The sequence below is a fragment of the Balaenoptera musculus genome, chromosome X (genome assembly GCF_009873245.2).
Source record: "Balaenoptera musculus isolate JJ_BM4_2016_0621 chromosome X, mBalMus1.pri.v3, whole genome shotgun sequence".
In the NCBI taxonomy this organism is placed as follows: Eukaryota; Metazoa; Chordata; class Mammalia; order Artiodactyla; family Balaenopteridae; genus Balaenoptera; species Balaenoptera musculus.
Window position 1 is genome coordinate 65,065,679 of NC_045806.1, and position 72,089 is coordinate 65,137,767.

General features: G+C 36.9%; 1 protein-coding gene and 1 non-coding gene across 2 annotated transcripts; one reads left to right on the forward strand and one right to left on the reverse strand.

The window, feature by feature from the left end:
- The first annotated feature begins 8,844 nt into the window (after positions 1-8,844).
- LOC118889363 lies at positions 8,845-8,951 on the forward strand. Its single transcript, XR_005018499.1, has one exon. It is a non-coding gene; the product is annotated as a U6 spliceosomal RNA (small nuclear RNA).
- Positions 8,952-17,883: 8,932 nt separating this feature from the next.
- On the reverse strand, positions 17,884-32,431 carry LOC118888304 (bromodomain and WD repeat-containing protein 3-like). Its single transcript, XM_036839286.1, has 6 exons — positions 32,235-32,431; positions 32,049-32,107; positions 31,817-31,846; positions 31,356-31,415; positions 19,354-19,504; positions 17,884-17,990 (listed from the first exon to the last, which is right to left on the reverse strand). Exons 1-6 carry the CDS (start codon positions 32,263-32,265, stop codon positions 17,884-17,886), a joined length of 438 nt encoding a protein of 145 aa, XP_036695181.1. The 5' UTR covers positions 32,266-32,431.
- Positions 32,432-72,089: the final 39,658 nt, after the last annotated feature.

Here is a 72,089-nt window from a genome sequence, read left to right on the forward strand (position 1 = left end):
CCACTATGGAGAACAGTATGGAGGTTCCTTAAAAAACTACAAATAGAACTACCATACGATCCAGCAATCCCACTACTAGGCATATACCCTGAGAAAACCATAGTTCAAAAAGAGTCATGTACCAAAATGTTCATTGCAGCTCTATTTACAATAGCCAGGACCTGGAAGCAACCTAAATGTCCATCGACAGATGAATGGATAAAGAAGATGTGGCACATATATACAATGGAATATTACTCAGCCATAAAAAGAAATGAAATTGAGTTGTTTGTAGTGAGGTGGATGGACCTAGAGTCTGTCATACAGAGTGAAGTAAGTCAGAAAGAGAAAGACAAATGCAGTATGCTGGCACATATATACGGAATCTAAGGGAAAAAAAAGCCATGAAGAACCTAGTGGCAAGACGGGAATAAAGACACAGACCTACTAGAGGGTGGACATGAGGATATGGGGAGGGGGTGGGGTGAGATGTGACAGGGTGAGAGAGTGTCATGGACATATATACACTACCAAATGTAAAATAGATAGCTAGTGGGAAGCAGCCGCATAGCACAGGGAGATCAGCTCGGTGCTTTGTGACCACCTAGAGGGGTGGGATGGGGAGGGTGGGAGGGAGGGAGATGCAAGAGGGAAGAGATATGGGAACATATTGTATATGTATAGCTGATTAACTTTGTTATAAAGCAGAAGCTAACACACTATCGTAAGGCAATTATACTTCAATAAAGATGTTAAAAAAAAAAAAAAAAAGAAAAAGAGGGAGAGGACTCAAATCAATAAAATCAGAAATGAAAAGGGAGAAGTTACAACAGACACCGCAGAAATACAAAGCATCCTAAGAGACTACTACAAGCAAGTTTATGCCAATAAAATGGACAACCTGGAAGAAATGGACAAATTCTTAGAAAGGTATAACCTTCCAAGACTGAACCAGGAAGAAACAGAAAATATGAACAGACCAATCACAAGTAATGAAATTGAAACTGTGATTAAAAATCTTCCAACAAACAAAAGTCCAGGACCAGATGGCTTCACAGGTGAATTCTATCAAACATTTAGAGAAGAGCTAACACCCATCCTTCTCAAACTCTTCCAAAAAATTGCAGAGGAAGGAACACTCCCAAACTCATTCTATGAGGCCACCATCACCCTGATACCAAAACCAGACAAAGACACTACAAAAAAAGAAAATTACAGACCAGTATCACTGATGAATATAGATGCAAAAATCCTCAACAAAATACTAGCAAACAGAATCCAACAACACATTAAAAGGATCATACACCACGATCAAGTGGGATTTATCCCAGGGATGCAAGGATTCATCAATATACGCAAATCAATCAATGTGATACACCATATTAACAAATTGAAGAATAAAAACCATATGATCATCTCAATAGATGCAGAAAAAGCTTTTGACAAAATTCAACACCCATTTCTGATAAAAACTCTCCAGAAAGTGGGCATAGAGGGAACCTACCTCAACATAATAAAGGCCATATATGACAAACCCACAGCAAACATCATTCTCAATGGTGAAAAACTGAAAGCATTTCCTCTAAGATCAGGAACGAGACAAGGATGTCCACTCTCACCACTATTATTCAACATAGTTCTGGAAGTCTTAGCCACGGCAATCAGAGAAGAAAAAGAAATAAAAGGAATACAAATTGGAAAAGAAGAAGTAAAACTGTCACTGTTTGCGGATGACATGATATTATACATAGAGAATCCTAAAACTGCCACCAGAAAACTGCTAGAGCTAATTAATGAATATGGTAAAGTTGCAGGATACAAAATTAATGCACAGAAATCTCTTGCATTCCTATACACTAATGATGAAAAATCTGAAAGAGAAATTAAGGAAACACTCCCATTTACCATTGCAACAAAAAGAATAAAATACCTAGGAATAAACCTACCTAGGGAGACAAAAGACCTGTATGCAGAAAACTATAAGACACTGATGAAAGAAATTAAAGATGATACCAACAGATGGAGAGATATACCATGTTCTTGGATTGGAAGAATCAACATTGTGAAAATGAGTATACTACCCAAAGCAATCTACAGATTCAATGCAATCCCTATCAAATTACCAATGGCATTTTTTACGGAGCTAGAACAAATCATCTTAAAATTTGTTTGGAGACACAAAAGACCCCGAATAGCCAAAGAAGTCTTGAGGGAAAAAAATGGAGCTGGAGGAATCAGACTCCCTGACTTCAGACTATACTACAAAGCTACAGTAATCAAGACAATATGGTACTGGCACAAAAACAGAAACATAGATCAATGGAACAAGATAGAAAGCCCAGAGATTAACCCACGCACGTATGGTCAACTAATCTATGACAAAGGAGGCAAAGATATACAATGGAGAAAAGACAGTCTCTTCAATAAGTGGTGCTGGGAAAACTGGACAGCTACATGTAAAAGAATGAAATTAGAATACTCCCTAACACCATACACAAAAATAAACTCAAAATGGATTAGAGACCTAAATATAAGACTGGACACTATAAAACTCTTAGAGGAAAACATAGGAAGAACACTCTTTGACATAAATCACAGCAAGATCTTTTTTGATCCACCTCCTAGAGGAATGGAAATAAAAACAAAAATAAACAAGTGGGACCTAATGAAACTTCAAAGCTTTTGCACAGCAAAGGAAACCATAAACAAGACGAAAAGACAACCCTCAGAATGGGAGAAAATATTTGCAAATGAATCAATGGACAAAGGATTAATCTCCAAAATATATAAACAGCTCATTCAGCTCAATATTAAAGAAACAAACACCCCAATCCAAAAATGGGCAGAAGACCTAAATAGACATTTCTCCAAAGAAGACATACAGATGGCCACGAAGCACATGAAAAGATGCTCAATATCACTAATTATTAGAGAAATGCAAATCAAAACTACAATGAGGTATCACCTCACTCCTGTTAGAATGGGCATCATCAGAAAATCTACAAACAACAAATGCTGGAGAGGGTGTGGAGAAAAGTGAACCCTCTTGCACTCTTGGTGGGAATGTAAATTGATACAGCCACTATGGAGAACAGTATGGAGGTTCCTTAAAAAACTAAAAATAGAATTACCATATGATCCAGCAATCCCACTACTGGGCATATACCCAGAGAAAACCGTAATTCAAAAAGACACATGCACCCGAATGTTCATTGCAGCACTATTTACAATAGCCAGGTCATGGAAGCAACCTAAATGCCCATCAACAGACAAATGGATAAAGAAGTTGTGGTACATATATACAATGGAATATTACTCAGCCATAAAAAGGAACGAAATTGAGTCATTTGTTGAGACATGGATGGATCTAGAGACTGTTATACAGAGTGAAGTAAGTCAGAAAGAGAAAAACAAATATCGTATATCAATGCATGTATGTGGAACCTAGAAAAATGGTACAGATGAGCCAGTTTGCAGGGCAGAAGTTGAGACACAGATGTAGAGAATGGACATATGGACACCAAGGGGGGAAAACTGCGGTGGGGTGGGGATGGTGGTGTGCTGAATTGGGCGATTGGGATTGACATGTAAACACTGATGTGTATAAAATTGATGCCTAATAAGAACCTGCAATATAAAAAAACAAACAAACAAACAATAAAAAGAGATTGAAAACTCCTAGAAATAATAGGTGGGCTCAGCAAGGTCACAGGAAATAAGATCAACACACACAAATCAAATGCATTTCTATACAGTAATAATGAATATGCAGAAACAAAAATTAAAAACACAATACCATTGAAAGGGGTAGGGGATTAAGAGGTACAAACTACTTTGTATAAAATAAATAAGTTACAAGAATATATTGTGCAGCACAGGGAATATAGCCTCTATTTTATAATAACCACAAATGGAGCATAATCTTTGAAAATTGTGAATCACTATGTTCTACACCTGAAACTTATGTAATATTGTAAATCAACTATACCTCGATAAAAAATAAAGTGTAAAAAAACCACACACATTTATAATCACTCCAAAAATTAAATACTTGGATATATACTTAACAAAACATGTACAATATCTGTATGCTGTAATTATAAAATGCTGATTAAAGAAATCAAAGGAGACCTCAATAAATAGAGACATACCATGTCCATGGATTGAAGTCTCGACATAGTAAACACGTCAATTCTCCCAAATTGATTTATAGGCTTAATGCAATTCCTTTCAAAAGGCTTTTACAGACATTAATAACCCTGTCCTAAAATTTATATGGAATGGCACCGGCCCTAGAATGTTGAAAACAATCTCAACAAATAATAAAGTGAGAGGGATTACTCTTTCCAACTTTAAGCCTTACTATGTAACTACAATAATCAAAACAATGCGGTCCTGGTAAAGAGATAAACACATAGATCAATGGAACAGAACAGAGGACCAAGTAGATCCACACAAATAGTAACTGATGTTTGAAAAAAGTACAAATCAAATTCAATGGAGGAAGGATATCATTTTAAACGAATGGTGCTGGAGCAACTAGACATCCATTGATAAAAAATAATGAACTTCCACCTAAACTTCAAACCTAAACTTCTCCCAGTTTACCAACCCAGCACCTGTGCTTACGCTATTCCCTTAGCCTTATGCCTAACCTCTGCCATTTCAGCTTGTCAATATCCTTCTTATCCTTGGAGGCATAGCCTAAAACCATTCTTTTTCATGAAATCTTTCTCAATCACTTCAGCTAAAACTAAATCCTCCTGTTTCACTTCTTATCATGGTCCTTGTATTAGTTATCTGTGCATGTCTCTGATCTAAGATTACAAGCACTTTAAGGATAGAGATTAACATCTAATGTATCATGTACTGACCTAGCTCAGTCCCTTGGAAGCAAAAGACCCTCAAGTATTTGCTTAATTAATCTGGTCCCACCTTTCCCAAAATACCCAACCATAATTCATACTCCTCCAGGGCATAAATTTTCCACTTAAAATCAGAGAAGCCTTCTTTTCTGTCCTATGCAGATATCCTCTCATCTGTAATGTTCCACCTTTCAAGTTATAATTAATCCTTCAAAGTTCATCTCAAAAGTCACTTATTCCTTAAAATCTCTCAGTGTTTCTCTTAATCAGTTTCATCTCTCCTTCCTTCCTTAATGCCCATTACTGTATTTCCCTTAAATCACTTAGTCTATGTCTGCTTTAGACAGAACATTTGTGCCTCCTCCACCAAATTCATATATTGAAAACCTAATACCCAATGTGATGGTATTAGGATGTGGTACCTTTGAGGAAGTAAACTAGTGACTTTATATAAGAGGCCTGAGAAAGTTCCCTTGCCCCTTCCTCCATGTGAGGTATCTATGAACCAGAAAGCCAGTTCTAACCTGACACCAAATCTGCTGGTGCCTAATCTTTGACTTCTCAAACTCCAGAACAGTGAGAAATAAATTTTGTTCATAAGCCACCTCGTCTATACTATTTTGTTATATCAGCCCAAAAGGACTGAGACAATGCCTTGTACTATAATCATAGTCCAGCATCTGTCTAAACCTCCCCAAAGAGTAAAATTCTTGACAGCAAGGACTGCCCTGAACATTAGAAAAGGTTTTGCATATATTTGGTGTTCAAGTATTTGCTGAATTGAATAAAAATTATTTTTAGTATTCAACCTTCCAAAACCATTGAGAATATAAATTCCATAGTAAGTTTGATAGGGAATATTGATCAAATCTGCAATTTTCTTCTTATGACTTACAAGATATCATTTCTGATTCTCATTTCAAGATATCATTACTGCCTCTCTAAACCTTGCCTTCTTAGTTTCTTATATTGTTTTTTCTACCCTGACTCACCCTTGATGAAATGCTAACAGTTCACTCAAATTCTATCCTGGGATTTCTTCTCTGTTTTCATGCTGTCCCTGCAATCTTACTTACCCATATACTAATTACTGCCAAATCTTTATCTCTAACTTACGTCTTTCACCTGAGCTCCTGGACCAATTTTCAACTACCTAATGGACATCCTTCCCCTCTACCTAGATGTACCACAGATGGAGAGTTCCCAAATCACATTCATTATCCTTCCATCACAAGTTTTCTATATTCTCCCTCTCCTCAATTTTGTTACTAATAGTTTTACTCTTCCTCTTTTATGCCCCACATCCAACCAAACTGTATTATTCATCTCACCTCCAAAATTTTGCTTGAATCAATCCAGTTATGTCCATTTCTATTGCTACTACCCCCACACTCATCATCTCCTGTCTATACCTACAGTAAGAGCCTTCCCTCTGATTTCCCTGCCTGCCTCCTCCATTCTCTCTCCTCTCCAATTTATCCTATATTCTGCTACCTGAGCTATCTTTTCAAAATAAAAATCCAATCATATAATTTTCCCATTCAAAATTACCCAATGGTTCTTCAGTACCTATAGGATAAAATCTAAATTCATTAGTGTAGAACAGAGGTTGGCTAACTTGGGTTCATAGGCCAAATGCAGCTCACCACCTATTTTTGCAAATACAATTTTATTAGAAAACAACCATGCTCATTCATTTACATATTATCTAGAGCTGTTTTTACACTACCACAGAGTGGAGTAATTGCAACAGAGACCAAATGATCCAGAAGGCCAAAAAAAATTGACTATCTGGCCCTTTATCCAAAAATTTTGCTGACTCCTGGCATGGACAGTTCAGAATAATTGGACCCCAACCTCCCTTTCCAGTTTCATCTCCCACCACAAACTCTAGGCTCATACAAGGAGTTCTATTATGGCAACTAGGAAATATATATTACTTACTTTGCTGAGACTTTTGTGGAAAGGGCACTGGATTTGGAGACAAAGAACAGGTCCTGAAACTTAAGTTTAGATACTAAAAAAGCACCCCACTACAGTTGCATGTGAGCTAGATAATCTTTTTGTGATGATAACTCAAATACCAGATCTTTAATCTATGAGTCATTATTATCACTATCAACATTATTATCAGCATGTGTGATCCAATATCATAATTACAAGTTACATTTGCATAACATTTTAAAGCTTATAAAGTAATTCCAAAGACATCTCATTTGAGTTCACAGTAATCCTGTGAGATCTGAAGGCAAGCATTTTCTTCAATTTGTAAATGAGGAAATTAAAGTCCAAAGAAACTGTCTTGCCTAACATCAATACATAGCAGACCCTTGGTTCAATCCAGGTCTCTTGATTCTAGTTCAACAATCTTACTTTTCAATGCTGTCTATTTAATGACATTATAGAAAATATATAATGAGCCTGAAATAGGAAATAACTATAACATCAAAAATTCTACATTATGTTCCTCAATCTTCCCTCTACCTGCAAAAGACACTGAACAAAATCGGCAGGGACTCTGGTATCTACTAAATTGGGTTTTACTGGAAAGTTCACCAAGAATCAAAGAGTTGGTTTGAGATGGCCACATCAGTTGTTAAACCACTCTTCTACTCCACTCATTCTCTATTTACAGTGGATAAAAATCTTTTTGTTTTAAAATTATTGTACACTGGCATGGAATTTTGAACTGGTGTTAGAAAATATTTGTAGACCAAAACAAAAGATTTTCAATTCAACAGACTAAGAACATCCAGAAAAGCCCTTAAACACAATTAATAACAAATTGTTGTAGGTTGACCATGTGTTTTTAAAAGATTTATAAGAACACATGTTGAAAGAATCAAAACCTATCTGGGACTGAAAGAGTAAATATCAGTTAGGACTGAAAAAGAAAAAAGCGGCCCTGCAATTAATCAGGCTGGGAGGACAGACACAGATAAAGCCAGCTGAAAAGTTAACAGGAAACACTGTTTTTCCCAAGGTCATGCAGCAATTGTAAAATATCATAGCGACCCCTTCTTTGGGTGATTACAGCTTTCTTACCAATGATGCTCCCATCCTCACTTTGGCATTTTCATTTATTACTGGAGCGAGATACCCAATTCCTAAACCACCCTGCTTCATGACCGCACCCAACCCTTAGTTAATCCCCACTTCTCTCAATTTACCTCAGAATCAGCCACCAATCCAGAACTAATCCTGGCTTCCTTCAGACACTCCTCAAAATTCTTCAGTGGTAAGCCAAAATTTACTAAAGACACTTCCCTCCTCCCTCTTGCCCAGAGGCCTTCCACGGTGCCTCAGGAGTACACTCCCTCACTATGAGTCAATAAATTTGATTTTGTCAAACTACAGGCTTGTTCCTGGTGGTCTTTGTTTGATGAGACTTGCACAAGGTAAGTTATTTTGAATTACCCTACACATTCAGCAGTTTAGTACTGACCAAAGCCCTCCCCGCTACAAAACAAAAAAAACAAAAACAAAAAACACTTGAACTGGACTTCCCTGGTGGCGCAGTGGTTAAGAATCAGCCTGCCCATTCAGGGGACACGGGTTCCAGCCCTGGTCCGGGAAAATCCCACATGCTCCGGAGCAACTAAGCCCATGCACCACAAGTACTGAAGCCCACGCGCCTAGACCCCGTGCTCCACTACAAGAGAAGCCACTGAAATGAGAAGCCCGTGTACTGCAACAAAGAGTAGCCCCTGCTTGCCACAACTAGAGAAAGCCTGTGCGCAGCAACGAAGAGCCAACGCAGCCAAAAAAAAAAAAATTAATTAATTAATTAAAAACACAGAAAACACTTGAACCTAAACCAGAAAATCACTAACCACAAGAAACTTTCACTGCCAATAAGGATGAATAACTCACTGATTTCTACTGCTTATATCACAGGAAATATCTGATCAATGATGCTAAGAGATAATAGCATCTACCATATCTTTGCCTGCCAAAGCCAGGAAACTACCATATCTGCTGGGAAAAAGAGTATATCATCGTGCTCACTTCAGCAGCACATATACTAAAATTGGAAGGATACAGAGAAGATTAGCATGGCCCCTGCACAAGGATGACACGCAGATTCGTGAAGCGTTCCATATTTAAAAAAAAAAAAAAAAAAGAGTATATCATCAACTTGGCATCAAGCTCCAGATAAAAACCAGATGTGTACAAATTGGTGATATTATTCGATTTTTAACACAAATGAATCACGTAACTCTTGAGCAATTTTATCTGTCACCTACAATCTAATAATATGCTATACAAAGTGTTCATGAAATCCTTGTGTAATTTGCTAACTTTTAATTTTTAAACTTTAATACAGATTATATAAAAAGTAGAATATTTACAATTCTTCTGCAACTGGCATTGATAGATAAACTGAATTAATTGTTTTAAATACAGGTCAAGCTAACTTCATATCCATAGAAGCCATAAACAACCCAGAGAGTTTAAAGGTGCCTCTTTACCAGTAATGCTTTGGAAATAGCAGGTCTAGCTATTTTAAAGAATAATCTCAACCCCTTTGCTAGGCCAGCCCTATGAGAGGAATGAAGGACAAAGGACATTATTACCAAAAGCATGTTCTAATATGATGCCTATAGCATCAAGAAATGTTTTAAAATCCACTAAAACAACTTCATAATAATAAAGCAAAGTTGTGACCTTCTAAGAAATAGTAGCTACATACCTACCTCAAAGACAAACCTCAGGAATGTGGGGGTAGGGTAGAGGATGAAGCAGGGAGAGGGGTGCTTTCAGCAAAAGCTTAAGACAATCAAAACAGTACCAGGCTCAACCAATAATTGCTAACCAAATAAAAGACTTAAGGCTTTATACACACAAGGCAGAAAGGATTATTGTTCACAGATCAGACTTCTTACACCACACCCATCACCATCAACATCATCTTCAAAAACAGTTTTTCAGGAAACAAGCTGTATTTAAAGAGGGCTAAAATATTCTTGGATTAGTCTTTTCTCTTTTACAAAAAAGTCAATTGATTAACATTTGTAGTTTTATTTTTTAATTTTAATTAAAAAATAGAATAATAGCATATATACGACCTTATGATTGGTTAAAATGCAGTTGAACATATCAATCAGCTCCTATAGGTAGAGAGGACAATAACAGACCAAGAAAATACTCTGTCAAGAACGTTGGAAATTGACTCATGAAATTCAGTGTTAACTCCAGATTTAAAATGACTAGTGTTTTCTGTGTGAAACTTGGTTTGGGATTTCCCAAAATAGCTCTAACAACAAATTAATATAAAGTCTTAAAAGAAGCCAGAAAAAAAGGGCAAAAATGAATTTTAATAAAACCTGAAAACTGTAGTAGAAGCACAACAGAATTATTTCTTTCATGGATTTGATGCTACTATGAATCAAATTATATCTCTGAAACCTTAACCACACAGAGTAACAGCTTCACAGTCTTTAAGGCTGATGTCATTCCCACCCCTTAACACCCATCCACAGTACAATTTAAGTAAACCTAGTAAGTCCTACAGGCTATTGGTATTCATGGTCATTGAATGTCTTATTGCTAGGATAATATCATATAAGATATGGCAAAGAAACAATATTTCTAACTCCATTCAGGCTTTCTGCAAAGTTCACTTAATATAATTTGGGAATAAATATCCTAAATTTTTATTTTACTATCTTCTTCTAAACCATTTAATTTGATTTGGTTATTATACGCAGACATTTTAGACTGCCTTTTCCTCCAAATAAACAAATCTAAACTGTTTTACAGCTTCCCTTTGTGAACTATAAAGTTCTATTTCTATAAGGTACTGGGTAAAATGTATAGAACAAATACTAAAAGATCCTTTTAGAATACTCTGGTGCATGTTGAAAGAAAAAGCTAAAGAAATGACAAAGAATAATGAGGAAAGGAAAAAAGTGTTCTTAATAGGATTAAACAGAAATTATTTTTTCATTATATTTTACATGATCATACTAAGACACAACAAAATCTACTTTCTTTCAAATAAAGGAACTAAAATTATTATCCTAATATTAATACAATATTGATTCCAGAAATGGATACAAGGGGCTAGAAACTCATACAAGCTATATAAAACCATAAAAATGCCTTTAAAATGGATGCTTCTGTTTCCATGTGGCAGCAATCATAGCACTTCCATTCATTTAATATTTAGTGAGCACTCACAATGTAGCACATACAAAAGACTCTGAGTTTATATTCCAGTTCTAATTACTTGCAGGTGTGACAAGAATCCCTTGCTCCTCTCCAGATACAAGAAAGTAATAACTTTAGAAGCAACTTGCTTCATGCATAATTATCAAGTACAAAAAGGAGGAAGGTGAAGTGGAGGGAAGCAGGCAACAAAAAGCAAGGCTTGGCCAAAGTGTGATGCATGGGCAAGAGATGAGAACTACATAAAATCAGAGGGAGGATGACAAATATTCCTGGCAGAAACCCAGCCAACCTCAACCAAATAAAGTTTACCTTAGAGTACTTTCTTTCAATTTACATTTACATATTAACAAGAGGTAGATTTCCCACCTCCAAGTGAATTCTGGCTTTAAGTTGACGTATAACCATACAATGGCCAATAAGTCAAGAGCCAATCAATGCTAAATGGAAGCTTATGGCAACAGATAAATATTAATTTGGCTACAGAGTTAATACAAGCCTCCTGAGTTATATAAGTTGTAAATTACAGGCCTACTATGTAAATTACAGGACATTGCTATATGTCAATTGTACTAAAGATAAAAGGGGTATAGAAAGGTTTAGAGTCTTACAGCATCATGCCCTTGACTCAGTTTAGAAATACAAGCATGTACATTTGTTCCTTGGGTATAATGTTAAGTCTCAAACTAAAATGAACAAGCCATCTTGCTGCCATTTCTATGGATAATTTTATGAAAATTGTTTAGAATGTGATAATTAGGACAATTTCTGAAACTTTTACCATGATGGGTAATAACTATAATACTAGTTCTTCTAAATATTCATTTCAAACAGACATGAAACAGATTTTTAAAATTATTTCTGTACTGACAAACTCTCAAAGCAGAGTTGTACCTGTATGAAATTATATTTTCAAGTTCTAATGTGACCACTACAAAGTTTCCAAAACAACGACTAATTTTTAAAGGGATGAAGAAATAACAATACGTAGTGATTATAGTGCAAGATCTCAAACAATACTACAAATATTAATTACATATGCCCTAGGATTTCTTTGAGTGGCATTAGGTATTAATACTGTTTTGAAAGAAAAAGACTCACAGACATAGAAAACTTATGGTTACCAAAGGGGATGGTGGGGGGAGGAGGGAAGAAAAATCAGGAGTTTGGGATTAACATATACACACTACTATTTATAAAACAGAAAAACAACAAAGACCTACTGTATAGCACAGGGAGCTATATTCAATATCTTGTAATAACCTATAATGGAAAAGAATCTGAAAAAGAATAGATATACATATATATGTTACTGAATCACTGTGCTGTACACCTGAAACTAACACAACATTGAAAATTAACTATACTTCAATTTAAAAAAGTTAAAAAAAAGAATAAGACAGGGACTTAATATGAAAAGTACTGTTTTGAATTTAGTTCAATTTTTTTCCTCTGATTTAATTTGACACAATGCAAAACCAACTTGATTAGTCAAGCATACAGCTAATGAGGTGGCATGACTGGAGCTTAGACCTGTAATAATGTAAATATAGGCATTGTTGCTCTTGCCCTATAGGAATTTGGAAATTCATTCCTGGTAAATTTAAGTACACATATATTTAAAGTATTACAGCTGTTAGTCTGGAGAATGTAATCTGGGAATTAACTCCCAAATTCCATTCCCATGCTCCCTCTCCTCCATTTCATTAAATTATTAAATAACATTGCTGATTAACTGCACAAAAGATGGGAACATTTGAATAAATAATCCAATATAGTAGAGAGTCCAGATAAGGTCAGAATTTTATTGGTTTTGGCCAAAGACAATTGTAAAACTTTCATTGGAAAGAAGTGGCACAAAGTGATCTTTAAAGTGAGTTACTAAAATCATAATAGGAAAAGCTAAAGGCAGTTTCTAAGTACAAAAATTGGAAACATTCCAGGTTAAGTATATAAAGTGAATCATTAGGCAATATATTATTACCAAATTATGCACCTATCCAGAGGGCTGCTTACGGATTCCCACACTGGTCTAGATCTGCACTGTCCATTGGCTATATGCAGTTACTGAATGTCAAATTACTTAAAGTTCCATAAAATTAAAAACTTAGACCTCAGATACAATAGCCACATGTGACTAGTGGCTACTGTTTTGGATATCACAGGATAGAACCTTTCCATTATCACTGAAAGTTCTATTGGGTAGCACTATACTATATAAAATACCAGTTAAAATGAGTGCCAAGAAATAACTGGTACAATTCCAACTATACTGAATAAAATTTTAAACGTGGGACATATCTATTTACGATAAAAATTCTACAGAGTAGGAATAGGGACTTCTCTGGTGGTCCAGTGGTTAAGAATCCACCTTCCAATGCAGGGGATGCAGGTTCGATCCCTGGTCGGGGAACTAAGATCCCACATGCTGCGGGGCAACTAAGCCTATGTGCCGCAACTACTGAGCCCACGCACCACAATTACAGAGCCCACACGCTTTGGAGCCCATGCACCGCAACTAGTGAGCCCCCGAGCTCTGGAGCCCGCACACCACAACTAGAGAGAGCCCACGCAATGCAACGAAAGATTCCGCGTGTCACAAATAAGACCCGACGCAACCAAAAATAAAATAAATTTTTTTTAAAAAATGGAAGTAGGAATAGAAGGGAACATCCTCAACCTGATAAAGAGCATCTACAATCATACTTAATGGTGAAAGATTGCCTGCTTTCCCTCTAAGATCAGGAATAAGGCAATAACATCCAGTCTTACCACTTCAATTCACCATTGTACTTGAGGTACTAGCAGTTCAAGGCAAAAAAAAAAAAAAAAAAAGCACTATAAGGCATAAAAGATTACAAAGGATAAAGTGAACCTGTCTTTATTTGTGGACAACATGATCATCCATGTAGAGAATCCCAAAGAATCTCAAAAAAGAAAAAAAAGGCTATTAGATCTAGTTAGTGAATTCTGGCTTAGCAATATCCAAAAAAAAAAAAACAAAACTGTTTGTGTTTACTAACAACAACTGGAAACTGAAATTTAAAAATATACAATGTAAAATAGCATCAGAAACCCTTAGGGAAAAATTTCACAAAACATTGCTGTGAGAAATTTAAAAAGACCTAAATAAATGGAGAATTTTACTATGTTCCTGGAATGAAAGGCTCAATGTTAAGATATTAATTTTCCCCAAATTGATCTACAGATTCAATGTAATCCCAAACAAAATCTCAGTTGCTTCTTTTTATAGAAATTGAGAAGCTAATTCTAAAATTATACATTGCTAGTAGGAATACAAAATGGGATAGCTACTTTTGAAATAATTTGATAGTGTCTTAAAGTTAAACCTGCACTTACCATATGATCCAACAATACACTACCTAGCTATTTACCCAGAGAAATGAAAACAGATGTTCATGCAACAACCTGTACAAGAATATTTATAGGCCTTTATTTATAATAGCCAAAATCTGGAACACCCCAAATGTCCATCAATAGATGAATGGACAAACAGAATCCAGTGTATCTATACAACAGAATACAACTTGGTGAAATGATATGCATGAATCAAAAAAGAATTAGGTCTAAGTGAAATCAAACAGACACAAAAGGCTACATACTATATAATTTCATTTAGATGACATTCTAAATAAGGCAAAAGTACAGTAATAGATAAGTGGTTTCCAGGGATTGAGGAATAGGGGATTGACTGCAATGAGGCATGAAAGAAATTTAAGGGGTGATAAAAATGTTCCATATTTTTATTGTGTTGGTGGTGGTTATACAAATGTATTCATTTGTCAAAACTCATTGAACTGCACACTTAAAAAGGCAGAACTTGGGAATTCCCTGGCGGTCCAGTGGTTAGGACTCAGGGCTTTCACTGCCAGGACGGGTTCAATCCCTGTTGGGGGAACTAAGATCCCACAAGTCATGTGGCGCGGCCAAAAAAAATGGGGGGAGAACCTTTTTATGTGAATCATACATACACCATAACATACTTGACTTAAAAAATAAAAGTGATGTGGCTAATCCTTTATCTTTTGAGTTCTAAGTGTAGATCTGTTATAAAAGGAAGTATTGGTAACATCTGACCATGAAATGTTTTTTTTTTTTTTCCCTTTGGCCGCCCCACACGGCTTGTGGGATTTTAGTTCCCCAACCAGGGATTGAACCTGGGCTCTCAGCAGTGAGAATGTGGAGTCCTAATCACTGGACCGCCAGGGAATTCCCCATGAAATAGTTTAGAAATAGACTGGAAGGCAAGCAGTGTAACGTATGCCAGTCACATACTTCTCTGGGCTTTGGATTTTTCTGCTATAAACAGGGGTTTGCAACCCAGTTTCCCAAATCTGTTCCCAGGAAACTTTCAGAATGTTACAGGTGTTCTGGGAGAAGGGTTTCCACTGTCAAATTACTTAGATAATGCTCCCCTTAAGGTGATTCACAATGCATTTCAGCGTATGAAAGGATCTGAGCAGTCCTACATGCATTCATTTGTTTCTGTATTTTTTTAAACTCAGTGTTTCCCACATTTACTTGACCAAGGAACCCTTTTATCAAGAAATAGTGTTGCTAAAAGTTCTTTCTAGTGCTAAGATTCTTTGATAAAACCTTCAAGACTTACCTTCATGATTAAGTTTTATTTATACAGGGAAACTATAAAACTGATTTTAAAGTAGCTATGGAAAGCTGTACCCCACAATGAGAAAACTGTCTCAAATAACAAATTTTAAAAGATTTTCTACTCATCTTGTTTACTTTCATAGTCAACTCCCCTGAGTTTTTATCAGATTCTGAATTCTAAATATGTTGAACTTAAGTATCTTGACTAGTATATACTACATGAAAATACATCATGATTGAGTTATCTCTATTTCAATAGCTCCTCCCCAAATAACATGGCAGATTTAAGAATGTGAAAGCATCAGTGACAGGGACACTAAAATTCCTAAGCAATTACCATTATGAATAACAAAATGATTAAGTCAGAATGTAAAGCATTTACTGTACAAAACCAACAGAAGTTTGAATGTATATGCATAGTAGAAAGAATTTTTTAAAAGAGAAGGAAAGAGGGACTTCCCTGGTGGTCCAGTGGTTAAGACTCCATGCTCCCAATGCAGGGGGCCTGGGTTCGATCCCTAGTCAGGGAACTAGATCCCACATGCCACAACTAAAGATCCCACAAGCGGCAATGAAGATCCCACGTGCCACAACTAAGACCGGGTGCAGCCAAATAAATAAATATTTAAAAAAAAAAGAGAGAAAGAGAAGGAAAGAAAGAATAAAGAAATATTGAAAACCTAATACTCTACAGGCTGTGCTTCACATGTGACCACTGAAGGAAGTATAAAGCATATAAACAATGTTGATAGTACGACTAAGACTATTATATCTTTTGAACATAAATAAATGCATGAAAAATAAAAGCTATCTCAATTTAATTCAATAAATTAATTATGAATAAAGCTAAAGGGAAAAGTGAACACCAGAAAATTCTGGATGGTAAACAAACTGCCCCTGAAAATGAAAAAAAAAAAAAAAGTTAAAAACACCATGTCCAATTAGACCCAACCCAGTAGTCTACTTTTTCCAGTAATATCCAGGCTATGGAAGAGTAGTGTTAGCAATATATATCAAAGAATCCAATTTATCTTAATAACACTTATGAATCTTTATCAATGACTTCATCTAAATATTTTTAAAAATTATTTCTAGTCTAAATTTATTTAACCTCTTTGGGTAAATAAGTTCTATAAGCTAATTATATAAAATAGTATTTCTTAAAAAAGGTAATCTTATTTTTCAATTTGAATTTAAGGCATATTCTCTAGGCACTAGGCACTATATAAAATAATGTAATTTTTCAGAAGAGTGAGAAAATAGGAAAATAGGAAAAGAGTGGCAATTACTCATCTAGCTGCTTGGTTCTATACATTCTTTGCAAGAATTAACTTTAGTATAAATGGTTTTGTTAGCTAGATCTCCTCGGGAACCACTACTATTATTTCTTCATAATGGTCTGGCCAGAGATGACCCAGGAATAATATGAACGGGACATGTGAATTTCAGTAAACTACAAGTGGGAAGGGTGATTTTTTTTCTTTTAATAAAGACATAAAATTTATTACATCATTATAAGTTTGGCAAGCAGCTATAAGCATAATGTACTTTTGCTTCCTTCTGAAATCTATCTTTGCATAGTTCCCTGAAAAATCTTTGAGCTCAGCACAGAAGTATGTAAATAGACATCCATATGGTAAAAAACACCTGAAATATATAAAAAAGGAAATGCTTCTGCTAAGAGGAAAGAAAGAAAGAAAGAGAGAGAGAGAGAGAGAGAAGGAGAGGAGAGAAGGAGAGAAAAGGAGAGAAGGAGAGAAAGGAAGAAAGGAAGAAAGAAAGAAAAGAAAGAAAGGAAGAAAGGAAGAAAGGAAGAAAGAAAGAAAGGAAGGAAGAAAGAGAGAGAGAAAGAAAGGAAGGAAGGAAGAAAGAAAGAAAGGGAGGGAAGACAGGAGAGGAGAGGAGTGGGGGAGAGGGAGGGGAAGGGGAAGGGAGAGAAGGAGGAGGGGAGGGGGAGGGGAGGGGGGAGGGGGAGGAGGGGAAGGGAAGGAGGAGAGGAGAGGAGGGGAGGGGAAGGGAAAGAAAGAAAATGAATTTTAAAAAAAGGTTACCTTTTACAAAACCATGATTATATTTGCTTTACATAAAAATGCTTTAAAAAATCTGGACCAACCATGAAACTCTTCAAGAATGTAAGCAGTTTGTTTATTCTTCAAATTTAATTCTGGTACGTATTTTTGGCTGTATAATGAGTTCAGGAAGGAACAAATTAAGTATATGTTTATAACTCATATGGACATTACTCACCCACATTTGGAGGTTTCACATAATTTACAGGTAGTTCTGGAGGTCTGCCTCTATGTAGAGCTGCAAAAGCAGAGCCATTCCATAGTGTACTCTTACAGTCTATACAAAAAGATTCAAAAGTTAGTCAAGGCATAGAACAGTTTTTTTTAACTGTACCCCAGAGGCAAATGTCTGTTTTCAGTTTTATTTATTGAAATACATTTTTAACTATTAAAACCACAATAAGAAATAACATGCATATGCTTAAAAGTGTTATAATCTATATTATGATAGGTAAACACCAATGCCTTAATATTATCATCAGGATGTTTTATTTCCATGCTGATATAGAACCAAAGCTTTTATTATACATATATTTGAATCTTATGTAAATATGTCATGGATTAATAAGGTTTTAAGTTTACATTGGTCCCCTTCTTGATCTTTAGGCTTATACACATCTTCTCATATAAAACTGTATAAGCAAGGAAATGAATACAGCACAAGTATGCCAGGTAAAATTCAGAAACATTTATACTTCGTGTATGCTCATGTTATGGAGCGCCTGCCAGCTGTGCCATAACAGGTAACACTGCATATCAGATGATAATTGAGTAAAAATAGTTGTGTTTTTTATCTTTAATGTTTATGTCAAAAAATTCAAGCAAATACAAAATATTCCTAATAATTCAACTTTGAAACAAAAATATTCTACTACTCTCTTGAAAGGTTTCAAATTAACTGAATTGAAGAATTTCCTTAAATTATAAAATGAGATATTTAAAAACTGATATCATTTATGTAACTATTTATATTTGTAAATTAGGATTTTTAAAACATTATGCTAAAAAAACAAAACATAGAAATAAATTGGTTGCTAGACCTGAAGTATTTAATTCACTAAGGCATCCTAAACGCCTAATTTCACATTTTTATGTTCAGAAAATTCTATCTATATAATTTACATATGGTGGTTCCGTGTAAAACTTTGGGAGAAATCTGTAAAAGAATGACAAATAGTGGAGTAGAGAAACTGTTACTGAACGCTGATGGATTGATTTTTTTTTTAATATTTTTAATTATAAACATAGTTACATATCATAATTTTCATTTACCTGTTATGAAATACCCAATGTGATTAGGATGATATCAAGACTCAAAGATTAAGAACATCAAAATGCAATGAAAGAATACTTTATGTATTTATACTGTACTAATCAGAGCAGCGATCTTTTGAGATTTCTATTCCACAGGATTACAAAGAGATTTTATATTCTTTACCTCTACAGTATTCACTGTTTTACAGAAAAGGGCTCCATTTAGGCCTCTAAAAATGTACTTGTACACTAGGAAAATAAAAACAAGATTGGCAAGATAAGAAAAACTAAAAGAAAATTAGTATTTAGAAAAGCATGGGAACATTTAATTAACATAAAAATATACTACTCTCGACTCCTTCCTCTAAAAACTGTAAAAATCTTACCTTTGGCATCCCGTAACAGAGACTGCCGACCAACACCTAGTAATGTCTGTACCCCAGGAACACTCTGAGGGATCTCCTTATCTAGTAAGGGACCAATCCGCTCACAAATTTTAAGGAGGTAGTCTGGAGGAATGTGTGCATTGGCTGCCACCTAAAAAGCATAAGTAAAATACAGGAAAACAAATTTGGTTTAAAAACATTAATCTAGTCCATTACCAAACTGTTCCATCATGGAAAAAAGTACAATTTTAAAACACACAAGGAAAATAACATTTTAAATATTTAATACTTCAACCAAATTTAAGAAACAGCTACAAAAATTAAGCATCATTTAAACAAATGATAACATGTAAATGACATGGCAGTTTAACTTACTTTTTCGTGCCTTGATTAAATCATTTGCTTAGCTGCTAATCTAATGCAATAAGCATTACAAAACAGCAAAAAGGAGCATGCCTAAAAATCAAAGAAGTACAAAGATGATGGGTAAACTCTACTAGTACTTGATCAGCAGTGATCAAGAATCAGAGAATCTAGATTCTATATAAATGATAAGAATGCAAACAAAAGGTATTACTTGCACCAAACTCTCACTTAAGTCCCTTTAGGATTAACAGGACACATTTGCTTAACTAAAGCAGAACTCTTTCTCCTAAAAAAGTTAATTGGTTTTCAAAAGAGTATCAAATTAATGCTTATTTTAAATATCATGTTCTAAACAAGCTATGTACTCAAAATTCATTGAAACATTAACTCATTTTTTTCCTCCAAGTGCTTTATTTATTTATTTTAACATTAACTCATTTTTAAAACACAAGTAAATTTCTGAAGATGATTAACAAATGTAGATAGGGATGAGACAATAAAACAACGAAACTGGTTTTCATTTTTTATCTAAGCTAATGTTAAAGTTACTGATGTGTTTCATAAATACCTAATTATTAAAACAGTAAAGAGTAAACTAGAATATTAAAAATCCTTAGATAAAAAGAACATCTACATTCTCATCTTGACAAAAGGCCCTAAAATCTATTTACAGTTACAATGCCAATTTTTATAAGTGCTACAGAGAGAGAAATATATATATACATATATATACCTACCATCACATAGGACACATATCAATATATTACCACCAAGTCAAAAACAATATAACACAAAGGAATAATTTTGTAAATCATCCCTAATGATCACCAGAAGAGATTATGTGTGTTCTTGATAAATACTGGTTCACTGAATCAATGAATGAATAAAAACCAAAGTCTATCTATAAGCAATATCATATGAACTCACAGAGGAAAAATCTTTCTCCTATCAGGGTGCCTTTTTTGTTTTCTTAAGAAACACAGGTCAAAGAACTACAATCCAACATGTACTTAGGAATCTGGGAATAAATGATTCTATTGTGATTTTTAAAAATTATTTCCTGCCAATTATCTTTCGTAAGTCCCTGCAAAAACGAATTTTAATCTACCAAAATCACTGGGGCCTGGCAACTGTCATGATGGTCAGGAAGAATGGCAACTTAATGGGACTTCCCTGGCACAGTGATTAAGACTCCATGCTTCCACTGCAGGGGGCACGGGTTCGACCTCTGGTCAGGGAACTAAGATTAAAAAAAAAAAAAAAAAAAGGAAGAATGGCAACTTAACCTGATCATTTGCATCTACAAGGTTTAGCTTCTGGATTGGGACAAAGGATCAAGCAAATTCTTTCAGTTATTTCACACATGTCTAGTTTTGTTCTCCAAGCAATTAACTACATAGAACTAAAATATACAGGTAATATTAAAGTCAAAGTACGTGATGATTCAATCTAAAAACTTTTTTTTTTGTTACCTAGAGACACTGATGCCCTAAAATCCTAGTTTGTAATTCATTCTCTCCACAATAGGGCATTCCTAAATAGGCCTACATGCAAATATAGTTAGTACTCCTAAAAACATATATCTCAAAGAAAAAAGCCTTAACATACTGCATATTAACATCTATAATAGTTTGTGCCTTTTTTCCCCCAACACTGTCTTGTATAAACTGGGCTTCTGGTATCAGTCATTACTTTTTCACCAAGTAAATGTTATAAGGCTTTACACACAATGGTAGTTAATGTCTTTAGTGGCATTTTCTTTTTTATCAATTTTCTTTTCCTCATTTCATTACCATCTCAAGAGTTATTCACTTGTTACACAAATCTAACTACCCTCAAACTTGCAATATATATATAGAAACATATAATCCAGAAAATGGGAGTTCTCTGATATGAATTTTTAGTATTACCCTCTTAAAGAAACCTGTCAGAATTATATCTTAAACTGAAATCTTAGGCCCCCTGGCTACTTCATTTTATAAAAACAGTGATGTTTGATTTTCAGCTAGTTATATAAATTTTTTATCAATTCCTCAGTAATCATTTAAAAACACAGAATCATTAATCAAGCAACTAAAACAGGGCTCATCTACTCTCAAATTCTCCCCCTTGAAAATTGGTATTATAAACTATTAAAGTTTACAAGTTTGTTTTTCACCCTATGCAATAGAAAATTGCTCAATTTCTAGGCAGTCCCGTTCAAAAATCCATTCCTCTAAAATCAATAAAAATTTGATTGTAAAACAGCACTAGAGAAACAGAGCGTCTATCAACACAATGGCAATAACAATACTTTTGAGTTTGAACGTGCCAACACAATGGCAATAACAATACTTCTGAGTTTGAACGTGCTCTTTTCCTTTTAACAATATTTACAGGCTTCCAGACTATATCGGCACAGTTCTGGCAATGATAGTTTCTTCTAAATCAAACTTCAGGACTTATAAGTGGTATTAAACATTTACTTCAATCCATTTGCTTTGCCTAAAGCTGGAATTCCTTTTTTTTTAATTTTTTAAAAAATAGGTATTTATTTATTTATTTGGCTGCGCCTGGTCTTAGTTGTGGCATGCGGGATCTTTAGTTGTGGCATTCAAACTCTTAGTTGGGGCATGTGGGATCTAGTTCCCTGACCAGGGAGATCAAACCGGGCCCCTTGCATTGGGAGCGCAGAGTCTTAGCCACTGGACCACCAGGGAAGTCCCCAAAGCTGGAATTTCTTAAAGGTGATCTTTTTAGGCATAAGAACTCTTATCCACCCTCAGTAATTACATTTCTAAGTTTTTAAAAAATTATTAGAATTACATGATTACATGTGAATATAATGTAATATATAATAAAATGTAATATTAAAAGTATGTATTAAAATATTCTATGAAATTTGTGGCTTATTAAAAGCCACTCTTTTTGATTAAAACTCAAAATATTCTAATTTCAGTTATTTAACCAAATTTCTTTCTGGAATATAATGGCCAAGAAGTAACACAACAAGCACTTTGAAATCTGAAGAAGAAAGGCATTCTCTAAAAACAAAGTTCAAGAGCATAATACAAACTTTTGTATTATTCTGTAAAATAGCTCCAAGGAGTTAAATTATAGAACCTTTGAACTGGAAGGATCCTTATATACAATCAACTTAATTCTGCATCTTACAGTAGGAAAAACAGATCCAGAGAAGTGAAGTCCAATGGTCACAATGAATGGACAGGAATCTGGGTCTCTGTGCCCACTGTTATTTCTATTACTGTCCCATTAAGGCAGCTGAAAAATCATGAAAGTAACACAAAGACTGCAAAAAATTAAAACTATAAATTTGATAAACTGAAAGAAATTAAACGAAGCCTAGATTATAAACCTTCTTGATAGGAACACTGGCTGACCTAAAGAGCAAATCTAACAACTGAAATTACCACACTTGAGAATCATTATGACAACTGAGAAGACCAGAGAGCTCACTGAGATGATCCTACTACTCATAATTAGTTAAAAGGAAGCCAGCTGGGCACTGAATAAAATACAAAAGGTACCTAATCTCAGGGGACCAGACCTGCACCAAGAGCTACATTTGAAATACTAATTTTCAGATAGCCATGATAGCATTCTTACTTTGGCTTTTCGAAATAATAAGATCAGACAATTAACTAAAAAACAAAGAAAATAGAATTGTGTGTTTTGTTTTCTAACTAGAATCACTACACAGGTAAAATGAAGAATGAAACTGAGACCATATGCTGAAGAAGTAAAATGCAACATTTTATCTGAGATTTGAAATTTTTTTTGGGGGGGAGGGATAGAAAATGCACATCCATAAAGTTAGTCACATGACTTTTTGATATTTAGGGACAGGAAACAAAACAGATTTTGAAAAATACAGCAAGGCTTTAAATATATCAATATAAGTATAGTAGAGATAAGCACGGTACTTTGAAGTCTAAGAGCCTGGATTACTCAGGCTCTAAAATTTACTAGCTGTTACTCCTTCTGGCAGTATGATACAGTAGAAAAGACTTAGATTTGAATTTTTTCCAGCATCCCCAGGATCCTACTTATATGACCTGCAAAGTTATTCAGTCTCTCTGAGCCTGAGCTTCCTCATCTGCAAAACAGGGAGTAATGATAACCACCTCATATTATTTGTAAAACAAAAACAAAATCATTCACTCATGCATTCATTCATTCAGACATTTGAAGTATAGGGATATAATGGAAAGATTAAACTGCTGCCCTAAGAAAATCCATAATCCCACTGGGGGAAACAAACTAGTAGCTAGAAACAAATCAAATCTACAAGCGCCCAGAGGTTTAGTACAGAGAGCTAAGGAAGCAAAGTACAGAACCTAATTTAGCCTGGGGGTAGGGGTTCCTGTCCAATTTCACACCTGAATTCTAAGTGAAAGTTAACAAGGCAGACAAAAGGAAGGGAAGGCATTCCAGGCAAAGAGAAAGGCACCCCCACCTAGTAAACACACTTTGCACAGTGACTAGTACATGTATCTCCTCAATGTTTAAGATGCTCCTCCACAACATTAAGTTAAAAAAAATAAAAATAAAAAACTCTATCCAGAGTATCATCTGATTTTGAAGAAAAAAAATGTTCATACTTGTACAAAAAAGATGAAAGAAAACATAAAAAATTAAGTTTATTTTCTGCTTGATACTGTTCAGTAAAATATAAATGTCTGCAATAATCCAATATTATCTTTACAATTTAAAATTTGAGTTTTAATGTTTGCTGAATTTGAAGGAGGAGAAACGAAAAACTGGGAAGCAAAGGAAAGAAAATAGGCCTTTCCATTGTAGTAATACCACTGGTTAACAGGGTGGGCTACAAAGTGTTAAGACTTCCTATCATTTTCTTTTGAAAATATTAATCATTGTTCATAGCATTTCTTTTTATTTTTATTAGTTTTAAGCTTTCCTCAGGAATGAGACAGGCAGAGCAATCCACCTAGGGCTCAAGTATTCTCTGGTTTATACTGCCTCAAGAAAGCACTAAAAGTACTATAACCCTGAGGTCAGATGATATCAAGTCAAGAACAAGGGACCCACCCACAGTCTAGAAGTTTCTCAGTAGAGAGAAAGGTCCAATAAAAAGAACTCCATACTAGCTAGCAGATTAGTAAGCCTAAAAAATATATATCATGAAAACACTTCTAAGAGCTTCCCTGGTGGCACAGTGGTTGAGAATCTGCCTGCTAATGCAGAGGACACAGGTTCGAGCCCTGCTCTGGGAAGATCCCACATGCCGCGGAACAACTAGGCCCGTGAGCCACAATTGCTGAGCCTGCGCGTCTGGAGCCTGTGCTCCGCAACAAGAGAGGCCGCGATAGTGAGAGGCCCACGCACGGCGATAAAGAGTGGCCCCCGCTTGCCACAACTAGAGAAAGCCCTCGCACAGAAACGAAGACCCAACACAGCCAAAAAATAAATTAATAAATTAATAAATTTAAAAAAAAAGCTACAAACATCCGTGACTTATAAAAAAAAAAAAGAAAAAAAAGAAAACACTTCTAAAAAAGTTAAGAAAATTGAACAAGTAATAACTAAGAACCAGCTAATTATAAAGCACCATGGTAGATACTAAAAGGCATAATAAAACATCTTCAACAAGGTAATTTAAAATACAAGAAATAAATTGTCAATAATGTATAGAAAATAAGATTAGGATAAGAAGAGATCAGTCAGAAGGGTTGAGGATCCCTGCAACAAGACATGGGAAAAACATACCTCCCACTTCTTAAAAATGAGTTAATATTATACCAGTATCATATTGAATTACTTTTCTGTAATTCATAAAAATGCAAATAACACTAAATATCTTTTCACCTAGTGATCATTCCTTGCTTAACACAGATGCACTTCAAAGACACTCATTTTGGGCTCAATTCTGACACTTTTTAAATGCTTTTTTAATGGTACTATTTTATATGCCCCTTACCTTATAAAAAATATTAGGAAAATTGGGTGGTGATAATTAGCCAATTACCAAAGAAAACATAAATTCTGGTGTCATAGTTCTTCAGATTTTAATGCTAACCATTCAAACCCTCTGTCCTATATTTAAAATGTAGTAAAATGTAGTAACCAACTCATTTGCACTCATTTGCATTCTTTCATATTTAACTCATTTGGTCCACACAACAACCTTGCAAAACAGGTAGGGGTTTTTATTTTATAAATGAGGAAATTGAATCTCTGAGAGGTTAAGTAACTTGCCCGGGGTGGCTCTGCGAGTAATGACTATCTCCCGGACTAAATCTTATGGCCTTTTCTACTACCCACAAAATCCTATTTGAGAAATGTCAAACAAAGGCATCTCTAAAATATGACACAAACACTAAGTTGACTTTAAATTACTATTTTGCTCCCTACAAAAAAAGTATTAATCAGTCGATAACCAACATCAGTAAAACTTCAACAAAAACACACAAACGAAACTAATATTCAAATGTCACAAAGGTGCTTTCTGTACAAAATTTTATAAGAAACATTCACCCAATCCAAATTCTTACTCTTCAACAGCAGCTCTCTTCGTTTCCTTAATACCATCTTATTTGTACTGAGATACCAGTTTTCCTAGGACTGATGCTAAATCTCCAAAAGGATTTTAATCATTGAAAGTATGTTTCTAGAGCCCAAGTGTGGAAAAAAAAGCCAGTCATCAATCCAGATGAATAGGTAAAACAAGCATGTCATAGAAAGCAAGAGCGTACACGTGGCTCAAGCCAACCAGTAGTGAGGAATACCAGTTTCCAGACATTGACTGCTGCCTGCCATAATACCTATCAGTTAGCATTATATCCACACAGGAGTCAAGCAGCACATGCTTTTTGGTTTCCCATGATGCATTCCGTTCCTCCTAACTATGGCTGTGTGTCCACATAACAGTTAATAAATCACACATGCTTAAATTGCTTCCACACTTAGAGATGCAATAACCATGCTACCAACACTCAAAGATCATTCTACAGTTCTAATAGACAATTTAAGCTATTACTAGTAACTAGAGAAAAAGAGCTGGGTAAGGTAAGAAAAAAATGCAGGTATGTCTGGAATTCAAATACAGTGTTTTAAAGCAGTTGGTGAGGATCAAATGAGATAATGTGAAAACATTTTTAAACTCAAATATGTTAAATGCAGATGTAAATTCTTATAATGACATATATCACCATAGATGTACTATTTTTAAAGACAGCAGTTAACATACGATCTTGATCAAAGTTTTTTAAATAGCAGAAAACTGCTTCAAGTCTTTTGAATATAAAATGAAGGTAATAAAATTTATGTCACTCCAAATGTAAGCACTAATTGGTGCTTTCAATTCTACAGGTGAAAAATGCTGAATAAATGTAAAAATATATACCACACCTAAAGATAATTATGTCTTTGGTTCAGTCTTATGATAGGAGTACCCATACAGTGATTCAAAAATCTTAAAGCATGCCTTTAAAAAATGTTTCCAACTCACCATTCCAATATATAAAATTTGTATATTAACAAAACTGTTCATTTGTTTACACACACACACACACACACACATGCCCCTCACTGCTCTGTTTGTCATCCCCAATAAAGCTCCAAGGAGGAAGCAATAAAATAGTCAACAATTCAACAGGGTCACCACAAATGAAAGGACATCTGTATTTATTTATATTATCTACCTTAAGATGTAAGAAGCAAATCTAATTCTATTATGCTGTAAATAACAGTCAAGCAGAAATAAAGAAAAATACTCAGATCAAACTTCAAAAACAATCACCCTGACTTCAAATCTCTCCCTGTATCATTACAAAATTATGAAAATTAATTTAGAATTTTTTTGAATGTCATAATCAAAAACGTTACAGTTCAACATAAACTGACAAACATTTCATGTTCAGACTCATTTTTTTAAAGGCACTTCAGATCTTGACATGTCAATACTTGGCTGCAAGCAGCTTTTACAAAAAAGCACCTTCCCGTGTGTTCCAAATTATAAGTAAAACACTAAATCAGATTTAAGAAAGAAAAAATAGGGATTTCTAAGCTATGCAATAGTAACAGTAGTAATGAAGTATTGAAGAAGTCTAAGTTATTATCTTAATATTCTTCTGGATAAATCAAGTTAAGCAGTATAGACAATTCAAATGAAAATATACATATGGACAGAAAGGCAGGATTTTTGTTTCAAGTATGTAGCATACATGACTATGCAACTTCAATTCAGTATTTTGATATCCTTGTTTATAGTCCTTCACCTCTTCATTATGCGTTTGTCTTCTTTCCTTTTTATATCCCAGTACATCTTCAGTTTGAAGTGCTGCTATAAAATTATACTAATTAATACTTTGCCCTAAATTTCAATCCAAACCATGTAGCTAAATCAAAGATCACACTGTATAAATCCATTGTTCTAATAGCACTTTAAAAAATACTACCCCGGGACTTCCCTGGCGGTCCAGTGGTTAGGACTCTGTGCTTCCACGGCAGGGGCACAAGTTCAATCCCTGGTTGGGAACTAAGACCCTGAACGCCCCTTGGTGTGGCCAACACAACAAAACAGAACAAAACAAACCTACCCCAAGAAAAAAATCCATCTCTCCTACAATGAAGCCACTCAGAATCTCAAGTCAGATTTGAAATAATTTGTATCAACAATACGACTGATGAATCTAGCAATCAAACACTGCACACTCAGTTCTCAGCCACTTCTTTTCCTTCCATTCAATTCTCAGCCCTGCCTCATCTTCCCTTACAAAGAAATCTATAGGTAGAGAACAGACATATGACTAAAAATAAGACCATACTATCAAAATGTAATATCCCTACAAAAATTGGATCCTGGTGTGGAAAAATAAAAACCTATATGTACAATACAAAAAGTAAATTAAAAACAAAAAAGATAACACTAAACCATAGATAACAGTCAAACAATAGAAGAAATTCTATATATATAAAAATTAAAAATGTATAAGGAATTATAAAAACAATAAATTAAAAAGATAAAGGTGGGCTTCCCTGGTGGCGCAGTGGTTGAGAATCTGCCTGCCAATGCAGGGGACATGGGTTCGAGCCCTGGTCTGGGAAGATCCCACATGCCACGGAGCAACTAGGCCCGTGAGCCACAACTACTGAGCCTGCGCGTCTGGAGCCTGTGCTCCGCAACAAGAGAGGCCGCGACAGTGAGAGGCCCGCGCACCGCGATGAAGAGTGGCCCCCACTTGCCGCAACTGGAGGAAGCCCTCGCACAGAAACGAAGACCCAACACAGCCAAAAAAAAAAAAAAAAATAATAAATAAATAATAAATAAAAACATTAAAAAAAAAAAAGATAAAGGTGAAAATCAAGTATATGTAGGGATATACAAATGGATTAATGACAATTAAAAAAATAACTTGTTAAAGTTTAAGCCTCACTAATAATGGGGAAAAGAACCAATTAGGTCAACTGAGTACTATTTTCACCTATTAAAGCCACCAAAAGATTTTTAAATATTTTTAAAATTCATTCTAAGTATCTAGATGGTTACATTATAAATTAGGACAATCTTCTGGAGAGCAATTTTATAATATATAACAACAGCTATAAAATGGATGAGTCCCTTGACCTGATACCTCCACTTCAGAATATAGCCCAGAAAAACAACTGAAAAAAAAAGAAAAGAAAAAAAAGGAAAAAAGCAGAAAGATTACTTAACTATGCAAAGATATTAGTGAAAAACTGGAAGTAACCCAAATGTTCAACTAGCAATTGAGTTCTAATCACAGCAACTTAAAAACAACTGAATCTTTCCTTGCCATTAAAATAACAATGACTATTCAAATATAGATAAGTATATGTAAAAGTGTTAAGTAAGAAAATATAAAGCATAAAGTGGACATTGATTACAATTACATGAAAATATGCCTTTACAATATAAGGAAAGGAAGTCTAGTAAACTGGGCTTTGTTTTTTTTTGTTTTTCTCTGTGTGAGTGTGTGTGTGTGTGTGTGTGTGTGTGTGTGTGTGTGGTTAGGAGACTATTTTTAATCATTTTGATGCTCATTTACTTTTTGCCACTGTCAAGTTAATTTTTAAAAAGCTTTTTCCTTTTAAAAAATGTTACTTGCTTAAAATGGTCTACTTAGAAACAAATAAATACAAACAAAAATATTGTCAATACACCTCAGTATAAAACTCTATCTTCAAAACCACGTTAGTCATAAAGTATTAAAACATATTGGTAAGCACTGTTGTTTTTGCCCTTTTTTTTGAAAGAACTTCAGTCCAACAAAAAGTCTGACTACAAATTAAACTGGTAATACATGCAGTTTTTCAAAAATATTTTTTATCATCGGAGAATTTTTTACCATTAATATTACAGATGCTGGAGTTTATCCTTATCACAATTATTATACCATTTTCTGTGCTTTGCAAAACTAAAAAAATTTAGTCAGTAGATTTGGTGATAATTAGCATGGCCTCATTCTTGTAATTTAATACACAGAAAAATATCAAATGAACACCAAAGTAATTTAAATACTGTCCTGTTGAAAGCAAATTTTAAATCATTTTATTTATATTTAGAGTCTACCATACCCCTCCAACTTTCTTTAACTTTGTCTGATTTTCCTCTGTTTGGATCTTACTGGAAGGAAAGATAGCTGAACTTAGATTTTAGTAACATCACCCCTTTCTCCTTTCATTTCCTTCCAATTTACTGTGCCAGTGGCTAACACAAGGGAACATCCTCCCAAAAATAAAAAGGATCACCTTTTTGTGTGTGTCAATGCCGAACAGAAGGTGCATTTACACTATGAATTATATTTGCTGAACAAACAACAGTCAATCCAATGCTTTTGGTCCTTTACTAAAGTATATTCTATTTTAAAATATGACCATTGTTGTTTCCTTGTAAATCCAAAATCGTGTTTCGTCAATTCTCAAAAAGCTCATAATCCACAGTTCTTATTTAGTGAAATTGTTAACTGCATAAACGCGATTTAATAATGATTTGATGAGCTATTTTCTACAATCTGAGATATACAACGATTATGCTTTTATTCCGTAGTCGATTATCTAACCCCCGGCAAATTTTGAAATTAGCTTCATGCTATTATTTTTAATTGTGCCGATTTTCCCTAGTCCCTGGTCCGTCAACTAACTCCCCTCCTGAACCCCGTCTGCCGTGCGGCCCGCCGCCCCCAGACCAAAAAAAAAAAAAAAAAAAATAGCCTGGCCTCAGTTCCCGTATTTCAAGCCAGGACCAACCAGAAAGCAGTTTTCTTCCACTAATCCGGAACTCCGGGCTGTTACCAACGCTGTCATTGGCCAGCGTCAGTCCTTGGTACGTGCCCCAAGATAACCCCCTGGTTTCTCTCCCTTTTCCCCCTACAATGGGCCTTTCCCGATGTTTGTAACATATTCATAATCCACAATACGGCATCTCTGATAACCAGTTCACATTCTTCAAAGTTTTCGGGTGGAAACAAACGAGGCCAAGGGGAGGGCAAGGTACCCTTTCTCTGACTCGCCGGGAGGGGGGAAGGGACAGTTCTTCGGCTCAGCACTGAGCTCCAGAGCCGCGTAGGTTGAAGGGTTGGGGGCGGGTTGGGGGAACAAGGTGGGGAGGGAGTGGAGAAAGAGTTGGGTTAAGTTGAAATGAAAACTTTACTCACCAGATCCTCGAAGCTTCTTCGGTGCTCTCTCCCCTCCCAGTCTAAGCGGCGCGGAATAAGCTGGGGGCCGGCGAAAAGAAAGGGGGGAGGGGGCAACGATAAAGGCCAAGCCTCTGCTCTGCATCAACCCGACCCAGTTTGGGTCCGGGTCCTCGACCCTTGGGCGTCTTTATTTCTGTTGGCCTGATAGCTGTTGTCTCAGAGCTAGACGAGTGTGGGGGGAAGGAGGCCGAGGGGGAGGAAATCCTGAAAAAACACCTCCCACAGGCATAAAGAGGGGGCGAGTTAAGACCCCAGCGATATCCGCCCCTTTTGAGGGAAGAAGCCGGTTCACCACTGTGACAACAGCTATGAGTGCCCAGATCCAAACCTTCCTCCCGGCCCTAGCCCTCCACCCCTTACTTGCCCTTCCTCCAGTCTCACCCCAAACGTCCCCACCTCTTCCCGAAGGGGCTGCGTACCTGATGCTCCTCGAGCTCCTGCACTAGCACCTGAGCAAAAGGGAAACACGGATATGAGGGCAGCTCGGGCCATCAACCCATTCCTCCCTCCCCAAACTGAACCAAGCCGCTGACGGCAGGGCTACTCAAGGCCGGCCTTTCCCTCACCCACAGCGGAACCGCACACGCCACTGACTCGATTTCCCCACTGGGACCATTCCCCAAGACTCCCAGATCTCCTTCCCCTTCTCACCTGAGCGGATTTGTTGCAGGGTCCGGACTGCAAGAATCTAGCGATCAGGTAATACAGCTCTGAGGAAGAGGGGGGGAAAGAGGTTGAGAGGGAGGCAAAGAAGAAAAAATAGAAGCTTTTTCAAAAGAAACTGACAGCCGTCGCGCTAAGCCCCCATCCTCTTAGCCCCCGGACACAGCTACCCACCGGCTTCGATCTGGGTAGGTGCCGCCGCCATCCTTTTCCCGAGGGGGTTTGGGGGATTTGCTCCAGAGGGGCTGGCGGGGGCGGGTGGGGATGCTGCCTCTATTGTGGTGAAGCCCCCATGCCCAGGAGTCCCGCCGCTTCCGCCGCACTCCTCGTCCCAGTTTCGGTCTCTCTCGGATTCATCGCATCACGTTTCGACCCATAGATATTCTAGCCCAAGAGCTGAGGAGGCGGAGGAGGAAGGAGAGGGAGAGAAGAGGAGGGAGGAGCCGAAGTCGCGGAGGGGTGGGCGGGGGCAAAGGGGGTGGGGAGAGGGGAGGGTAAAAACTGTGAGAGGGACCTGCAGCGCTCGTTGCTCACCGCCAGAGGCACTAACGCATCCTCCAGTCCTCAGCTCTCCAATACAGCCGACAGTTACCTAGCTACCGCTCCCGGAAGGAAGGGGAGGTGCTAACTGATGGCAGACGCTCTGGCAGCTACCGTAGAACTCAGTGGTGACGTTCCCTTTGGCGAGTTCCAGAGTGGTTACCCTTCCTGTGAGGGTAATCGGGCCCTTTCCTGTTGAGGACCTTTCCCTCTGGCGTGATCGTGAGGAACATGTGAGGAGCCGACTTGCTTCAGCTGCTTTCTTCAATTCCCTCCCGGCACCGAGGAGGCTTTGGTTTTTTTGTCTCTCTTCCACCGAAAGGAGGCTAGCCGCTAAAGGATCTCGTGACTGAGAAAGAAAAGGAGCCCCTACTACGTTGTCACTTGTTTCTCTTTAAAATGATTTTTGCACCAGATGAAAATGCTGTGAACTTAGCAGTCCGGAGGGCAGGGCTCATATTGTTATAGAGAAAGAGCAGCTCTCAAAACGTCCCCTGATTCTGATAAATCTTCAGGAAGAATTGGCTGTCAGACATGAAGCATTTTATTTTGTCCCCTTCTGAATGTTTAACACATGCCATATCTGTCCCATTCCTATAGGATAATTTTCAATTGTGTCTTCAAATACTGTCAAAATATTTTACGTTAACCATGGATTTTTATGTATTATTGCATATCTGTATTCAAGGTAGTTTTCTACAGGTTTGGGGCAACTTTCGTTATTTAATATATAACCCCTAACTCTTAGTACAGTACCAACTTTCAGTAGTTGGTTACTGAAATCTTAAGTGATCAAAGGATTTGTAGAGTAATTGACACACATATAGTAAACAGTCTACTTCCCTACTTTCCCTCACGTAATATATTCCCACCTCAAGCCCTGACCAAAAAGTAATTAATAGAAGCTGAACCTGATGAGACCAGAAATGCTGTTTAAGCTGCATGTACTGTTTACATTGAAATATTCAGATTTGAAGGTTCACCTTTTAAGGTTAGGGCTGGATTCTTAGGAATTTGATTTCCTCACTCAGAGTTCAGCCATTGACCACAGTGTGCCTAGAATTGCATTATACTGGCATAAACTTAGCCTAGGTTGGTTAGTTCTCACTCTGGCCATTATTTTCCCCTCAGAAAGAAAGAACCACACAAGATGTGATATGATAGGTCTATCTTTGGTCATTATGCTGTAGTACTTGATAAGACAAATGCCATTAACTGAAAAATATTAGATATTGAAAAGATCTATAAGCCCTAGATAACTCATTGCAAGTAGCTTAGCAAACACCAGACTAAATATATTTTACAGATCAAGTATAATATATACAACAGTTACCATTAAGCCATTACAATGTACTAAGCACTTCACATATTTTACCTCATTTAATCTTTATAATGACCCTAGGAGGTAGTTTCTATTGTTATCCACATTTTACAAATTATAAAAATGACTATATGACTTTGGACAACTCACTGAAATTCTGTGAACCTTATTCCTCATCTATAAAATGTAATAGTACTTGCCATGACCACTTCACAGTAATTGCTGTAAAAGTCATGTGAATATATTTGTGTCATATTTCAAACTGTATAGGGCATTGTTATTTCAGTGATTGCTTCAATATCAGTCTGGGTGCAATCAGGAGAGAAAAGGCACACAGTAATTTGAATAGAGAAAGTTTAAGGTACAGAATTATTAACAATAACAGAAGATTGGAGTAATGAGGAATTACCTAGTAAGGGGTAAAGAGAACTCTAAAGAATATAGGAATAGAAGACATTATATATAATATAATAGCAGATAGTAATAGCCACTAACCCTAGAGCTGAGAGTACTCTCAATCCCTATTGCCTGCCCAGGGCTAAGATCCAGACCTTATTGGAGAGGACACAGCCAACCAAGGCTCATTCAATGGCAGGAAAGATGCTGTGGTACCTTGCTGAAACTCCAACTTCTGGAACTTTCTAGAAGCCTACCTTCTGGAATCAACCCTCTAGGGTACCTGGGAAATAATGTTCACAGGGAAATGTCTCACCAGAGGCACTTTACTACAAAACCACCAGAGGCAAGGTGCCAGGGGAGGCTGCTGGGTGCTACCAAAAGCATGCACCACAGGAGCCAGGCACTAGAGAAAGCTGCACAAGCTGCAGGAGCAGCCTACTCCATAAGCACTCCAGAAGCAGGACGCAAAACCTTTTCTTCTTATACTGTATTTCCAGTTTGCTCTACTGACGAAGCTTCAGTTCTCACTGACCAAAGGAAAAATATTTAGATAGCCCAGATCCATTTTCGTAGAGCAGTCAATAATGGAGAATTTGGAGATGATGAGCAACAAATCAATAAACTGGCACAAATTCCCTACTGTTTTCTTGACTGTAAGGACTAGGCTGATAAAAGGAAAGTTATTAAAATGTGTGTGTTAACATAAAAGTGTTCATTTGTTCTTTAGGATAAGCCAAATGCTTTGAATTATTTTGTTGCAATTAAAATCACCAGTCTTAACCCTGTGGCCAAAGGCTTAATTGGGAAGGGAAGGAAATTTTTATAAGCTAAAGCAAATATGGATTTACATAGAAAAGATCAGGAATGTTTACCTGATAGGTATTAGTTTCCTAGGACTGCCATAACAAATTACCACAAACTGGGCGGCTTAAAATAAGGGAAATTTATTTTGTCACAGTTCTGGAGGCCAGAAGTCTGAAATCAAACTGTCGCCAGGCCAGAATTCCTTCAAAATCTCTGGTGGAGAACCCTTCTTCCAGCTTTTGATGGCTCCTGGCATTCCTGGAAATTATGGTAGCCTAACTCAAATCTCTACCTCCAGCTTTACATGGCCTTCTTCCTTGTGTGTCCCTGTGCTAAATCTCCCTCTCCTTTTTCTTACAAGGACAACAGTCATTGGATTTTGGCCCCATCCCAAATCCAGAATGATCTCATCTTGAGCACCTTAACTTAGTTACATCTACAACGACTCTATTTTCAAATAAGGTCATATTCACAGGTACTAGGGGTTAAGGCATGGACATATCTTTTGGAAGATATATAACTAAACCCACTAAATCATTTATTTTATTCTGACTCTTTAAAAATCACATTTTAAGGGAAGATCAAAGTTGAAAATTTAACAGTTCTCCCCAGGATGGCCAGAAAAGAAAGAAAGAAAAAAAAATAGGAAATTCTGAGATGGAGGGACAGAAGTAGTAAATAAGATTAAGGGACTTCCCTGGCTGTCCAGTGGCTAGGACTCCGTGCTTTCACTGCTGTGGGCCCGGGTTCAGTCCCGCAAGGGAACTAAGATCCCGCAAGCCACTCAGAGTAGCCAAAAAACAAAAAAACAGTTTAAAAAAAAAGATTAATATACCAAACTCTGTAAATAAATAGTTGCTCTCTTTTCCTGTCTCGGTTTCTTAAAATAACAAAATTATATAATGTAATTATTAAAATAATGTATTCTTAGATTAAAAATATATCACATACATTATAATGTGTTGACATATTTTAATACATTGTATAGGTGTGATATGCATAACAAAAATAGGAAAAAAAAGAAGGAAGAGGGAATAGAACTATATAGGAGTAACATTTGTATATCTCAAAAGAACTGATTTAGTATAAAAGCGAACTACATTCTGTTAAGAGGTATACAATCAACCCTAGATGAACCACTAAGAAAATAACTTTAAAAAGAGTGAAAAAATAATTTAAAAAATTAAAAAGTTCAAAAAACGAAACAAAAAAATTTTAAAGTTCCACTAAGGAATATTTACTTAATGCAAAAGAAAGGGGGAAAAAAGGAAGAATAGGACAAAAAAAGACATGAGATATATAGAACAAAAATTAAAATGGCAGACATAAATCCAACTATATCAATAACAACATTACATGTGAATGGATAGGTTTCACTTCTGGCATGACAGACAGCATGAAGAGCTTTGTAGACCAGTTCTCCAGTGAACCTAGTAAAAATTATAAAATATAAACAATCATTTAAAGTTTCTGGAAATGGTCCTAATGTCATAAAACAAATTTTTTTAAAAAACACGTGTTGAAGAAATCTACTAAAACTTAAAAAAATATATTTATTTATTTATCTATCTATCTATTTATTTATTTATTTTTGTCTGTGTTGGGTCTTCATTGCTGTGCGGGCTTTTTCTAGTTGCAGTGAGTGGGGGGCTACTCTTCGTTGAGGTGCATGGGCTTCTCGTTGCGATGGCTTTTTGTTGTTGTTGTTGCAGAGCACGAGCTCTAGGCATGCAGGCTTCAGTAGTTGTGGCACACAGGCTCAGTAGTTGTGGCTCGTGGGCTCTAGAGCACAGGCTCAGTCATATCAAAAATATATTTTATGCTGGGTCATATGATAGCTCTATTTTTAGTTTTGTAAGGAACCTCCATACTGTTCTCCATAGTGGTTGTATCAATTTTCATTCCCACCAACAGTGCAAGAGTGTTCCCTTTCCTCCACACCCTCTCCAGCATTTATTGTTTCTAGATTTTTTGATGATGGCCATTCTGACCGGTGTGAGATGATATCTCATTGTAGTTTTGATTTGCATTTCTCTAATGATTAATGATGTTGAGCATTCTTTCATGTGTCTGTTGGCAATCTGTATATCTTCTTTGGAGAAATGTCTATTTAGGTCTTCTGCCCAATTTTGGATTGGGTTGTTTGTTTTTTTAATATTGAGCTGCATGAGCTGCTTGTAAATTTTGGAGATTAATTCTTTGTCAGTTGCTTCATTTGCAAATATTTTCTCCCATTTTGAAGGTTGTCTTTTCTTCTTATGCTTTCCTTTGCTGTGCAAAAGCTTTTAAGTTTCATTAGGTCCCATTTGTTTATTTCTGTTTTTATTTCCATTTCTCTAGGAGCTGGGTCAAAAAGGATCTTGCTGTGGTTTGGGTGTGTTTTCTAAAGTGGTTCAGGGAATTTACTCTCTAATCCGATTAGATTCAAAGATACTAATGAGCAAGGAGCTAGGTAACTCTGTATATGATAATTTCCACTATTTTTTAAAAACTAATAAGTATAATGATGTTGGTTGATTGTTCCTAATGTCGCTAGTGGTGAAAGAAAAGGAGATCAGGGATTCAAATTCACAAATTCAAGAGGCATAAAAATGACCTAAGAACTTCTATTTGTGTCATGAAGGAGACTTTATCGCTTGTAGCTGCAGAGATGAAATTGCTAAAATTCAAATGTAGAACCCCATCCTGTGACTGGTTGAGTTACAATGCAAGTTGAACTCCCAGCCTTGCAGGGTGTCTACTGTTAAAGTGAGGGCATGGATTGAGAAAGAATGAGATCCCATAAATTGTGGGAAGATCCTGATGAGGCTGAGGACATTGGGCCCCTAAATTCTGATTAATCTTATTTACCAGTCGAAGAGACCTCCCCACCACCAATGGAAAGTGTCCTCCTCAATCCCAGCAGAATTGGCCTCCCAACCCCCATCAGAAGCAGCCTTTCACCTCCAGCAGAGGCAGCGAGGTGGCAGGGGCATCTCTACCTTGATTGGTATCAGTTTTTCCACCAACAGCAGTATCAGGCTTTCTACCTCCACCTAAGTGGATTAACCATACATTGCCCAAGGAAACTAAAGACCTTCCCTAAGGCAGTTGCCATGTAAGACAATGGTGATTCTCCTCAGGGCCCACCCCCACCACCACTCTTTGCTTCTAGACCTATAACTAGACTCAAGTCCCTGCAGGCTCCTAAAGATGAGGTACAATGTGTGACCCATGAGGAGGTATGTATTCCAAAAGAACTACTTGAGTTTTCTAATTTATACAAACAGAAGTCCTGGGAACATGTGTGGGAATGGATATGAAGGATGTGGTTAATGGTGGAAGGAACATAATGAATCAGGTCAAATTTATTGATATGGGCTCATTAAACAGAAATTATGTGTTTAATGTTGCAGCCCGGGGAGTTAGAAAATACTCTGTTTGTTTGGTTTGTTTGGTAGGGCTAAAGTGTAACCAGCATGAGTGAATTAAAAATGCTGGGCATGCCTTGGTTTAACAGAGGAGGGGCTACAAAGGCTTAGGGCTTAGGGAGACTGGAATGGTGGAGTGGATTTGTCACTTAAGACCAACCCACCCAAATTGGGAGGGTCCAAAAGACATACATTTCACCAATGCTGGGAGGCATATATTTGTGAGGAGAGCCACAACATCCTTGAAGAGCTCTGTGATCACTCTTCTTTATAAGCCAGACCTCACAGTGGAAACTACAGTTACTGAATTGGGAAACCTAAGTGCAGTGGGAATAATTGTATCCCCAGGTGACAGAGGCCAATTGGGTGCACTCAACCATTAAAGGCAATGTGGGCATGATTGTTGTAATGGGCAGCAGAGTTAAAGCTGCAATTACAAAAGTATGACTTGCCCAGACCTAGAGCATTGGCTAACTGATCATGGTGTTCTTAGAAGTGAAAGAGATAGGAAGCCTACTAAAACCTTACTTGATCTATATGAGCAGAAATGTTCTTAGTCAAGTAAACCAAAGTCGAACCTAAATCATAGAAACAGAGAGTCACAATCACTCAATTCCCAGATGAGAGAGTTTACAGATCCATAAACCCTTGAATAAAGGGGAGGGCACCTTCCTTCAAGGAAGGACCTGGTACACTCCTGAAAATTATACTGTTAATCTTTCTCTCAGCTTTACCAAAAAGGACCTATGGCCTTTTACCAAAGTAACTGTATACTGGGGAAAAGGAAATAATCAGACCTTTTGGGTCTGATTCCAGGAGACCCAAAATGTCACTGTGGCCCTCTAGTCAGAGTAGGAACTTATGGAGGTCAGGTGATCAACAGAGTTTTAGCTCAGATTTGTCTCACAATGGGTCCCCAAACACATCCTGTGGTTATTTCCCCAGTTCCAGAATGCATAATTGGAATAGACATACTTAGCAGGTGGTAGAATCCCCACTTTGGTTCTCTGATCTGTGGAGTGAGGGTTATTATGATGTGAAAGACCACATGGAAGCCCTTAAAACTGCTTCTACCTAGAAAAGCAGTATATCTAAAGCAATACCACATTCTTGGTAGGGTTGAAGAGATTTGTGCCACCATCAAGGAACTGAAAGACATAGGGGTGGTAATTCCACCACATCCCCATTCAACTCTCCTATTTGGCTTGTGCAGAAGACAGACGGATTTTGGAGAATGACAATGGATTATGATAAACTTAATCAGGTGGTGACTCCAATTGTAGCTGCTATACCAAACGTAGTTTCATTGCTTGAACAAATTAAAATGTCCCCTGGTACCTGATATGCAGCTATTGATCTGTCAAATGCCTTTTTCTACATCCTTGTACATAAAAATCCACCAGAAGCATTTTACTTTCATCTGAGAAGGCCAACAATACACTTTCACTGTCTTACCTCAGAGGTATATGGACTCTCTGGCCATATGTCATAATTTAGTTCTCAGTGACCTTGATCAACTTTCCCTTCCACAAGATATTACACTATTCCATTACACTGATGACATTATGTTGATTGGACCTAGCAAGCAAGAGGTAGCAACTACTCTAGCTTGTTGATAAGACAGTTGCATGTCAGAGAATGGGCAATAAATCTGATTAAAATTCAGGTGACTTCTACCTCAGTGAAATTTCTAGGGGTCTTGTGATGTGGGGCATGTTGAGAATTCCTTTCTAAGGTGAAGGATATGTTGTTGCATCTGGTCCCTCCTACAACCAAGAAAGAGGCACAACACCTAGTGGGCCTCTTTGTATTATAGAGGTAGCATATTCCTATTTGGGTGTATTTCTCTAGCCTATCTACCGAGTGACCCAAGAAGCTGCTACCATTCAGTGGGACCCAGAACAAGAGAAGGCTCTGCAACAGGTCCTGGCTGCTGTGCAAACTGCTCTGCCATTTGGACCATATGATCCTTCATATTCAATGGTGCTTAAAGCAGGTAGGGATACTCTTTAAAGTCTTTGGGAGGCCTGTCTAGGTGAATTATGGTACAAACCTTTAGGATTTTGGAACAAGATCCTGCCATCATCTGTAGATAGCTACTTTCCTTTTGAGAAAGAGTTCTTGGCCTACTACTGGGCCTTAACAGAGACTAAATGCTTCACTGTGGGCCACCAAGTTACCATGTGCCCTAAGCTTTCAATCATGAACTGAGTGTTGTCTGACACACCAAGCCATAAAGTTGGGCATGCACAGCAACACACCATTATCAAGTGGAAGTGGTATATACAGGATTGGGCTGAAGCAGGCTTTGGAGGCACAAGTAAGTGACATGGAGAAATGACCCAAATGCCCATGGTCTCCACTCCTCTTTTTTTTTTTTTTAATCTATTCCTCTTAAACTACAGTAAGTCCCCTGCATATGAAACTTCAAGTTGTGAACTTTCAAAGATGCAAATGTACGTTAGTATGTCCAATCACATAAGTTAGTTCATGTGTCTGGCGTACATTGTCACGTGTGTGCAGCCTCTACAAGTGGTTGTGCTTTTGTGTACTTTACTGTACAGTACTGTATAGAGTACAGTAGTACAGTATCTTTATTTCAAGCCCAGGAAAGAGCTACTACCCAGACATCACTGGATCATTTTTTCAAGAGGGTAGATGGAATTGAATCCAACAAGGAACCAGAAACTGTGCCATCAACCTCAGGCATGAGTGAAATTGCAGCTTGCCCTCCATCTCCTATTGCTGATGATCCTTCAGCTCTACCATCTCCCACCTCCTCTCCCTCCTCCAGTCAGTAGCTCTTCTTGCCTGTTCACTTGATGCCAGCCCCTGTATGCCAGCTGTTGTACTATACTACTGTACTTCTCAAGGTAGTGTACTGTAAGATTAGAAATTTTTTCTTTGTATTTTGTGTTTGTTTTTTATGTATTATTTGTGTGAAAAATATTATAAACCTATTAGTACTATATAGCCAATTGTGTTAGTTGGGTACCTAGGCTAACTTTGTTGGACTTACGAACAAATTGGACTTACGAATGCACTGTTGGAACGGAACTCGTTCGTATGTAGGGAACTTACTGTAGAGGATTTCTTTTTTGAATTTTGACTATTTTTTTTCTTTAGTTGGGTACAAATTATATAGCATCATTCAAATAGTTAATAGTCACAATTTAAGGATTTCTCCCTTAAAAATTGTCCACTTATTTAACTATTAGACGTTATCAACAAATATGAACAGAACAAGTCATACTAAAGTTGCATTCATATCTGACTAACTGAGAACTTTCATTATAAAAAAAAGTATATAATTTTCTACTTTCAGCAAAAAATTTAAAGAAGTAATTTTGTTTTACATTTTAGGGAATATCTGAGAGGCAGGACATATATAGTTCAATCTCTGTATATGCAGTGAATCTGTAGAATGGCATCCCACAAAACACAATGATAATCTAAGAGCCTACTACAGAATTTTTAGTCTTCAGAGAAATATTGTTGATTTCAGCATTCTTATTTACTAATGTAAGACAAAATTTTCACCTTAAGTTTTGGGGAATTCTGATTAATCAGGCATTATAAGCCATAATTCCTAATTCCCCCAGCTCTCTGATTAAAATGAAAATTCACTGTGATTAATTTTATATACATTAAAGTCCATATTGCTCATTCAGTTTATTGTTTCACATTTTTAAATAGTACAGCTGAAGTCAAATCACCTAGTCCCCAAATATCACCTCTTTCTTCAAAGTGCATCACAAACAAAAACTCCCTACAAAAGTGTCTGATGTGAATTTCTTATTCTGAGTAAACTTGCTTTCTACCTGAGCTAACGATATCAAAGTACACTTTGTCCTTTGAAATTCTTATGAATTTTCTAGTAGTTTTATTTTTCTGAAAATAGCTCTTTCCATCATGATGCAGCACAAATAATGAATGGTGTGAGTGTCAGAAAAATTTTGTTCTAATTCTGGCTCAATCATTAACGGTGTGAACTTAGGCAAATCATATAACTTATTTAGGCTTAAAAAAAACCCAAAACTATAAAATGAATATATTCCTCCTAGCTCTAAACTTCTGTGACTATAATCTTTACTTCTACTCCATTACTTTATCCATTTCAGTTTTCAATATCCATCCAGTGAAGATGCAAGTCTCTTATTTCTGTTACCTCCTTTAAGATAACAAATACTCATCCAACATATCCCTACCCTACTCCATAGTGCTCTCAATTCTCCTGCATTTTTCCTTTTCTCTCTTCCAGGGTGCTTTGTGGAGACCCTGATGCTTGTAGGCAAATTCCACTTTTTTCTAAAACCTGTTTGTCAGCCTAACAAAATCTCATTCTCACAAGAGGACATCAACTTCTCCAGTTTTCCTCACTGGAGATTTCACCTGCAGACTCCAGTGCATGTGGCTTCCCCAGTGCCCAGCTTCTGCAGCATAAGGGCAGTTTCTCCAGTGCTTGGCTCCTGTAGCACGTGTAGCCTCCCAAGTACTTAGCTCCTTCAGCAGAGATGGCTTCTTTACTGCTCAGATCCCACAGCTTCCCTTGAGCACTTACCCCCTGGGCATTTTTCTAGCTGATACCTCCACATGATCAGCTGTCTTAGGTACTCCAGAGGGTGGTTTCTGGTAAATCTTGGAAGGCAAATTTCCAGCAAGTACCAGCATAACACCACAGTGACTTCTCTGTCATGGTAGTGTCCACTCCAATAAGGTCTGGATCTCAGCCCTGGGCAGGGGGTGGGGTGGGGATGCTTTACTTTGGGTGCTCTATCTCGGCCCTAGGAGTAGTAGCTATTCCTTATTTCTGCTATTCTTACATTCTTTAAAGGTTTTACTTCTTACTAGCCAATCCCCTCTTATTCCCATTCACTGTTGTAGTTAATAATTCTTTACCTTAAACTTTCCCTATTCAAATTACTGTGTGGGCCCGGACTGATACAGATGATTCTATTTCTTTGTAGCTTAATTCAGTCCTTAATTGTTTGCAATCAGGCTTCTATTCCAACTGCTACTGAAAAATGGTGAAATCCAACCACCTTTCTCCATCCTGCTTTTTGCTGCTTGTGGCAGAAACTTCTTGAAACTCTTACCTAGGCTTCCATGATATTATATTATTTGAATTGTCTTCCAAAATTTCATTTTTTTCCTTCTGTATTTTCTTTATTTTCTCAATTTCTGCTCATACTTCTTAACTGTCACTACCAAAGTCTGACTAGCCTTTGGCTACTTTCTGTTTATTTCTCTTCTTTAGATAACTCACATTCTCATGGTTTCAGCTAACATATCTGATATAATTAATTCCAATCTATGTTTGTAGTCCTCTCATTTCTCCTAACTTTAATTCTATATCATTTGTTCTTTTATTCAACAGATATTTACTGAGTTCCAACTATGTGACAGACATTGGTAGATACTGGACATACAAAAGTGAACAAGGCACATTTCCTGCACACAGCAGGTTTATTGACTGGTGGTGAGCAATAACAATAAACAGAATATCATTATACAGTGTGATAAGTGCTGCAATTGAAGTAAAGAGTACTATGGGAGCATAAAAGGACACCCAACCTAATCTTGGAGGAGGTCAGGGAGGACTTCCCAGAGGAAAGATGTAATCAGAGACCTGAAGGATGAGCAGGAGTTAACCAAGTGAGGGGACTTGAAAGGGAGGAAGAGGTTAGAAAGACAATTTCAGGAAGAGAGAACAGTATGTGCAAAAGCCTAAGTGTCATAGAGAGCATAGAATTTTTGGGAGACTTCAGTTAGTTCAGATCATAGAATTGTAGATCAATTAGCCAGACCATAAAGTTTAAGGGGAGAGTGACTAAAATGAAGCAGAGGTCAGAAATTCAAATTGTCTACTTCTTAGACATTTTTCTTGTGATGTTCTGCAAACATCAAACTCACTATGTATGGGTAATAAAAAACACATTTCAACATCTTTTGTTTTCCTTAAAAGTTCATCCTTTCAACTTCTAACCTCTTATTTTTCTGTTTTTCTACAGAAATCATACCCTTTTATGCCATTTTTTCTACTATCAAGATCATTGCTATTCCTTTGCCTTTGACTATATTGCCTCCACTCTGAAACTTCCACTTTCATCCTCTCTAGTCACTCAATTTTATTATTTATTTATTGTCTCCCTCTTTAAAGGAAATTTTCCTGACCTATTTTCAGTACAAAATCATACTTATGTAGTATTTTTCCCTCCTATATCATTAATTATTTATTTCATGTAACCATATACTGTTGTACCTTGCTCGCTGATTGTTTTATTCACATATTTCTGGGTGCTGTGCTGAACACAAGAGACCCAAGAGTGAACAAGATAGACAGGACTCCCTAACTCCCTAACTATCCCTTCCTCTCACCTTTCCCCCCTGGTAATCATAAGTTCATTCTCTAAGTCTGTGAGTCTGTTTCTGTTTTGTAAATAAGTTCATTTGTATAATTTCTTTTTAGATTCCACATGTAAGAGATATCATACTATATTTCTCTTTCTATGTCTAACTTACTTCACTCAGTATGACAGTCTCTAGGTCCATCCATGTTGCTGCAAATGGCATTATTTCATTATTTTTAATGGCTGATGGGAGGGGAGTTTGGGAGAGAATGGACATATGTATACGTATGGCTGAGTCGCTTTGCTGAATGCACCTGAAACTATCACAACATTGTTAATCAGCTATACTCCAATATAAAATAAAAAGTTAAAAAAAAAAACATAGACAGGACTCTTGCCCTCATGGAGATTATAATATACTAGAGTTTTCTGAATGCATGTCCTACCTTTTCAGCTATACTGTAAGCTCCTTGAAGTCAAGGGCTATGATCTAAAGTTTGTGGTAAATGTGTCTGAGCTCAGAATAATAGAAATAAAAAAGAATCAAAATGAACAGGTGAAACGCTTGAGCTTAGTAACATTCTTAACAATATCCCTAGGTAGTACAGACACATTTTCTAGAAAATGGGGCATTTATCTAGGGTATAACATATTCTAATTTTTAAATACTTTACAGATGATCACTCATTTTTTCAAGTGCATATCACAGCAAATATCTTAAACATTTATCAATTAAACATATATTCACCTATTAATTTATGATAAATTCTAACTTCATTACGTTAATCCAACCTCATCATTATTGACATTTTGGGCCAGATAATTCTTTGTTGTGTGTTTGTATGTTGGGTGGGGGCTGCCTGTGCATTGTAGAATGTTTAACAGCATCTCTGGCCTCTTCCCACTAGATGTGTGTAGCACCCCTCCTACCCTAGTTGTGACAACCAACAATGTCTCCAGATATTGCCAACTGTCCCCTGGGGAGCAAAATCACCCTGGTTCAGAGACACTGCAACCTTATTCTGAGATTCGTGGTAAACAGTTGCATGGTGACCTTCAGTCCAATATTCAAAATAAGATCTCTGTATTTGCATTTTAGCAGAAGTCTGAGGATTCCCCACACACAAATCACAGTTGCTTTTTATACAGGGTATATTATACTCAATAAATGTTCATATTTTTAGAAATGAATGTGGAATTTACTCATTCTTTGGTATTCCTTATCTTTCAGGGAAAAACTAACGTTTATTAGCTATACATTGTGATAAGTGTTCTACATGTATTATCTCACTTTAATTTCTATAACAACTCTGAGAAGTTGGTATTATATCTACAGATGAGAAAACTGAGGTTCAGGAAAATAAAGTAATTAAAATTTTTTTTTTTTATTGAAGTATAGTTAATTTACAATGTTGTGTTAATTTTTGCTGTACAGAAAAGTGGCTCAGTTATACACACATATATATATATTCTTTTTAATATTCTTTTCCATTATAGTTTATCCTAGGGTATTGAATATATTTCCCTGTGCTATACAGTAGGACCTTGTTGTTCATCCATTCTATATGTAATAGTTTGCATCTACTAAACCCAAACTCCCAGTGCATTCCTCCCCCCACCCCCCTCCCCCTTGCTAACCACAAGTCTGTTTTCTATGTCTGTGAGTCTGTTTCTGTTTTGTAGATAGGTTCATTTGTGTTATATTTTAGATTCCACATATAATTGATAACATATGATATCTGTCTTTCTCTTTCTGACTTACTTCACTTAGTATGATAATCTCTAGTTGCATCCATGTTGCTGCAAATGATATTATTTTGTTCTTTTTATGGCTGAGTAGTATTCCATTGTACATACATACCACACCTTCTTTATCCATTCATCTATCAGTGGATATCTAGATTGTTTCCATGTCTTGGATAGTGTGAATAGTGCTGCTATAAACATAGGGGTGCATGTGTCTTTTTGAATTATAGTTTTGTCCTGACATATGCACAGGAGTGGGATTGCTGGTTCATATGGTAATTTTATTTTTAGTTTTCTGAGGAACCTCCATACTGTTTTCCATAATGGCTGAACCAACTTACATTCCCACCAACAGTGTAGGAGAGTTCCCTTTCCTCCATGCCCTCTCCAGAATTTGTTATTTGTAAACTTTAATGATGGCCATTCTGATCAGTGTGTGCTGATTCCTCACTTTAGTTTTGACTTGCATTTCTCTAATAATTAGCAATGTTGAGCATCTTTTCATGTGCCTTTTGGCCATCTGTATGTCTTCTTTGGAGAAATATCTATTTAGGTCTTCTGTCATTTTTCAATTGGGTTGTTTGTTTTTTGGTTGTTGAGTTGTATGAGCTGTTTGTATATTTTGGAAATTAAGCCCTTGCCAGTTGCATTATTTGCAAATATTTTCTCCCATTCTGTAGGTTGTCTTTTTATTTTGTTTATGGTTTCCTTTGCTGTGCAAAAGCTTGTAAGCTTGATTAGGTCCCACTTGTTTATTGATTTATTTTATTTCTATTGCCTTGGGAGACTGATATAAGAAAACATTGGTACAATTTATGTCAAAGAATGTTTTGCCTGCGTTCTCTTCTAGGAGTTTTATAATGTCATGTCTTATGTCTAAGTCTTTCAGCCATTTTGAGTTTATTTTTGTGCATGGTGTGAGGGTGTGTTCTAACTTCATTTGTTTACATGCAGCTGTCCAACTTTCCCAGCACCACTCATTGAAGAGACTTTTTCCCATTTTATATTCTTTTTTTTTTTTCCATTTTATATTCTTGCCTCCTTTGTCAAAGATTAATTGACTATAGGTGTGTGGGTTTATTTCTGGGCTCTCTATTCTGTTCCACTGATCTGTATGTCTGTTTTGTGCCAATACTACAGTGTTTTGATTACCATAGCTTTGTAGTATTGTCTGAAGTCTGGGAGGGTTAGGCCTTCTGCTTTGTTCTCTAGGAAACTCAAATAACTTGTCTAAATTTATACAGTTCATGGTGTAAATGAGTTTCAAATCCAGAACTCTGACAACAAAACCAGTTTACTTTCACACTTACTGACCTTTCTTTCATCTGAGTAATTCACCAGTAGGAATGAGTTATAGAGTAAAATTTAATACCAGCAGAAGGTGGTAGATCAAAAAGTTTCCATTCTTACTTTGGGGGAAACTGTTATTAACTTTCTCAATTTACACCCCACCATCTCAGTTTTCATGTTGTTTAATGATATAAACCACCAGAAACTCATCAGTTTCTCATAACAGCTTTCTAAACGAGAAGGGAAAAGAGATTGATCTCCACTACATGCAAATAAATCAAGGGTGTTAGAAGGATAAAGATCTAGTTACTCTGTGGTAAACACTTCAGTAGTATTACAGAGGTTTCAGTGGTTTTGTTGATCTTTTTTCTAGTTGAAAATAATGTATGTTTACTTATGATAGAGTTTAAAGGATAGTGTGCTAGAATGAGAAAGTACTATTCTGGAAATCAGGAGATTCCAGAGATTTTAGTTTTGGTTCTTAATGTAATTAAGACCCTGAGTAAGTTATTCCTCTACTCTGGACCTCAGCTTCCTCACTTGTAAAAGGAAGGGTAGTAGCCCATATGATTTCTAAGGTCCTTTATAGCTCTGACATTCTAAAAAGATCTGTGTTGTAGAAAACTCCTCTGAAAGAAATAGAAATCATAAATATCATATATAATACTATTAAGGCTTCACTGTTTAAGTAAAAAATAATTGGAATTGGGATGATTGTAGAAATTCAAAATTATATACAATCCTAAAGTTGTTCGTTCCTTAGGGTTTTTTATTTGATTGTTTTAGATATGATTGTTATTTAACTCCATTCTTGCCTAAAGACTTTTTTTTTCTCCTCACATTTCCTCTAGATGGTGCTCCATAACCAAAAATCACTCCTTTTAGGCTAGAAGCTATTAAGAAATATTCTTAGTCAAGAGCACGCTCCCCTGTGTCTCCAAATTCTCTATTATATTTTATCAGTGTCACAATTTACAGGATACCAGCACTATAAAGTATAAACATATTTTTCTAAGTTTTACAAATGTATTTAATATAGCACAAAGCACCATCTGTATGGAATAGTACCATCTGTTGCGCTGTGTACTGATCTCATATCTGTGTTATGGAAGCCAGGCATTAATTGGTGTTAGATGTTTAGTATTCTGTTGATCTGCTAGATAGTGTGTACATCACTTATAAAATGAAGCTTTTGGGAATTCCCTGGTGGTCCAGTGGTTAGGACTCCACCTTTCCACTCAGGGGGCATGGGTTCAATCCCTGGTAGGGGAACTAGGATCTCATAAGTTGCTTAGCATGTCCAAATAAATAAATAAATAAAATGAAGCTTTTAGAAACATAGGACAGGAGACACATAGTTTTTCGAGGCAGAAGCTCGGTGTGTCTCCCTTTGCCTGACAAAGCAATAAAGCTATCCTTTAAAAACAAAAAGAAAAACAAAAAAAAACATAGGACACTTTGAGTTAAATTTTCTTTACACATATTCAACAGATACATAATGAATATTTTAAAGGCAAAGTTTTACTTATATGTTATGTATTTCTTATTATAATATTTATTATTTCACAAAAGTATTAAAACTTCATACATAGGAAAGATCTTAGACCAGATAATTTTTGACTTGTATTTAAAAAAGGGTCATAAATGTCTTTTAATTAAAAAAAAAATTACTGTTGCATTTAATGTCTTTATTCTTAACTATTTTATCATTCTTTAGTTCTCTACTCTCTTTAAGGAACTAATTATTTCTGTAACTCTAATCCCTTACCATCACTCTGCTTCTCACTTTAACTCTGAATGCCAATGATGTAAATTCCTTGGTATCTCAACATATTGAAAGTACCAACTTGAAAGATGAGTTGTCTCTGAAGATTTTATGTGTGGGTTTTATCAGATACGATTTTGTATTTAGCTGCCATTTTTAAAGAATTACTCATTCAGCAAATGTTAAATGTAACCAAAGTTGAATGTTTTAATTTTGTGTTCATTGATTGTTAGAGAATTTTAAATATAGTGTAATTAATTTCTTTTTTTAAAATTTTTATTGGAATATAGTTGATTTACAATGTTGTGTTAGTTTCAGGTGTATAACAAAGTGAATCAGTTATACATATACGTATATCTACATTTTTTTTTTAGATTCTTTTCCTATATAGGTCATTACAAAGTATTTTTTAAAACATCTTTATTGGAGTATAATTGCTTTACAATGGTGTGTTAGTTTCTGCTTTATAACAAAGTAAATCAGTTATACATAAACATATGTTCCCATATCTCTTCCCTCTTGCATCTCCCTCCCTCCCACCCTCCCTATCTCACCCCTCTAGGTGGTCACAAAGCACAGAGCTGATCTCCCTGTGCTATGTGGTTGCTTCCCACTAGCTATCTATTTTACGTTTGGTAGTGTATATTGAGTAGAGTGCTCTGTGCTATACAGCAGGTTCTTATTAGTTAACTATTTTATTTATAGTAGTGCGTATATGTCAATCCCAATCTTCCAATTTATCCCTACACCCCAATGCCCTGGTAACCATAAGATAAATAGAATCCAGTGTCTCACAACATAATCTCAAAATGAAGAATCAGGACAACTATACATGAGTAAGAAAAGACAATCAACAGACACTGACACCAAGGTCACACATGGAATTATCTGACAAGGATTTTAAAGCTATTGAAAAATACTTCAGTGAGCAATTACAAACACACTTGAAACACATAAAAAATTGAAAGTCTCACCAAAGAAATAGAAAATAAAAAGAAGAACCAAATGAAAATTTTAGAACTGAAACTACAATAACTGAACTAAAAAAACTGGATGGTTTCAATAACAGAATGAATATGACAGAGGAAGTAATCAGTCAACTTGAAGGTAGAACAATAGAATTTACCCAGCCTGAACAACAGAGAGAAAATGACAAAAAAATAAATGACAAGATCCTTAGAGACCTGTGGGACAAACAAAAAAGATATACTATTAGTAGCATTGGGATCCCAGAAAGAGAGGAAAAGAGTATGCAGTAGAAAACTACTAGAAGAATTATAGAAATGAAGAACAGATTAGTGGTTGTCAGAGATTAGGGATGAGGGGAGGAAGAAAGTGGGGTTAGTATGACTATAAATGGATAGCATGAAATGTCTTTGTAGTGATAGAATAGTTGTGTATCTTGATTCTGGTGATGGCTATATACATCTACACATGATAAAATTGTACACACACATACACAAATAAGTACATATAAAATTGGTGGAATCTAATTAAGATTTGTGAATTGCACCAATGTCAATGTCATGGTTTTGATTGTACTGTAGTTACCCTGGGGGAAACTGGTTGAAGGGTGAATTGGATGTTTCTGTATTAATTTTGTAACTTCTTGTGAATCTATAATTATTTAAAAATTTAAAAGTTAAGAACAGCCACTTCATATACTGGGACCAACTTCTGATTAGAACAGTAAAAAGATAAACTTCAAAATTAAGTAGAAGGTTTTTTTTCACTTGTGACACATTGATCTCATTTTATTTGGCAAGTACACAATAAAAAAATTAAACACCTTCCCTCCTCCCCTTTTGCACACAGCTAGAAAACCTGTATAAGGACAAACTGACTTTAAGTGATTCTATGTACTTCAGATGTAAATGAGTTGGGCTTATTTTGTAATGTAAGACTCTAGAGAATTCTCATCAACTCCACATTGAGTAACAGACCTTCAATATTATGCCTAATTTTTATTTGTCCCATGTTTAGAGCTTCTATTATTTACGTGTGTCTTGTGCTTTCTTGGCAATATGTAAAAAGATTATCTGAGTTTCCTCAAGAGTTATATTTTAAATTTAAAAATGCATTAGTCTATGAGCAGTGAAAGCATGAAATACATTGTCTCCACTCAATAATTCACTATTAAATCAATATACAAAAAATGTTTTTTAAATTAATTTATTTATTTTGGTACTTTTTTTTTTCTTTTTAACACTTTTATTGGAGTATAATTACTTTACAATGTTGTGTTAGTTTCTGCTATATAAGAAAGTGAATCAGCTATACATATACATATATCCCTATATCCCATCCCTCTTGCGTCTCCCTTCCACCCTCCCTATCCCACCCCTCTAGGTGATCACAAAACACTGAGCTGATCTCCTTGTGCTATGCGGCTGCTTCCCATTAACTATCTCTTTTACATTTGGTAGTGTATATATGCCAGTGCCACTCTCTCACTTCCTCCCAGTTTACCCTTCCCCCTCCCCATGTCCTCAAGTCCATTCTCTACATCTGCGTCTTTATTCCTGTCCTGCCCCTAAGTTCTTCAGAACCATTTTTATTTTAGATCTTATATATATTTGTTAGCATACGGTATTTGTTTTTCTCTTTCTGACTTACTAGAAGGTTTTTTTGGGAAGGAAACTCACACAAGGTTGTTTATGACAACAAAATGTGTGAGCCTGAACAACTAATAATTTATGACATTATTAGAAACCTGGTTCTTAAATTCTTTTTCTTCATTTTTTATTCTTTGTGAACATAAAACATAGTGGATATTTTTGCCACACACTACGTATATGACATTGGGCATGCTGCTGAAACTCTAAACATCTTAGCATCTTAGCATTCTTATCAATAAAGTAGCAATGGCAAAAGAGTACCTATATTGCAGTTATTATAGGGGTTATATAATATAATTAAATGGAATGCTTTTAAAGAACTATGTTCAGAGAAAACAATAAAGTTAAGTAAAATTAAAATAAAGTATTAAATTAGCATTCTGTTTGTCCTTTTTCCTTGTTTTGGTTGCCAAGAATTTTGGAGTGGAATTTGATGTAAATTTTCAAGAATTAAATACAATAAAACACAGAATACTAAAACACCTTAATAAACATGACTGAGGTTATTCTAGTGCTTTAGAATGAATATGTGAACACCCGACATCATTACAGAGTACAGAAATTTGGAAGTTTTCTCTCTATGGAACCAAATGGCATTACTTGGAAATTGAATTATTCTGAAACGTATAGTTCTGGTATGATATTGTTTACTGGTTATCTTTATTTTTATGTAAATAGTAAAGTAGGCACCCTCTATTTAATTGAGCCTACCAGTTATTTGATTAGAGTAAACAAGAATATATTCTATCACTGCAATTTCCCCTTTATTCTTTTTCCTATATAGTAAGCATTTAATTCGTGACATTGAAAAGCCAAACTATCAGAATCTGAGATCTGAAATTTCATACTATCTCTTTTGAATCTCCATTATCTGACACACTGAGATGCTATCTTCATAAACATTTTCCTTCAGATACATGTTTTTTTTAAACACAAGTGGAAAAAGGTAACTTATTTTAAAAAAATGTTTTAACTGATTTACAACGTTGTGTTAGTTTCAGGTGTACAGCAAAGTGAGTCAGTTACACATATACATGTCTCAACTCTTTTTTAGATTCTTTTCCAATATAAGCCATTACAGAGTGTTGAGTAGAGTTCCCTGTGCTATACAGTAGGTCCTTATTAGTTGTCTATTTTATATATAGTAGTATGTATATGTCAATCCCAATCTCCCAATTCATCCCTAAACCCCTAACCCCCTGGTAACCATAAGTTTGTTTTCTACATATTTAACTCTATTTCTGTTTTGCAGATAAGTTCATTTGTAAGTTTTTTTTAGATTCCACATATAAGCTATATCATATGATATTTGTCTATCTCTGTCTGACTTACTTCACTCAGTATGACAATCTCTAGGTCCATCCATGTTGCTGCAAATGGCATTATTTCATTCTTTTTTTACGGCTGAGTAATATTCCATTGTACATATGTGCCAACACTTCTTTATCCATTTCTGTATTGATGGACATTTAGGTTGCTTCCATTTCCTGGGTATTGGGAATAGTGCTGCAATGAACACTGGGGTGCACGTATGTTTTCGAATTATGGTTTTCTTTGGATATATGCCCAGGAATGGGATTGCTGGATCATATGGTAGCTCTATTTTCAGTTTTTTAAGGAACCTCCATATTGTTCTCCATAATCACTGTACCAATTTACATTCCCACTAACAATGTAGGAGGGCTCCCTTTTCTCCACACCCTCTCCAGCATTTACTGTTTGTAGACTTTTTGATGATGACCATTCTGACTGATGTGAGGCGATACCTCATTGTAGTTTTAATTTGCATTTCTCCAATAACTGTGATGTTGAGCATTTTTTTATGTGCTCTTTGGCCATCTATATGTCTTCTTTGGAGAAATCTCTATTTAGATCTTCTGCCTATGTTTTTATTGAGTTGTCTGGTTTTTTGATATTGAGCTGCATGAGCTATTTGTATATTTTAGAAGTTAATCCTCTGTTGGTCGCTTCATGTGCAAATATTTTTTCCCATTCTGATTGCTGTCTTTTCATTTTGTATATGGTGTCCTTTGCTGTGCAAAAGCTTTTAGGTTTAAATGGGTCCCATTAATTTATTTTTGTTTTTATTTTCGTTATTCTAGGAGGTGGATTGAAAAAGATCTTGCTGTGATTTATGTCAGAGTGTGTTCTGCCTATGTTTTCCTCTAAGAGTTTTATAGTATCCAGCTTTACTTTACATTTAGGTCTTTTTTTGAGTAGAATAGAATAGCTTTCTTACTTTGCCAAGCAAAGGGGGACACAGTGGTCTCCTGCCCCAGAAACTGTGTGTCCCCCCCCCTTTTTTTTGTCCACACCACCTGGCATATGGGTTCTTAGTTCCCTGACTAGGGATTGAACCATGGCCCCTGCAGTGGAAGCACAGAATCTTAACCAATGGACTGCCAGAGAAGTCCCTACATTTTAGTCATTAATCCATTTTGAGTTTATTTTTGTGTATGGTGTTAGGGAATGTACTAATTTTATTCTCTTACATGTAGCTGTACAATTTTCCCAGCACCACTTATTAAAGAGACTGTCTTATCTCCATTGTATATTCTTGCCTCCTTTGTCATAGATTAGGTGACCATAGGTGTGTGGGTTTATCTCTGGAATTCTATCCTGTTCCATTGATCTGTATTTCTGTTTCTTTGCCAGTACCATATTGTTTTGATGACTGTAGCTTTGTAGTATAGTCTAAACTCAGGGAGCCTATTTCCTCCAACTCCATTTTCTTTCCCAAGATTGCTTTGGCTCTCCGTCATCTTTTGTGTTTCCATACAAATTGTAAGGTGTTTTTTTTTCTAATTCTGTGAAAAATGCCATTGGTAGTTTGATAGGGATTGCAGTGACTCTGTAGATTGCTTTAGGTAGTATAGTCATTTTCACAATATTGATTCTTCCAATCCAAGAACATGGTATATCTCTCCATCTGTTTGTGCCATCTTTGATTTCTTTCATCAGTATCTTATAGTTTTCTTAGTACTGGTCTTTTGCCTCCTTAGGTAGGTTTATTCCTAGGTATTTTATTATTTTTGATGCAATGGTGAATGGGATGTTTCTTTGATTTCTCTTTCTCATCTTTCATTGTTAATGCATAGGAATACAAGTGATTTCTGTGTATTACTTTTGTATCCTGCAACTTTACCAAATTCATTGATGAGCTCTAGAAGTTTTTTGGTAGCATCTTTAGAGTTTTCTATGTGTAGTATCACATCATCTGCAAACAGTGACAGTTTTACTTCTTTTCCAATTTGGATTCCTTTATTTCTTTTTCTTCTTTGATTGCCATGGCTAGGACTTCCAAATCTATGTTGAATAAAATTGGTGAGAGTGGACACCCTTGTCTTGTTCCTGATCTTAAAGGAAATTATTTCAGTTTTTCATCATTGAGAATGATGTTTGCCATGGGGTTGTCATATATAGCCTTTATTATATTGAGGTAGGTTCCCTCTATGCCCACTTTCTGGAGAGTTTTTTTTATCATAAATGTGTGTTGAATTTTGTCAAAAGCTTTTTTTGCATCTATTGAGAGGATCATATATTTTTTTATTCTTCAGTTTGTTAATGTGGTGTATTGTGCTGATTAACTTGTGGATATTGAAAAATCCTTACAACCCTGGGATAAATCCCACTTCATAATGCTGTATGATCCTTTTTTTAAAAAAAAATATTTATTTATTGATTTATTTGGCTGTGCCAGGTCTTAGTCGCAGCACACAGTATCTTCATCACAGCATGCAGGATCTTTAGTTGCAGCATGCAGGCTCTAGTTCCCTGACCAGGGATCAAACCCTGGGGCCCCTGCATTGGGAGCACAGAGTCTTAACCGCTGGACCACCAGGGAAGTCCCTGATCCTTTTAATGTGTTGTTGGATTCGGTTTGCTAGTATTTTGTTGAGGAGTTTTGCATCTATATTTTTCAGTGATATTCGCCTGTAATTTTCTTTTTTTGTGATATCTTTGTCTAGTCTTGGTATCAGAGTGATGGTTGCCTTGTAGAATAAGCTTGGGAGTGTTCTGCAATTTTTTGGAAGAGTCTCAGAAGGGTAGGTGTTAACTCTTCCCTAAATGTTTGATAGAATACGCCTGTGAAGCAATCTGGTCCTGGACTTTTGTTTGTTGGAGGATTTTTAATCACAGTTTCAATTTCAGTACCTGTGATTGGTCTGTTCATATTTTCGTTCTTCCTGGCTCAGCCTTGGAAGGTAGTGCCTTTCTAAGAATTTGTCCATTTCTTCTAGGTTGTCCATTTTGTAAGCATATAGTTGCTTGTAGTAGTGTCTTATAATCCTTTGTATTTCTGTGGTGTCTGTTGTAACTTCTCTGTTTTCATTTTATTGATTTCAGTCCTCTCCCTTTTTTCTTTTTTTTATTTATTTTTTTAATTTTTTAAAATTAATTTATTTATTTACTTATGGCTGTGTTGGGTCTTCATTTCTGTGCGAGGGTTTTCTCTAGTTGTGGCAGGCGGGGGCCACTCTTCATCGCTGTGCATGGGCCTCTCACTATCGCGGCCTCTCTTGTTGCGGAGCACAGGCTCCAGATGCGCAGGCTCAGTAATTGTAGCTCAAGGGCCCAGTTGCTCCGCGGCATGTGGGATCCTCCCAGACCAGGGCTGGAACCCATGTCCCCTGCATTGGCAGGCAGACTCTCAACCACTGCACCACCAGGGAAGCCCCTCCCTTTTTTCTTGATGAGTCTGGCTAAAGGTTTATCAATTTTGTCTTCTCAAAGAACCAGCTTTTAGTTTCACTGATCTTTGCTATTGTTTTCTTTGTCTCTATTTCATTTTTTTAAAAAAAAATCTTTATTGGAGTATAATTGCTTTACAATGGTGTATTAATATCTGCTTTATAACAAAGTGAATCAGTTATACATATACATATGTTCCAATATCTCTTCCCTCTTGCCTCTCCCTCCCTCCCACCCTCCCTATCCCACCCCACTAGGTGGTCACAAACCACTGAGCTGATCACCCTGTGCTGTGTGGCTGCTTCCCACTAGCTATCTATTTTACATTTGGTAGTGTGTATATGTCCATGCCACTCTCTCACTTTGTCACAGCTTACCCTTCCCCCTCCCCATATCCTCAGGTCCATTCTCTAGTAGGTCTGTGTCTTTATTCCCGTCTTACCCATAGGTTCTTCATGACTTTTTTTTTTCTTAGATTCCATATATATGTGTTAGCATACAGTATTTGTTTTTCTCTTTCTGACTTACTTCACTCTGTATGATGGACTCTAACTCCATCCACCTCACTACAAATAACTCAATTTCGTTTCTTTATATGGCTGAGTAATATTCCATTGTATATATGTGCCACATCTTCTTTATCCATTCATCTGTTGATGGACACTTAGGTTGCTTCCATGTCCTGGCTATTGTAAATAGAGCTGCAATGAACAATTTGGTACATGACTTTTTTTGAATTATGGTTTTCTCAGGGTATATGCCCAGTAGTGGGATTGCTGGGTCATATGGTTAATTCTATTTTTAGTTTTTTAAGGAACATGCATACTGTTCTCCATAGTGGCTGTATCAATTTACATTCCCACCAACAGTGCAAGAGTGTTCCCTTTCCTCCACACCTTCTGCAGCATTTATTGTTTCTAGATTTTTTGATGATGGCCATTCTGACCGGTGTGAGATGATATCTCATTGTAGTTTTGATTTGCATTTCTCTAATGATTAATGATGTTGAGCATTCTTTCATGTGTCTGTTGGCAATCTGTATATCTTCTTTGGAGAAATGTCTGTTTAGGTCTTCTGCCCATTTTTGGATTGGGTTGTTTGTTTTTTTGTTATTGAGCTGCATGAGCTGCTTGTAAATTTTGGAGATTAATCATTTGTCAGTTGCTTCATTTGCAAATATTTTCTCCCATTCTGAGGGTTGTCTTTTCATCTTATTTATGGTTTCCTTTGCTGTGGAAAAGCTTTGAAGTTTCATTAGGTCCCATTTGTTTATTTTTGTTCTTATTTCCATTTCTCTAGGAGCTGGGTCAAAAAGGATCTTGCTGTGATGTATGTCATAGAGTGTTCTGCCTATGTTTTCCTCTAAGAGTTTGATAGTGTCTGCCCTTACACTTAGGTCTTTAATCCATTTTGAGTTTATTTTTGTGCATGGTGTCAGGGAGTGTTCTAATTTCATACTTTTACATGTACCTGTTCAGTTTTCCCAGCACCACTTATTGAAGAGGCTGTCTTTTCTCCACTGTATATGCTTGCCTCCTTTATCAAAGATAAGGTGACTATATGTGTGTGGGTTTATCTCTGGGTTTTCTGTCCTGTTCCATTGATCTATGTTTCTGTTTTTGTGCCAGTAAGATACTGTCTTGATTACTGTAGCTTTGTAGTATAGTCTGAAGTCAGGGAGCCTGATTCCTCCAGCTCACTTTTCGTTCTCAAGATTGCTTTGGCTATTCGGGGACTTTTGTGTTTCCATACCAATTGTGAAATTTTTTGTTCTAGTTCTGTGAAAAATGCCATTGGTAGTTTGATAGGGATTGCATTGAATCTGTAGATTGCTTTGGGTAGTAGAGTCATTTTCACAATGTTGATTCTTCCAATCCAAGAACATGGTATATCTCTCCATCTATTTGTATCATCATTAATTCCTTCCATGAGTGTTCTATAAATTTCTGCATACAGATCTTTTGTCTCCTTAGGTAGGTTTATTCCTAGATATTTTATTCTTTTTGTTGCAATGGTAAATGGGAGTGTATTCTTAATTTCACGTTCAGATTTTTCATTATTAGTGTATAGGAATGTCAGAGATTTCTGTGCATTAATTTTGTATCCTGCTAGTTTATCAAATTCATTGATTAGCTCTAGTAGTTTTCTGATAACATTTTAGGATTCTCTATGTATAGTATCATGTCATCTGCAAACAGTGACAGCTTTACTTCTTTTTTTTTTTTAAACCCAATACTAACGTCATACTTTTTTTAAAAAATTAATTAATTTATTTTTGGCTCTCTTGGGTCTTCGTTTCTGTGTGAGGGCTTTCTCTAGTTGCGGCGAGTGGGGGCCACTCTTCATCGCGGTGCGCAGGCCTCTCACTATCATGGCATCTCTTGTTGTGGAGCACAGGCTCCAGACACGCAGGCTCAGTAGTTTTGGCTCACAGGCCCAGTTGCTCCACAGCATGTGGGATCTTCTCAGACCAGGGCTCGAACCCATGTCCCCTGCATTGGCAGGCAGATTCTCAACCACTGCGCCACCAGGAAAGCCTGAGCTTTACTTCTTTTCCGATTTGGATTCCTTTTATTTCTTTGTCTTCTCTGATTGCTGTGGCTAACACTTCCAAAACTATGTTGAATAATAGTGGTGAGAGTGGGCAGCCTTACCTTGTTCCTGATCTTAGTGGAAATGGTTTCAGTTTTTCACCATTGAGAACGAGGTTGGCTGTGGGTTTGTCTTATATGGTCTTTATTATGTAGAGGAAAGTTCCCTCTATGCCTACTTTCTGCAAAGTTTTTATCATAAATGGGTGCTGAATTTTGTCAAAAGCTTTCTCTGCATCTATTGAGATGATCATATGGTTTTTCTCCTTCAATTTGTTAATATGGTGTATCACGTTGCTTGATTTGCATATACTGAAGAATCCTTGCATTCCTGGAATAAACCCCACTTGATCATGGTGTATGATCCTTTGAATGTGCTGTTGGATTCTGTTTGCTAGTATTTTGTTGAGGATTTTTGCATCTATGTTCATCAGTGATATTGGCTTGTAGTTTTCCTTCTTTGTGATATCTTTTTCTGGTTTTGGTATCAGGGTGATGGTGGCCTCGTAGAATGAGTTTGGGAGTGTTGCTCCCTCTGCTATATTTTGGAAGAGTTTGAGAAGGATAGGTGTTAGCTCTTCTCTAAATGTTTGATAGAATTCACCTGTGAAGCCATCTGGTCCTGGGCTTTTGTTTGTTGAAGATTTTTAATCACAGTTTCAAATTCAGTGCTTGTGATTGGTCTGTTCATATTTTCTATTTGTTCCTGGTTCAGTCTCGGCAGGTTGTACATTTCTAAGAATTTATACATTTCTTCCAGGTTGTCCATTTTATTGGCATGTAGTTGCTTGTAGTAATCTCTCATGATCCTTTGTATTTCTGCAGTGTCAGTTGTTACTTCTCCTTTTTCATTTCTAATCCTATTGATTAGAGCCTTCTCCCTTTCTTTCTTGATGAGTCTGGCTAATGGTTTATCAAGTTTGTTTATCTTCTCAAAGAACCAGCTTTTAGCTTTATTCCTCTTTGCTGTTATTTCCTTCATTTCTTTTTCATTTATTTCTGATCTGATCTTTATGATTTCTTTCCTTCTGCTAACTTTGGGGTTTTTTTTTTTTGTTCTTCTTTCTCTAACTGCTTTAGGTGTAAGGTTAGTTTGTTTATTTGAGATGTTTCCTGTTTCTTAATGTAGGATTGTATTGCTATAAATTTCCCTCTTAGAACTGCTTTTGCTGCATCCCATAGATTTTAGATAATCGTGTTTTCATTGCCATTTGTTTCTAGGTATTTTTTGGTTTCCCCTTTGATTTCTTCAGTGATCTCTTGGTTATTTATTAGTGTATTGTTTAGCCTCCATGTGTTTGTAATTTTTACAGAGTTTTTCCTGTAATTGGTATCTAGTCTCATAGCACTGTGGTCGGAAACAATACTTATACGATTTCAATTTTCTTAAATATACCAAGGCTTGATTTGTTACCCAAGATATGATCTATCCTGGAGAATGTTCCATGAGCACTTGAGAAAAATGTGTATTTTGTTCTTTTTGGAAGGAATGTCCTATAAATATCAATTAAGTTCATCTTGTTTAATGTATCATTTAAAGCTTGTGTTTCCTCATTTATTTTCATTTTGGATGATCTGTCCATTGGTGAAAGTGGGGTGTTAAAGTCCCCTACTATGATTGTGTTACTGTTGATTTCCCCTTTTATGGCTGTTAGCATTTGCCTTATGTTTTGTGGTGCTCCTATGCTGGGTGCATAAATATTTACAATTGTTATATCTTCTTCTTGGATCGATCCCTTGATCATTATGTAGTGTACTACTTTGTCTCTTGTAATAGTCTTTGTTTTAAGTCTATTTTGTCTGATATGAGAATTGCTACTCCAGCTTTCTTTTGATTTCCATTTGCATGGAATATCTTTTTCCATCCCCTCACTTTCAATCTGTATGGGTCTCTAGGTCTGAAGTGGGTCTCTTGTAGACAGCTTATATATGGGTCTTGTTTTTGTATCCATTCAGCCAGTCTGTGTCTTTTGGTGGGAGCACTTACTACATTTATTTTTAAGGTAATTATCAATATGTATGTTCCTATTCCCATTTTCTTAAATGTTTTGTGTTTGTTATTGTAGGTGTTTTCCTTCTCTTGTGTTCCTTGCCTAGAGAAGTTCCTTTAGCATTTGTTATAAAGCTGGTGTGGTGGTGTTGAACTCTCTCAGCTTTTGCTTGTCTGTAAAGGTTTTAATTTCTCCATCAAATCTGAAGGAGATCCTTGCTGGGTAGAGTAATCTTGGTTGAAGGTTTTTCTCCTTCATCACTTTAAATATGTCCTGCCACTCCCTTCTGGCTTGCAGAGTTTCTGCTGAAATATCAGCTGTTAACCTTATGGGGATCCCCTTGTGTGTTATTTGTTGTTTTTCCCTTGATGCTTTTAATATGTTTTCTTTGTATTTCATTTTTGATAGTTTGATTAATCTGTGTCTTGGCTTGTTTCTCCTTGGATTTATCCTGTATGGGACTCTCTGTGCTTCCTGGACTTGATTAACTCTTTCCTTTCCCATATTAGGGAAGTTTTCAACTATAATCTCTTCAAATATTTTCTCAGTCCCTTTCTTTTCCTCTTCTTCTTCTGGGACCCCTATAATTCGAATGTTGGTGCATTTAATGTTGTCCCAGAGGTCTCTGAAACTGTTCTCAGTTCTTTTCATTCTTTTTTCTTTATTCTGCTCTGCAGTAGTTATTTCCACTATTTTATCTTCCAGGTCACTTATCCGTTCTTCTGCCTCTGTTATTCTGCTATTGATCACTTCTAGAGTATTTTTAATTTCATTTTTTGTGTTGTTCATCGTTGCTTGTTTCCTCTTTAGTTCTTCTAGGTCCTTGTTAAATGTTTCTTGCATTTTGTCTATTCTATTTCCAAGATTTTGGATCATCTTTACTATCATAATTCTGAACTCTTTTTCAGGTAGACTGCCTATTTCCTCTTCATTTGTTAGGTCTGGTGTGTTTTTACCTTGCTCCTTCATCTGCTGTGTGTTTTTCTGTCTTCTCATTTTGCTTATCTTACTGTGTTTGGGGTCTCCTTTTTGCAGGCTGCAGTTTCATAGTTCCTGTTGTTTTTGGTATCTGTTCCCAGTGGCTATGGTTGGTTCAGTGTGTTGTGTAGGCTTCCTGGTGGAGGGGACTAGTGCCTGTGTTCTGGTGGATAAGGCTGGATCTTGTCTTTCAGGTGGGCAGGTCCACGTCTGGTGGTGTGTTTTGGGGTGTCTGTGGCCTTATTATGATTTTAGGCAGCCTCTCTGCTAATGGGTGGAGCTGTGTTCCTGTCTTGCTAGTTGTTTGGCTTATGTTGTCTAGCACTGTAGCTTGCTGGTCATTGAGTGAAGCTGGGTCTTGGTGTTGAGATGGAGATCTCTGGGACATTTTCACCGTTTGATATTACATGGAGCTGGGAGGTCTCTTGTGGACCAGTGTCCTGAAGTTGGCCCTCCCACCTCAGAGGCACAGCACTGACTCCTGGCTGGAGCACCAAGAGCCTTTTATCCACACGACTCAGAATAAAAGGGAGAAAAAATAGAAAGAGGGAAAGAAAGAGGATAAAATAAAATAAAATCAAATAAAGTAAGATAAAATAAAATAAAGTTATTAAAATAAAAAATAAAAAATTATTACTTTGAAAAAAATTTTTTAAAGTAAAAGGAAAATAAAAAAAGAAAAAAGAATGGATGGACAGAATCCTAGGACAAATGGTGAAAGCAAAGCTGTACAGACAAAATCTCACACAGAAGCATACACATACACACTCACAAAAAGAGGAAAAGGGGACAAAATAATATATCTTGCTCCCAAAGTCCACCTCCTCAATTTGGGATGATTTGTTGTCTATTCAGATTTTCCACAGATGCAGGGTACATCAAGTTGATTATGGAGCTTTAATCTGCTGCTTCTGAGGCTGCTGGGAGAGATTTCCCTTTCTCTTTGTTCGCACAGCTCCCAGTGTTCAGCTTTGGATTTGGCCCTACCTCTGCGTGTAGGTCGCTTGAGGGCGTCTGTTCTTTGCTCAGACACAGCGGGGTTAAATGAGCAGCTGATTCAGGGGCTCTGGCTCACTCAGGCTGGGGGGAGGGAGGGGTACGGATGCGGGGCTAGCCTGTGGCGGCAGAGGCCAGCGTGACGTTGCACCGGCCTGATGCGCGCCATGCATTCTGCTGGGGAAGTTGTCCCTGGATCACGGGACCCTGGCAGTGGCGGGCTGCACAGGCTCCCAGGAGGGAAGGTGTGGATAGTGACCTGTGCTTGCTCACAGGCTTCTTGGTGGCTGCAGCAGCAGCCTTAGCGTCTCATGCCCGTCTCTGAGGTCCGTGCTTAAAGCCGCGACTCACACCTGTCTCTGGAGCTCCTTTAAGCAGCACTGTTAATCCCCTCTCCTCGTGCACCAGGGAACAAAGAGGGAAGAAAATGTCTCTTGCTTCTTCAGCATGTCCAGACTTTTTCCTGGACTCCCTCCCAGCTAGCCGTGGCGCACTAGCCCCCTTCAGGCTGTGTTCACGCTGCCAACCCCAGTCCTCTCCCTGCGATCCGACTGAAGCCCGATTCTCAGCTCCCAGCATCCCCCTCCCCGGCTGGTGAGCAGACAAGCCTCTCAGACTGGTGAGTGTTGGCTGGCAGCGATCCTCTGTGCGGGAATCTCTCCACTTTATCCTCCGCACCCCTGTTGCCACGCTCTCCTCTGTGGCCCTTATGCTACCCCCTCTGCCACCCACGTCTCCGCCCGTGAAGGGCCTTCCTAGTGTGTGGAAACCTTTTCTCTTTCACAGCTCCCTCCCACTGGTGCAGGTTCTGTCCCTATTCTTTGTCTCTGTGTTTTCTTTTTTCTTTTACCCTACCAAGGTACGTGGGGAGTTTCTTGCCTTTTGGGAGGTCTGAGTTCTTCTGCCAGCGTTCAGTGGGTGTTCTATAGCAGCAGTTCCACGTGTAGATGTATTTCTGATGTATCTGTGGGGAGGAAGGTGATCTCTGCGTCTTACTCTTCTGCCATCTTCTCCTCGAGCCCTGTCTGTATTTCATTTACTTCTGCTCTGATCTTTATGATTTCTTTCCTTCTACCAACTTTGGGTTTTGCTTGTCCTTCTTTCTCTAGTTGCTTTAGGTGTAAGGTTAAGGTTGTTTATTTGAGATTTTTCTTCTTTCTTGAGGTAAGATTGTATTGCTATAAACATTCCTCTTAGAACTGCTTTTCCTGCATCCCATAGGTTTTGGATCATCGTGTTTTCATTGTCATTTGTCTCTAGCTATTTTTTGATTTCCTCTTTGATTTCTTCAGTGATACATTGGTTATGTAGTAATAGTTGTTTAGCCTCCATGTGGTTGTGTTTTTACAGGTTTTTTTTTCTTTTCCCTGTAATTGATTTCTAATCTCATAGTGCTATGTTCAAAAAAGATGCTTGATATGATTTCAGTTTTCTTCAATTTACTGAGGCCTGATTTGTGACCCAAGATGTGATCTGTCCTGGAGAATGTTCTGTGTGAACTTGAGAAGAAAGTGTATTCTGCTGCTTTCGGATGGAGTATCCTATAAATATCAATTAAGTCTATCTGTTCTAATGTGTCATTTAAGGCCTGTGTTTCCTTATTAATTTTCTGTCTGGATGATCTGTCCATTAGTGTAAGTGGGGTGTTCACATCTTCCACTATTCTTGTGTTACTGTTAATTTCCCCTTTATGGCTGTTAGCATTTACCTTATATATATTGAGGGTCTCATATGTTGTGTGCATATATATTTACCATTGTTATATATTCTCCTTGGATTGATCCCTTGATCATTGTGTGGTGTCCTTCCTTGGCTCTTTTAACAGCCTTTATTTTAATGTCTGTCTTGTCCGATATGAGTATTGTTACCCCAGCTTTCTTTTGATTTCCATTTGCATGGAATATCTTTTTCCATCCCTTCACTTTCACTCTGTATGTGTCCCTAGGTCTGAAGTGGGTCTCTTGTAGACAGCATATATATGGGTCTTGTTTTTGTGTCCATTCAGCCAGTCTGTGACTTTTGGTTGGGGCATTTAATCCATTTCAATTCAAGGTTATTATTGATACGTATGTTGTTTTCCATTTTCTTAATTGTTTTGGGTTTGCTTTTGTGGGCCTTTTTCTTCTCTTGTGTTTCCCACCTAGAGAAGTTTCTTTAGCATTTGTTGTAAAGCTGGTTTTGTGGTGCTGAATTATCTTAGCTTTTCATTGTCTGTAAAGCTTTTGATTTTTTACTGAATCTGAATGAGAGCTTTGCTGGGTAGAGTATTCTTGGTTGTATGTTTTTCCCTTTCATCACTTTAAATATCAATATATCATGCCACTCCCTTCTGGTCTGCAGTTTCTGCTGAAAAAATCAGCTGATAACCTTATGGAGATTCTCTTATATGCTATTTGTTGCTTTTCCCTTGTTGCTTTTTTTTTTTAAATATTCATTTATTTGGTTGCTCTGGGTCTTAGTTGCAGCAGGCAGGCTCCTTATTTATGGCATGCAAACTCTTAGTTGTGGCATGCATGTGGGATCTAGTTCCATGACCAGGGATTGAACCCTTGGCTCCCTGCATTGGGAGCATGGAGTCTTATCATTGTGCCACCAGGGAATTCCTCCTTTTTTGCTTTTAATATTTTTTCTTTGTATTTAACTTGTGTTAGTTTGCTTAATGTGTGTCTTGGCATGTTCCTCCTTTGGTTTCTCCTGTATGGGACTCTGCTTCCTGGACTTGGGTGACTATTTCCTTTCCCATGTTAGGGGAGTTTTCAACTATAATCTTTTCAAATACTTTCTCAGGCTTTTTCTCTTTTTCTTTTCTAGTACCCCTATAATTCAAATATTGGTTCATTTAATGTTGTCCCAGAGGTCAACATTAGGCTGTCCTCATTTATTTTCTTTATTCTGTTCCACAGCAGAGATTTCCACCATTCTGTCTTCTAGCTCAGTTAACCATTCTTCTTTCTCAGTTATTCTGCTATTGATTCCCTGTAGTGTATTTTTCATTTCAGTCATTGTATTGTTCATCTCTGTTGGTTTGTTCTTTAGTTCTTCTAGTTCGTTGTTAAACATTTCTTGTATCTTCTTGATCCATGCCCCCATTCTTTTTCTGAGATCTTGGATCATCTTTATTATCATTACTCTGAATTATTTTTCAGGTAGATTACTTATGTCCTCTTCATTTAGTATTCTTGTAGGTTTTTATCTTGCTCCTTCATCTGCAGCATATTTCTTCTCCTTCTCATTTTGTCAAACTTACTGTGTTTGTGGTCTCCTTTCCACAGGCTGCAGGATCATATTTCCTCTTGCTTCTGGTGTCTTCCCCCTGGTGGGTGAGGTTGGTCCAGAAGCTTGTGCCATTATCCCCTTGATAGTGGGTTTGATCAGTGTTGTGGTTACCAGAGCCTGCCCTGGATATTGAGTGGGTCCTCCCCTTTGCTCTGTGGTTGTCACTGCTCTGTCAGTGGTGGGGTCTGCTCCCTAGTGGTTGGAGTAGAGGCCTCCAGTTCTGTCTCTTAGCTGTGTTTCTGATCTGTAGTGTGAAGTAGGCAGGATTGGAGCACTCACACTGGGAGAGAAGTCAGAGTATTCCTCCTCTGGATCTGTTCACCTGTGAATATGCTCTATGGTGTTTCCTTTCATCCACTGTGTGAGCTCACAAAGTACACTGTTGTTGGCACTGCTCTTGGTCCCACCTTAACTGTGGGTATGCTGACAGTTGGCCCTGGTGACTCTCAGGCATTGTTTTCACCAGACCACTGGTCCAGATCCACTGAGGTCAGGTCCCAGGACTGCAGTAGTCATGCACATAAATCCACTGTGGGAGCTATAGAGGTAGCTCAGACTCTGGCCTGGACCAACCCCTCATGTATGTGCCCACAAAGCCCACAGCTGCTAAAGCCAGACTCATCCCAGCTGCTGGAACACTTGTTGTTCTTTTGGATGTTTCACTGGTGCTGAATTTAGGAAGCTGTCAGAGGAGGTGTAACTCTGCAGTTCACGCAGCTGCTAGGAGAGATTTCAGCTCTTCTTCCTTAGTCACATGGCCCCTGGGGCTCAGCTGCAGTTTCAGCCCACCTCTGTGTGTGTTCCTCCCACAGGAGTCTGCTCCAGAGGTTGCCAGAGGACACGAGCCTGTCAAGCAGGAAGAAGTCGATGTGGTGAACGGAGCAACCAGGCTACCCAGGCGGGAGGGTGCTGGGGTAAGGATTGGAACATGTGAGCCCATCAGGCAGTGATCAGGGAGTGTGTTGCCCAGGCTTGAGGGGGGCAGAGTAGGCTATGGTAGGGGTGTGTGAGGTGGCTCTGGTGGGAACCCTCCCTAGTGCCTGTGGAGGCAGGGGCTGGTGCATGTGGAGAGAGGCTGCAATTGTGGCCTTGGCCTTGGTGCGTCATTTGACAATGGTGCTTCACTTCTGTAGCCATCAGGGCTTCCTCCATGAGTGTTCCCAGTTGTGGAGCTCCTTACTTCCATCCCCTCAGGCTGTCTCCTCACAGCCAACAGCAGTCCCCTCCCCGGATCTGCTCTTCATACCCCACCTTCTAGCACCCAGCCCCCGTGCACACCAGCAGACACCAGTCTCAGGCTGGGGCGCACAGGGCTGTGGCATGAACCATCTGTGTAGGTCTCAGTCTGTTCTGCCTGCCACAGACTTGTTGTTGGGTTCACCTTTGAGCCTCTGAGGCTCTGCTTCTGTCCCTGATGATCTCCCCACCAGTGAGGGGGCCTCCCCAGATGTGTGAACCTTTCCTCACTTTCAGCTCCACAACAGGGGTGCAGTTCCCATTCTGCTTCCTCTCCTCTTCCTTTTTCCTTCTTTCTTTCATCCTACCAGGATATGTGGGGATCTTTCTTGTCCTTTTAGGCATCTGAGGTTCTCTGCTAGTGTTCAGCAGGTGCTCTTTGAGAATTGTTCCATTTGTAGATGTATTCTTGATGCATTTGTAGGGAGAGATGAACTCTAAGTCCTCCTACTCCTCTGCCATCTTGGAAAGTCCCCTTAAATGTGGGAAATGATACCTTATTTGCAAATTTTTAAGGATACAGTAAAATCTTACTATCTTAGTAAGTATATTCATATTTAATTGAAGTTGTTGCAAAAGGTTTTGTTTGCAACAAAAATGATAATATCTATGATTTATCAAAAATATATTTATTCTCTGGTTTATGACTTATTTGTAGGTCAGTAAGTTTATTGTGAATAACTATATAGAATAATCCATGTGTAAAAATAAGTATACTAGCTTTATGTTGAATTAAAATTTTATTAAAAATGTATATCACTTTTTAAAACTACCATGTATCAAGTGTTTACCATGTGCCAAACACTAGTAAGATTTTTTTTTAATTGAAGTATAGTTGTTAGTTTCAGGTGTACAGCCAAGTGATATATATATATATATATATATATATATATATATATATATATATATATATATGTATTCTTTTTCAGATTATTTTCCATTATAGGTTATTACAAGTTATTGAATATAGTTCCCTATGCTATACAGTAGGTCCTTGTTGATTATCTATTTTATATATAGCAGTGTGTATCTATTAATCCCAAACTCATAGTTTATCCTTCCCTCCCTTTCCCCTTTGGTAACCATAAGTTTGTTCTCTATGTCTGTGAGTCACTTTCTGTTTTGTAAATAAGTTCATTTGTATCACTTTTTAAGATTCCATATATAAGCGACATCTTGTGATATTTGTCTTTGTCTGACTTACTTCACTTAGTATGATAATCTCTAGGTCCATCCAAGTTGTTGCAAATGACATTATTTCATTCTTTTCAATGGCTGAGTAGTATTTCATTATATATATATATATATATATATATATATATATATATATGCATGCCACATCTTCTCTATTCATTCATCTGTCTGTGGGCACTTAGGTTGTTTCCATATCTTGACTAATGTAAATAGTTCTGCAATGAACACTGGGGTGCATATGTTTTTTTCAAATTAGAGTTTTCATCTTTTCTGGATATATGCCCAGGATTGGGATTGCAGAATCATGTGGTAACTGTATTTTTAGTTTTTTCAGGAACTTCCATACTGTTTTCCATAGTGGCTGCACCATTTTACAATCCCACCAACAGAGTACGAGGGTTCCCTTCTCTCCACACCCTCTCCAGTATTTATTATTTGTAGACTTTTGGTGATGGTCATTCTGACTGGTGTAAGAAGGTTTTTAAATGCATTATCTCATTAGATCTTCACATTGCCCTATGAGTTAAGGCCAATTTTTATCCCCATTTACTGACGAAGTTAATAAAGATGGCAGAGCCAGAATCCAAACCCACATCTTTCTGATTCCAAAATTCCTGCTCTTATCCACCATATAATACTGATTTCCACATTAATTTAAATGACTTTCTACATTGTAGAATAGTCCAACTCTATTTGGGCTGTTTCTATAGTAAGTATTTGCCATGTTGTTCATGCCTTGGCTATGGTACGGCCAGGGGTTTGTTTGCTTATTTGTTTAATTGTTCAATTTATGATTGTTTACATGTTATGTATATTTCCCTGTATTCATGCTTGTTTTTTAGCAGAATTTTTATTTATTTTCTCTGAAAATAGAATTGAGTGCCTAGAGTTTATATGAAAATTTCTCTCCAAATATATTTATTCTTTCTGTATTCATGAAAGACCAAGATTCCATGGAATAGCCAAAATTGAAATAAAAACTGGGAAAAAACAAATATTGACATTCTTAAACATCTAGAAATTTGATGGTGTTTAGTAAAACATCTGTAACTTTGATTGAATTTTCCAGCTTTCATCCATATGCCTGGCAATATGCAGACATAGCCTGCAGCTGTTCAAGTTTAGAACTTTCTATTAAGGCTTACTTTAGTACCATCTATCTGTTCGCCTCCAATTTCAGGTTGAAATGTCTAAATCAGAATAATTCAAAAGGTTGTCCTGGGAATTCCCTGGCAGTCCAGTGATTAGGACTCTGCACTCGTGCTGCTGAGGGCCTGGGTTCAATCCCTGGTCAGGAACTAAGATCCCACAAGCCAAGTAGCCAAAAAAAAACAAAACAAAAAATACCCCCCCCCCCCGCAAAAGAACACAAAAGATTGTCCTATTTGAACTACCTGCAGGACTTTCCTTCTTCTCTTGTAAAATAAAACTAAAATAATTATCAGTCCAGTTTTATTTACTCTATTAAAATCTCCTGTGGATATAACATACCTACTCTATGAATAACCAGTTTATATCCTCGGCTTTAATACATATTAATTAGCAAGAAGCTCCTCTTCGAAAATTAGCATTAATTTTATAATTACTGAAGTAAAATACAAGTACCATAACTTTGCATTCTGTACCAGTACTGTACCAACTTTAAATATTTTTAAATAGTGTTAAAATAATATCAAGATATGAGAACATAATATTAATGTAAATGGCAATCAGCATCATTGGCAGCACAAAGAACTTGGACATTTGTTAAAAAACAAAGGATGCGGTGCCACTGATTTATTACATAATTTTTTAAAATAAATAAATTTATTAATTTATTTATTTTTGGCTGCAATCAGTCTTCGTTGCTACGTGCAGGCTTTCTTTAGTTGCGGTGAGAGGGGGCTACTCTTTGTTGCAGTGCACGGGCTTCTCATTGCAGTGGCTTCTCTTGTTGCAGAGCACAGGCTCTAGGCACATGGACTTCAGTAGTTGTGGCGTGCAGGTTTCAGTAGCTGTGGCTCATGGGCTCTAGAGCACAGGCTTCATAGTTGTGGTGCATGGGCTTATTTGCTCTGCAGCATGTGGGATCTTCACGGACAGGGCTCGAACCCGTGTCCCCTGCATTGGCAGGGAGATTCTTAACCACTGTGCCACCAGGGAAGCCCCTGTTACATAAACTCATATCAGCAAAAGACTTTGTTTGAAGAACACCTGTCCATTTAGTGGGAGAATATATGCAATAAAGTAATATAGTCAATATTAGTTAATACACCCTTCATTAATCCAGATGCCTGATTTTGTAGAAGAAAGGATTCTCCTATTCTTAGCAGTAGAAAATATGAAAAAAAACAATAAAAGCTTTAGTACGCTACGTCATCTGAAGGCAGTTTAATCAGTAAGTGAATATCACAAAGTAATTTCCATCAATCAGCTTGAACCATTTCTTCATAATTATGGCTGTCAGAGCAGTACTTTATTTTTATAAATTTATGCCATTTACTACACCAGATACACACACACACAAATGTACAATCAATTAATGTATTTTGTAGCCAATATAAAAAAGGACTCCAGTAAAGGGGAAGCAAATTTCAAGTTAAGGACAAGAAAATGCTGTCCTCTGAGATAAAAGCTAAAAAACAAACATAGCTGTCTGAAGAGATAGCCCGTACTGAAAGATGGTATGTAAAGTCTGTGTCTATTGTTTATATTTCTTTATTTAAAAAAAAATTTATTGAAGTATAGTTGATATACAATATTGTATAAATTAAAGGTATACAATACAGTGATTTACAATTTTAGAAGTTTATACTCCATTTACAGTTATCATAAAATATTGGCCATATTCTT

Coding starts and splice junctions, on each gene's coding strand:
- LOC118888304 (XM_036839286.1), bottom strand. CDS start 32,265: ATGGCGGCGGCACCTACCCAGATCGAAGCCG. Junction 31,847..32,048: donor CCTGCAACAAATCCGCTCAG/GTGAGAAGGGGA, acceptor CCTTTTGCTCAG/GTGCTAGTGCAGGAGCTCGA. Junction 17,991..19,353: donor TCTGTTACGGGATGCCAAAG/GTAAGATTTTTA, acceptor CTTTTTGTATAG/ACTGTAAGAGTACACTATGG.